Source organism: Lissotriton vulgaris, chromosome 12, assembly GCF_964263255.1.
Source record: "Lissotriton vulgaris chromosome 12, aLisVul1.2, whole genome shotgun sequence".
NCBI lineage: Eukaryota > Metazoa > Chordata > Amphibia > Caudata > Salamandridae > Lissotriton > Lissotriton vulgaris.
In genome coordinates this window covers 602,068,479-602,140,567 of record NC_141700.1, presented here as the reverse complement: position 1 = coordinate 602,140,567, position 72,089 = coordinate 602,068,479, and the positions used below count along the sequence as shown (strand labels likewise).

Sequence of the window (72,089 nt, the reverse complement as noted above, 5' to 3'; positions counted from 1 at the left end):
AGTTGGACCCACTGGACAAACATCGGAGGGAAGCCCACCCTGTTTAGTACTGTTATAAGGTAAGTCCATTCAATGGAGTCAAACGCTTTGGTCGCGTCCAACATTACTGCCACCGCTTTAGTACGTGGTATCAGATAATGGGACACTGCGAATAGGGAGCGAGTGTTATGGGTGGTCGCCCTTGATGGTATAGATCCAGATTGGTCTGGAAGGACCAGGTTTTTCTTAAGAGGTTGTAGACGCATTGCAAGTATTTTAGCCAATATTTTTGAGCCCACATTTATAAGGGATAAGGGCCGATATGAGTCGCATAACTCTGGGTCTTTGGATGGTTATCATCATCGCTTCCCTAAGGGTCGTGGGAGGATATTTTTATCAAATGCGTCCCCAAACATTGCAACTGGATGCAGAGCTAATAGGTCGACATAGTGCTTGTAAAACTCACACGTAAACCCGTCGGGTCCGGGAGCTTTGCCATTTGGCATGGTCTTAATTACGTCAGTAACTTCCTCCACAGTAATCAGGAGAGATAGATATGCCCTCTGTGTGTCCGAGAGCCAGGCAATAGCAACGTCCTCAAGGTACTTGAATATGTCATCAGGTGATGCAGTGATCTGGGTTTTATAAAGTTCCCTGTATGTTTTATCAAATTCTTTCAGGATACCCTGTGGGTCTGTGCTTATGGCTCCCCCCTCCCCACGTATTTGTAAGATCACTTGGGGCCCTCTTCCTTCACATATTTTGGCTGCCAGTACTCTGCCTGGTCTGCCCCCCTCCCCAAACGCACGGGCTCTGGGACGTTTGTGTGTGTATTTGACCTTATCATCTGCAAACGTTTGATACTCTGTGAGTGCTGTCCTTATGTCTCCCAAGAGCGCTGTGTCTTGGGTTAATTCATATTGGTGTTCAAGTGACTTCAGCTTTGTCTCACAACGCTCTAACTGCGCCCTAATGTCACGTAGTATCCCTACCGTGGTGCTGATGCACACTCCTCGTATTGTGGCTTTAAACGCCTCCCACAGTAGGCTGGGGTCCTCTGTCGACCTTACATTTAATTGAAAGTAGTCGTTGATCGCTGTGGCTATAGTGTTGTCGTACAATGAGTCAGTAAGTGCAGTGGCGTTGAACTTCCAGCTATATGGAGGTGGTGTGTAATGTGGTATTTTGAGAATCATCACTATTGGGTTGTGGTCAGATAGGGATTTGGGCATGTGCTTAATGTCCGTTGTCCATAATAACGCTTTTTTGGAACACAGCCAGTAGTCAATACGCGACCAGCTACTGTGGGCAATGGAGGTGTGTGTTGCTTCGCTAGCGTCTGGGTGTCTTGTCCTCCATATATCGTATAGATGTAAGCCCGCCATCATGTCTAGCACTTTGGTTCGCGCTTTTCTATGTGTTTCAGTCGTCGTCCCCGATCTGTCTACTTGGTCATCGAGCGCTAGGTTTAGATCTACACACCATATCAAGACACTGTCTAGTCTATCATGTAGGTGTTGCCATAGTTCGTGATAAAATTCGGGAGCATCAACATTCGGACCATATGTATTAATAAGGGTGATCCTGTGTCCCCTCAGCACCCCAGTCACTATCACATATCTTCCTTGTCTATCATTGATGACAGTTTCAATCTTAAAATTCGTACCTTTCTTTACCAGGATCGAGACACCTCTTGCATATGACGAATATGTAGAGTGATGAGCTGTCTCTGCCCACTTCAGGCCTATTCGGGTATGTGTGGTCGGCGCTATATGGGTTTCCTGCAACAATGCTATATCTATATGCCACCTGCTCATGCAGGCAAATAACTGTCGTATCTTTTTCGGATTGGCAAAACCTCTTATGTTCCATGTGAGCATATTTAACGTGGATCTACCAGGTATCTCGTGAGTCATACAAATTTAGCAATACATAGTCATTCATGGCAGACATTTTAGCAAGGCCTGAGTCAAAAACTTAAAGTGTGGTCTCACGTCACGAGCACCTGTTTCTAAGGGAAATCAAGCACCAGGGAAAGAAGAAAGAACCGCGTCTCCAGCACATGGTGCCGTTTAGTGGTTCTAATGGTCTTCACTACTTCATCTTTAATAAAGACAACAGTCTTGCTTACAAATATAGAACCAAATTTTGCAACACGAGTGCAGATTGTGAAAAAAACAAGCGGCCCCATGGATTTATGCCACATCTTCCGGCCAAAATAATTGGTACTTAAGATTCCATTCACTTGTTATGATGCTATGCTTGATATTTGTATCACAGCACGTACATATCAACGGTGACGCATGCCATCAAATGCACAAATGTTCACAGAAGGCGCATAAAGCGGCACAAGTCCAATAATCCATCAAGGAAAGTTGAGGCACCTGATAAAAGTTCATTTGGGAAGGAGGAAGGGGAGCAAGACACACCGACAACCATTTGTGTGTGCAAACGGACGCTTTATTGAAACAGGTGCACATCACACTTTATTAAAAACTGGCACTTTGAAACTAAAACCTCTCTAAACATCGAATTACCAGAACCCCTTGACATTTCTTCCCCCCACCCCTACGATCCCCACATGATAAAAAAACACCCTGCAACATACAATACATAACTTCCAATACATTAAATAATACACAATCTTATCACATAACATTAGAACTCTTACCCTCCCAAGACCTACAATCCTATCTGCCTTCCTGCAACTGAAACTAATGATTCTCTAATGTAAACTTCCAAACTGCTTAACTTTTCCCCGCTCCTGTCCACCAACTCCCCAAACTTAATGATAAACTACCAAACTCCAGCCAAACTTGGCCAACTTCAAAAACAACTCCGCCAGCACCTGTTCCAAGCGACAACATTACAATAACATAACCCCTATGCACCTGTTCCAACAGCAGCCCCTCTCCAAAAATCTACTAGAAACACTTCCCACAAAAACCTTAAGCCCAGGGAGGGTGGGCGGGGCCAGAAAAACCTGCCTACAGCGCTCCTAGCCACCAGGTCACCAAAACCTAAAATGGTGGCTGGGACAGTGCTAATCCCCTCTACATAGCCTTGGGCTACATTTCAAAATTGGGTTGCCTTTGGGCTACTCTCAAGGCAGCCCAAAGCCGAAAAATGTCTTCTCCCTGCTCGCCCCCCTCCCAAATATGCCCGGGGGCAGACCTCGTGATGCTAGGCTGCCCCCAAACCCCCCTTGGGAGGGAGGAAGCGGGGCAAGCCACACCGACAACCATTTGTGTGTATAAACGGCCGCTTTATTGAAACAGGTGCACATCACACTTTATTAAAACTGTCACTTTACCTTACAAAACTATAACCTCTCTAAACATCGAATTACCTGAACCCCTTGACATTTCCTCCCCCCACCCCTACGATCCCCACATGATAAAAAAAAAACACCCTGCAACATACAATACATAACTTCCAATACATTAAATAATACACAATCTTATCACATAACATTAGAACTCCTACCCTCCCAAGACCTACAATCCTATCTGCCTTCCTGCAACCGTAACTAACGAACCTCTAATGTAAACTTCCAAACTGCTTAACCTTTACCCACTCCTGTCCACCAACTCCCCAAACTTAACGATAAACTACCAAACTCCAGCCAAACTTGGCCAACTTCAAAAACTACTCCGCCACCCAGGAAAAGGAGGAAGGGAAAGTGATTACACCACCTCCACCTTTTACTGCCCCCCGCTCTCGTTAACAGTCGCCCCGATACATTTCACCCCAGTTACTCACTCCCGACGCACACCCAACAACCTGGACAACACCTCCCGTAATTCTAACAAATAAAGGTCCATGCCCATGCGGGAAAGATGAACCCCGTCACCCGAAACAACTCCGGCGCATCGTACCTAATGTCCCGATGCCAAACCCGTGAAAACCCCAAGTGCCTACAAAAACAAACCATCTCCACATTGAGCTCCCTCCTGGCCCCTTATCCACCGCTTGAGGTTTCACCGCCCCTCTCCAGACCCTCCCCGGAACAAACTCAGTCCAGACCACTGTACACCCAGACCACCGCCTCTTAAGTTCCTCCAAATCCTTTTTCATGGCCCTCATCAAGACCAACCCCGTCTCCTGAACCATTTCCTTCTCACCTAAATGGAGAACCAACACATCCGGACATCTACCCACTACCAACAACCCGTTAAGCGTTCCCACCAACTCCTTCCAATGCATACCCCCTCTCCCAAACCAACGGACCTTAAAAACACAAGGATTGAACACCAAATTCTCCCCAAAATAACTGTCCTGGGCTTGCACCGTGCCCGCTTTACAAATGAGTGGCCCACTATCCACACTGCCATATCCCGGGCGAGGGGACGAGCCACGGAACCTGAAACGAGAAACAAGCGTAAGTACACAGGCCACAAAAACAACTGCACCATTATTGGCCAGACTCGCAGTGCACGTATCGCCTGTAGCAATCGGACGACCACCTCCCCAAGCGCATAATGCCCCCTCGCCCCCACCCCCGTCTGTGCGCCTCCGGCGCTGCGCCGATCCGAAATGAGTGTGTGCCATAATTCCTCCTATCCACCCCCAGCAGCGCCAACTCTTTCCGCAACACGGCCAGCAGCTGCGATCCTGTCACCCCCCGCCCATCAGCTTGCCAAAAAACCAACCCCTCGCCCGCAATTGCAACCCCCACTGTACCGGACACGCCTCCCCCAAAGCCACTTTCCCCAACGATACCCACTTGCCAACACACCCCTGGTCTGTTTTAGACTTCCGCAACCACAGGCACACCTCCTCCACCCCAAAAACCACCTCCGCCCACAATATACCAGTACCTTTTCTCGATCCCAGCAACTCAAACACCCAAAAAGCCCCCGCGAACATCCACGCCATTAAAGCAGAGAACAAGCAAGCCTCCCCAGCATCCCTGCAGATCAAAGGCAAAACTCCCACAACCCTCCCCAACAAGGCCCACGACAAGGGTAGCCGAACCTGACCCAAATTCCCACACTCCCGGGCCCAACCCTCCAACATCCGTGACCCAAGCTCACCTGCGGACGGTGCAAAACCCACAAGAGTTTGCCCTTGAAGGCAATCCCCACCAGCTTGCCGCCATTGTGATCCGAATGAGGCCATTTCCTATGAGCACCAGGATAAACTGTATAACATACTCCTGTCTCTCCTGTCCTGGAGCCCGCCATCGTGCCTGGGACGCCACAAACTCCCCCATGCAGACACATATGTTGTCCTCGTCGAATCCGCCAAGGACCCTAGAACCAGCTGCAGCATCCTGTGTTGCCTACGTACCACAGCTGCGGAGGCATGCATATCGGGTCTCAATCCGCGTCCTTGGCTAACCCGCGGAATCTCCCCCACTGCGAATGAGACAAAGCATCCGCTATGTCATTATTGATCCCAGGCACGTGCACCGCGCGAAAAGCAATGTCATGACGCAGGCAACCCAACACAAACAACCTCAGCAACTTCAACACACGTTCATCCCTGGCAGACTGGCGATTCACCACCTGCACCAATGCCATGTTATCCACGTGGATCACTCATCTGTGGGCCAACACCTCCCCCCACAGCGAGACCGCCACCCCCAGAGGGAAGAGCTCCAAGAACGCGATGCTCCTTCCTCCCCCCGCCCACTCCGGGGGCCACTTCTCCGCACACCACCGCCCCTGCCAGTAGAGCCCAAAACCATCGCTCCCTGCCACGTCCCAAACAATCTAGACATCCCAGACCAGGTCATCCCCCCTCTGAATGGGGACCCCGTAAAATTTCTGCAGAAAAAATGGCCACATCCGCAGATCTTGGCGAATGCCCGCAGACAGCCTCACGTGGTGATGCGGTGGCCTACGCCCCGCCAAGGCCCTGCCCAAACCTCCCACAAAACGTCCGACCCACTTGCACCACTCTGCAAGCAAAATTGAGGTGACCCAACAGCACCTGTATCTCCAACAACGTGACTTTATGCCTTGCCAACATACCTCCAGCAGTCCCAACATCTGCTGTTTCTTTTCCGCTGGCAAACGGGCCTCCATTCCCCCCGAGGCCAGCTGTATGCCCAAGAACGAAAGCGCTGTGCCCGCCCCCACTGTCTTCTCTGGTGCCAATGGCACACCCAAGTCCTCCATGATCTCCTGAAACCTGTCCAGCGCAACCTGGCAGTCCATGGAATCTGGGGCCCCGTCCAAGAAAAAGTCATCTAGGTAGTGAGATACTCCTTAGTCACCCGTCGGTTCTGTAAAAAACCATTGCAGGAACGTTCTGAAACACTCAAAAAGCGCGCAAGACATCGAGCAGCCCATCGGCAATGCCTTGTCCACGTACCAGCAGCCGTTAATGTCATGAAAAGATCATCTTGAGACTCATTTCCTTTTTAAGAGATGTGCAACAAATATGTTAAACTGTTAAAGAGACTTGTCAACTTGTTAAATACCAAAACATAACACATATTATCTAAATGTCTCTTAACTAATACATTTGTTCGATGCTTGTACATCCTTGTTTCAGTTTGTTGTGGCCAATGCTTGTTATTTACTTGCTTCAGACAGATTCTGATTAGAGCTGATGGTTGCTCACGTTTTTTGGGCGTTTTCAAACCATCAACCTGGATGCGTGATTAAACATGTGCCCCAGAACGTGATCAGAGCCTGGGAGTCTATTTAAACCCGCCCGTCGTTCCCTCAGTGCTTCACTTCTTCAGAAGTGATTCTTACCTGACTTCTGTGTCCCCTCCAGATCCATTCAGCAGGCAGGCATCCGGCTGGCATCCTTTCTCACCCAGCACTCTCCTGTTGATCCCAGACATCCTCTCCCTTTGCTGGACTTCCGCCCGAGGTTTCTTGTTTTCGCTCCCTGTGATGAGAAGAGAAAACATAAACATGTCCTTGCCAGGCAGCAAATCGTGAGTTTTCATTTGACCAAAAGTAAAAGCTGCAGCATTTCACCGGTAAGCTCAAATCACACTATTTATTATTTCAACTATATCGAACTTGATATGGTCTTGGTTAGATTTACGAGCGTTTCAAGGAGACTATAATTAGACACTTAGGTGCATTTCCCTGAATAATTACTTTTCTCTTCACGCTCTCTCTGCACGTGTACAAGCCCTTGCTTGCTAATTAAAGACTATGCTATGCTTGCCTGCTACATTAAAGACTTGGATTTCTTTTTCACTAAACAGAGGAAACTGCAAGACTGTAATGTGGAAATCTCTAGACTAAGAAATTAGTGGAAAAAACTCATGAAAGGCTAAGTGAAGCCACATATTATTTTACTGAGTTGTGAAAGTTTAAGCAAAGCATATGCTGTATGTTTTTGTGTTGTTTTATTATCATTTCAGAGCCCCTTTTGTAACCTGAAACAAACATGTTTAAAGGTACTGAATTCTTTCTTGCACATGACAGTTGTGAGCACTAATTACACTGAGATATTGTTTTAATAAGCTTAATATGTGTCTTTTCTATAAAGTCAGACCAAAGAATAATGTTGGAAAGCTCTCCATGAATACATTAAAAGAAAAGCAGGAGTCCTAGTCAGTTAGTATGGTATGTTAGCAATGGGATACATAGTGTAGCAATAAGTCAGCATTCAATAGACTGGAAAGTTCTTAGTATTTCATTGTTTCTCCTAGGGCACCACAACCTTGGTCAAGAATCCGCATTCCCACTTCCCTGAGAGGTATCCACAAGAAGTATCCTGACGCCGGACAATGTTTGTCTCTTTTTAGGTCTCGTCCTACGCAACACGCATGCGTTGCATAGGAGGGGACCTAATGCCATTGGCAGAGCTTTGGCAGCAAAGAAGTGCACAGGTTGCATTGCTTGCAATGCAACGCGTGCACATCTTGGCGATTTCCTTTCAGAAGCGCGCTGTGCCATATGGTGGCGCCATATGGTCGCACGCTCCCAAAAGGAAATCGCCCATGCCCCCTCCCCTGCTGTCAGCCTGCCACTTTCACTGCTGCGCAGCGCGGCCAATGTCCCACGGAAAGAATATACAAGCATTAACCGCAATAGTAGGCAACTCTTGTTCCGCACAACGTAAGAGGTGCGGTTGTGTCAATAAAAATAAAGAATATTGCCTTCCGACATGGGTGGTGCGGACAGACTTGTCACTAGGGAAGCAAAGCTCCTCTAAATAGATTGAAGAGTAACCCCGGCAGTGCAAAGAAGCTCCTTATCACCTCCTGCAGTCTGGTATTTGTAGTTTGCACAGTCCCATCTTGACGCATGCCTGAAAGTGCCATAAAGTAAAACAAATACAAAAAAACAACGGAGTATTGCTACTGACTCTTCGAACCATTTAAGACCCATGCCAGAGGGCTTGTTAGTTGATGGGTGACTTATATGTGTGTAGGTGGTGGCCTGTGCCCTCTCTCAAAAGGTTCACAAAAATGCTTTATCGGCCCTGTCCCTGGCAGTGCTGGGTGCCTAGTAAAAACTGTCCCAGGAACAGAGCCTCTCTTCACTGCGGCTGCCAACCAAGCAAGGCACTTGTGAATAATTGTCTCATGAACTGTAATGTGAAAGTGGGTCGTAGAGGGGTGGGCGCTCTGCATAAGGGGATCTGCGCAGACCTCCGTTGGCACGGGGTCCGCTCTGGAGGAGTTGTGAAAGTTTCTGCCCTAGCTCTGAGCAGTTGGGGGTTTGCAGCAGGCGAGCAAGGGCATTTATGCTGCGTGCTTAGAAAATTGATTTCCATACATCCTGTGTGCGTCTTATAAGTCGGACTGAGAGTGGCCTTTCGCCCCTTGCTGCGATGGGTGCGTGGTGGGCAGGAGACGAGCAGCGTTTTCTGTCTGATCTCTCAGCGCAAGCCCTCTATTTCCAGTGCAGAGAATAAAATGGAACAAATGTCCTCCTATACCTGTAGGTTCCACTGTGCGATACAACTGGAGTTTGACTAACGAGATGTTATCCCGCCCCTCCCCCTCTGTGTTGTCCCGGTGAATGCTGCCCACGCGCAGAGCATGCCACTGTGAGACGGGGGTCTCTTTCCCACCAGGTGCATGGGATATCGAAGGCTCTGTCAGCCCGTTTTTAGGCCTAAAAGTGCCTTATGTTTGTCCATTATAACAGTAATGTATCCAAACCCATTCCCTCCCCCAACATATAATGTGTTGGCAGCTCTTGCTCAGTGTAAATTCACATCTTAGGGGAAAAGAATAAAACAAGTTGAATGGCGCAGGTTCTCTATTAACGAACTGTCAGCTGTTCGGCTGTGAAAAGTCCACCCGGGTTAGTTTAAGTTCCCACCAAGGGTATGATTGTTCACATTTTTGGAGTGTGACTGACTATGCGTCATTCTGCAGTGTAAACTGCAGCAGTCGGACATTAACACCCTTTCAACCCACCTTTGGGAATACAGAATGAAGTCACTGTCTGTGCATCGGGATGAGTGAAGCGCTTTGGGAAAAAGTTAACCCCCACAGTACCCGTCTCCGTAAACGTCGTTAGGGAAATAAAACTGATATCACAGAGTTAGATGGGGCAAACGGGACAAACATTTGACTAAAGATCACTCACTGTTTCAGCTGATTAAAAATGTGAAGGGACACAGACTTTTCAAAGGATACCTCAAGTGATGGGAAATAATGCCAGAACAAATAGAAACAAACCCAGATTATTTTATTTTTTCTGTCTGTTTTGACGCACGTTTGATTAAGTGATTAGTTTTATTGGTTTTGTTCTAAACCTCTGCACAAGTGCAAAATGTTGATATAATACCAGGATAAACATTAACGCCAGGGCTTTAAATGGGATGAAAACAACTGGAGGTTCTCTGAAAGGGCCGCAGTCAATGTATTTAAGGGTGTGGCTTAAAAACACGTAAGCTAAAAATCTGTGTTTAGCGCACAGCTGATAACAAGTCCGTAACCCCGGCGGCAACACGGCTGCTAGAATTACAGGGTTATTTAAACCGCCGTTCACCTGACCCGAACTTTTAATTGCTGCGGTTTGCCGCCTGCATTTTCTTTCGGCAAGCGTCTGGTCGAGTCAGGGGTAGGTGCACAAGAAAAGCACCAAAATACAATTGTAAGTACATTCTAGATGCTTGTTTAAAGCCAACAACCTTTACCTATTGAGTATATGGGGCTCTTGTGTTTTATGTCCTGTTATATGTCCTGGATTGTTTCCATAGCCCGACCATACGTGGGTGTCCTTTGACTTAACGATCGGAGGAGCACTTGTAACGAGTCCTTGGTAAGCATGCTGATGGTTAATTACCAACTCTCCATCTAGATAGTGCTGCCGACTTGAGTACGTTACATTATTGTTACATTGTTGCCATCCGCTATACAAAACCCTAAGCTCAGTCTAGGTGCCGTACTTCACCACTAAAAATGTTAATCCAGCCTAGGGCCCTTGTGAACAGCGGCCCCCGCCCCTCGTTGGACTGGTCCCGTGTGGCTGCTGAAATAATTTTCTGTTTGGAAGGATCTGTGCATAAAAATGGCACTCTGTGAAGCTTAAAATGTCATTGATGCGCACTTGTGGCTTATTATGTTTTTCCTTTTCCTAGGTGTTACCCAGGAGCGGCTTCCATGTAGCAGCTGTAACCACTTTGAGGGTATACAGACCCGCCCTGGCTGAGTTAAGAGGGTTCTCATTTTAATCTTTACTTATTATAGCACGTGCACTACACTGTTTATTATTGTGGTCCTGAAGAAGCGCCAATGACCTACGGGCAACAGAGGCGCGAAACATGCTGGCCTTGACTTTTGACACCTAGGCCAAATGGGCCCTTTTGGGGTCAGTCATTTTTTACACTATCACGTGCACATAAATTGATTTACCCTCCTTTTACCCAATCCCCACACACCTGCATACAACATCCGGCAATCCTCAAAAAAGATCTCTGATAAAGTGACCCTTCGGGGGACCCATAGGGAATTGCAGCGCCGGCCCTACGAGGATCAAACGCCCGATGATGAAGTATGACATCCCCTGGGTGTGTGAGGGTAGCAGAGGATGTAGAATTATTTTCCCTCTCACATTAGGACATTTTCAAACCTAGGATTACTTTAGTCTACCTTCTTTCTTAATTTCTCTTTGTTCTAAAATATGGGTGACTGTTAGCACCCCAATTCATGGGTGACTTTTGCACCCTCTTTAGTGACTTTTTGCACCTTGATACATGGGTGACTTTTGCACCCTTGTTGGTGACTGTTTGCACCTTGATCTATGGGTGACTTTTGCACCCTGATCTAGGAACTTTGTCCTCCTTTTGATAAATAGATTTATATTAGGAGCATGGACACTGGACCTTTATAGCTCCTTGGTCCCCCCTCTTTGTTTAACAAGAATTACAGGGTACCCATGCGAAAGCTGGCTGCAATGCACAGATACAATAGGTGTTGGGAATCTTTGGTGACCATCTATGAGCTCATGCAAATTTGCACGAGCATAAATTGCTGACACTGGTGCTTTCGTACTGCCAATACAATACCGCTATAGGTGGAATCTCCTGGGCACAATAAGCGGGGTAGATCTGTCTAAGGGTTAACTTCTTTAGGTTCAATCAGAGGTGCACCTAGAGTCAAATTTCGGGGGGCGAAGAAAAAATTTCGGGGGGGGGGGGGGCTGATTCTTCAAGCAAAAGGCAGAGTGGAGCTGCAGGGGCCCTAAGAAGGGGGTGACAACCATCAAAGCCTCATTAACAGGCAAAAGGTCTTTAAAAGACCTGTGAAGTACTGGGGTGAGGCTGTGTGTGAAGCTGTCTCATCCCGGGCTGCCACACACGACGGGGGGGGGGGGGGGGCTGAAGCCCTTTGAGTCCAATGGGTGTTGCGCGCCTGCGTTCAATGAATGTGTTTAAACACCCCTTCCAACCAACAGGCACTTTCAATGAGATTCATCTCAGGGAGCGCTGCGAGGTCATACTAGTGGCAATGCAACGCTGCACAGATCTCTTTAACAGAATCTAGTCACCTATTTTGTCAAGGGGTATAACTCAACACTAGGGCTTTCCACCTTTTAAAATCTGCGAGCCAAGCACCCCCGCCTCCCCCCCCCCCACGTTCCCTACAGAAACACCTGTGCTGACAGCTGACGACACAACCCAAGCGACGACAGGGTTCACGGTAAGCGCTGAGCGCCGCTTTAAGTGCATTACATAATTGTACAGTTACAAACAAGACCCGCTTCTCCTTCTGAATCGATGCCTGTTCTTTGCATATTTGCCTCCAGAGACAGATGTTTTTCCAAGGAACAATATAAAAATTCACCTCTGAAGAACATCCAGGCGGCAGATGGGCCAAGGGTTCCAGTGATGAAACCTGCAAATCCAGACTCTCAAAGACACTCTCTCAGACACTCTCTCACAGACACACTCACACACACTCTCTCACTCCCTCTCACAGACTCACTCTCACAGACTCACTCTCACAGACTCACTCTCCCACTCACTGAGTGACTCACTCTCACTGAGTGACTCACTCTCTCGCTGACTGACTCACTCTCTCGCTGACTGACTCACTCTCTCTCACTGACTGACTCACTGTCACTGACTGACTCTCTCTCACTGACTGACTTTCTCTCACCGACTGACTCTCTCACGGACTCTCTCACAAACTCTCTCTCACGAACTCTCTCACTGACTCTCTCTCACTGACTCTCTCACTGACTGACTCTCTCTCACTGACTGACTCTCTCTCTCTCTCACTGACTGACTGACTCTTTTCACTCACTGACTCTCTCTCTCACTGACTCTCACTAAAACACTGACTCTCGCTAAAACACTCACTCTTGCTTAAAGAATGACTCACTCTCACTGACTGACTATCTCACTGACTCACTCTCTTTCACTCACTGACTGATTCACTCTCTCACTCTCACTGGCTGACTCTCACTCTCACTGACTGACTCTCACTCACTCACTGACTGACTAACTCTCTCACTCTCACTAACTGACTGACTCTCTCACTCACTCTCACTGACTGACTGACCTTCACCCTCCTGTTATTTATGCCCCCCATAACAAAAAAACAACAACAAGCAACCATTGGGACAGGCAGATACAAGTTGCCAGCATTGAAAGGACAAAAAAAACTCAAGACAATATTTTTAACACTTTTTTATTATGGTCATTTAGTTGTACATAATGCTTTGTTGGTCATATCTAGGGTAACAAAAATGTTTCCGACACTTCTTCATTATAATTTTTCAGCATGCTGCAAACTTCTGTACAGCAAAGCTTAAAGACATAGGTAAAGTCAATATCTCTGGCTAAACACCTATAAGTTCTGAAAGGCGAGACCTATTGGCTATGCCAATGCTTGTTCTCTCATTCCATTCCCCCCTTCCCTTGGGGTTCATTTGGGAACAGTGAGCCATTTCTTTTCTCGCTGGTCTCAACTGGTTCTCAGGGGAGTAGGGAACAAACAACATCACGAAAGGAACCAAACGGATTTTCAGGTGAGAGTTTTCTTGACAGTTAAACTGGATCCCCAGTAGACCCCATTCCTCTGGGTGGACCGGAAGCAGCCGGAAAGCCGACTTGATGTCGCACTTTGCCATTTTTGCTGTTGGGCCCGCAGCCACCACCAAGGCCATGGCAGCGTCAACCGACGAATAAGACACCATGGTCTCCCGCTCATCAATGTAATCATTTACCGAGCCCCCTTCAGGCCACGACAAATGTTGGATGAGGCGAAACTGCCCCAGCTCCTTCTTCTGCACTACCCCAATGGGGGACACAATCAGATCCTCCAACGGACAGTTTCTAAAGGGCCCCGCCATGCGGCCTTCACTGACTTCTTTATCCAGTTTGCCCTGCACCACCTCCGGGTGCTCCCTTGCAGACCTCAAATTGTCAGCCCATCGCCGAAGCTGTGGCCCCTCGTAACCCAAAAGAAATCCTTCCCAAAATCTGGTCCGCAAGCGATCCGCTGCCCCCTTGTCTGGGTAATCCTGCAGGGCTGCTACCAAGCTATCCACATTAACTGGAGTACGAGCCCCTCGGGCCAGACCCCTCACCTCCTCTACCACTTCCAGATTGCTGGGAGTTCCCCGACCGTACTCCTGCTGTCCCGAGGCGCCCCAACATCTAACCAAGGTGTGGCCGTATACTTACCGCAACCTGAACATTCATGCCGAAACCTGCAATGTTCCCTAGCGCACGCCCCTTTATTGTAGTCCCAACAGGACGCCGCGGACCCCAACTGCGCTTTGGCCCCTGCCCCCACCCCTCCGCGGGTGGGGCGATAGCGCTCCCAGCCACCAGAACCTAAAATGGTGGCTGGGCCAGCGCTGATCCCCTCTACATAGCCTTGGGCTACATTTCAAAATTGGGCTGCCTTTGGGCTACTTCCAAGTCAGCCCAAAGCCGCAAAATGGCTGCTCCCTGCTCGCCCCCCTCCCTCTCCTTAATCTGCTGGGGGGCAGCGTCGGATTGGTAACGCAGCCATTCGGGCAATGCCCGAGGGGGCGGTGTCCGAGTTCTGCTGTGGGCTGCTTTTTTGAGCAGTCTGGGGGGGGGGGGGCATTTGGGCGCTTCCCAGTGGGTGTCTGAGTGGCCTTTTTAGAGGCAGATGGGCGCTTGTTACCTCCGTTTTGCAACAGCCTTTGTCTCGCTGGCCGGTCGATTGATGAGTGCACATACTGAGGGGGGGGGGGGGGGGGGGGGCAGAGGGCCTGAGTAGGAGTGGCCTCACTTGTTTCACCATTGTAAACTAATGTGTGCATTTTTCTAACCCACCCACCCCCCCATCCTAAAGTTGCTTTTATAAGATTACGCCAAAGCAGTGATTTGACTGAGGAGTGATTGTGCAAATGTGGGCCGATTTTTTTTATGCGTGCCCGGGCCGATTTTCAATCCCAATCCAACCCTGCTGGGGGGGGGGGGGGAGGGGGCAGACCTCACGATGCTCGGCTGCCCCCCAAACCCCCCTTTTCAGTCCTCTGAACACTATCCTGATTGCATAAGCGATGTACAAAAAAACAGAGAAAAATTCATATTGAATGAGGATATTATTAAATAGATACAACCCTGGCGCTGATTTTCATACAAGAGGTGACTTTTGGTTGCAGCTACAGACGATCCGTGTTGTTGGTAGGCTGCCGTTTTGCCAGTCGCTCTATTCTATCTAACGTTGGGCACCTATGCCGTGTTGGTCTATATGACTGCTCTCAGCCTCTCTCCCCTCTGCTGTATCTCTGATGAATTGCACAAGCTCACGCCTGGCGCCGCTCAGCAGCCGTGCTCATGACGTGCCCCCTTGTTCCGACAGCGTCAGAACGGGTTAAAACTGCTCTCTGAGCATCGTCGTAACACTGTACATTGGGAGGAGTGCAGCGGCAGGGGGTGTGGGGCACAGCCCTCAATTTCCACCAATAGCAGAAGGAATGCCGGCCCAACTCCCATTCCCGGGACTATTTGATAGAGGCGGCAGCGGGCTTGAGGTTCATTCTAGGAATCCGAAGTGGGACTGCTTCAGAAACCAGGGCACCTGCCAGAGCCAAGTACCGGGACAGACACGAGAGGTAAGGCCGAGATGGGGCTTTGCCTGCCTTTCACATAGCCCTGTGCTAAGTGTGCCCCATGTCTCCTGCGACTTCGGAGTTTCTTCTTTATTACACTTTAATGGTGTTATTGTTGTCGGTTTTAACTGGAGATCAGCAGAGGCTCTGCGCCTCAGGCGAGCGCCTGGAAGCTCTATTCTCTGCACGTCTCCGCTAGTGCTGATCCTCTTCCGACTTCTCTGGGTGCACACATTTTAATTGTTGAATGAATTAATGTCTGTGTGATAGAACTGAAACACTTTCGGAGGTCTCGGCCTTAAATCGCCAGCGATGTTTCTAGCGAGGCTTCTTCCAGCGGACTAATCCACTTTTCTTTTCTTGCTCCATTCGGTGCCTCCGTTCCTTCTCTCAGCCTACATCTCTATATATTCTCCATGTCGTCTCCATTCATCCTCTATCTCCACCCATCCATCCGTGCCCATCACCCCATGCTCCCTCACCATTTATTTGTTGCCCACCTCTATCTCTCTGCCTATTTGTGTTTCTCTATCACTCCCTCTGCGTTTGTCTCCGTCTCCACCCATTCGTCCACTTTCCAAGCCCCCTTTTTCCACGTTCCCGTCTCTATCCGCCACTGATACCTTTCCCACCCATACCATCGCCAAATGTACCCACTCTCCAAACACCCTCTCCCTTTCAACTCTCCTGTCTCCTCTTCACCCTGTAATTCCCTCTCCCCATCACCCCATTGTTTATACCCCACCTTTCTTTATCGCGGTCTCCTTGATTCTTCTTCTTTTTACTCGCCAAATCGACAATTCTGCCGTTTCCTTCCTTCTCTTGCTACCCATTTGCTGTGAATTTTCGTTTCCACATCTCTTGTCCCTGCCTCGTTCGTTTCGCTCTGAATTCCTCTCACACTTTCTTCTTGCCTTTTCCCCGCCGGTGCAATTTGCAGGTACCAGGACACAGTTATCTGCACTGCTTTCTGTGTACTGTGCGTTCAGAACTGCAACCCCTCAGGGGCTGAGCAAATATTAGTACTTGTGTTGTTGCAAATGTATTTAGGTGCTGCAGGTTTTTTTAGTGGATACGGTGACAGTCAGACTCTGCCCCTTGTGACCCCACCCCTTTTATGCTTATGCTTATGCTTACCCCTATTTACGGTATTCCGGTGTACATTTTTTTTCTCCCACTTCCAGCACTGGTCTCTTTTATTCTGAAAACACGCGTTCTCTTTCACTCGCAGACATACACGTGACCTCTCTGACTCGCCTGTCCACCTTTCTCCTCTGTTGTCCTGCCTCACACTTGAAATCTGCCATTTAAACCCCTCTAAAAAATCTACTTTTCTATCCCGTCACCTTTCTCAACATTTCCTTTCGTCTTCCTTCGCCTAAACTCGACTATTTGTATTAGATGCATAGCAAAAACAGTGCAAAATGATTATATACTGTTTTGGCAGCACTCCAAAGTTTCTATAATATGGCCCAAGCGGTCTACTTATTAATTCTGGTCTCATTCTGACACACCCCTCTCTGCTTCCTTCCCTTTCTTATTGCTTTTCTCTTCCCCTATCTCCACATCCCTATTTTCCATCCATGTCTTATTCTCTCACTTTCTTACTTTACCATTTGCCTTATTTTGTTTATACATCTTTTTCCCTGCCCTTCTCGTCCTCCTACTTTCACCTGTCCATCAATAGCTTTTAACATACATCTCACCTTCTCTCCTACTCTCTTTGTATCTTCTTTATCCCGCTTCTTCTGTTGCAGCCTCCTTTTCGATGTGTCCCTTCTCCCATTTCTGTGTTTACCTCTTATGTGCTCAGTTTCTCCTACACCCTCATCAGGCGGGAAACTAAAGCCAAATTTCGGGAGGGGGCTGATTTTTTTTGGGGGGGGGGGCTAATTCTTCGAACCATAGACAGAGTGGCTGTAAAATGGGGTGAAAACACAACAAAAGCCTCATTTAAGTAGATGGTCTTTTAAAGACCTATTCAATACTCGGGTGCGGCTGCAATTAGATTGTCGAAAGCCACTTAAGCTGTCTCTGCCCGGGCTGACTCACACGGGGGGGGGGGGGGGGCGGCGGGGGGGCGGGACTGAAGCAGACATTGAAATGGAAACATTATTTGCCTTTTGCAAATGAAATGGAAACATTATTTGTATTTTGCAAATTATTGATACAATGAGATAGGCTTTTTGAAAGGCTTGATGCTGAAAGCAAAGATGGTGTCAAGATTCACCTAAAAATGCGCTATTCCTGTGGGTGTTGCGCGCCTCACCCTCATACACATAACTACTCTTGTGCAGGCGTGCAACACCCATTGGACCCCCGCCCCCGTCGTGTGTGGCAGCCCGGGATGAGACAGCTTCCCGGGCACACACACAGCCGCACCCGAGCACTTCACAGGTCTTTAAAAGATCATTTGCATGTCCCCGCCCCCCCAATATTGTCTTAGCCCCCTGAAATTTGGCTCTAGTTGCGCCTCTGCACTTATGTATACAGTTACAACTTGCACGCTCTCCAACTATAGCAGCCTTTTTTTAAACGAATGCGGCGCAGGGGATTTTCCTTGTTTATATTACAACCCATAGATTACGCCTCTATTTGGCACCTTTAATTTCCTCCAGATGTGCGTGCGACTCCCATTCACACTGCTTCCCTCGCGGTCGCACAGACTTCTTTTTACCCGTCGTAATGTATTATAGAGGTCGGACATCAGGTGAGTTTACTGTTAATGTCTGTTTTTCACCGCTATCTTCTCCCTCGTTTAACACCGTTGCCGCTCCTGTCAGGTATATACTGTTTTCCGGGTTGCCTTTCTCCCCGCCCTTTGACCTCGTTACTCAGGGTTCTAAGCTACCTTTTCTGCCAGCAGGAGCCATGCAGTCGGAAAAGTACGTCATCAAAGTGAATGGCAACGTGCTGCGGCCCAGCGTCCTGGACGTCCACGTCAACATCCAGGACTCGAGCCCCCTGCTGGAGAAGCTGAAGCCCAGGAAGGCCAGATGGGCGGTGCGAGCTTCCGAGGTGTCCAAGAAGACCTTCAACCCCATCCGAGCTCTTGTGGACAGCATGAAGCTGGAGCCCAACCCCAACAAGCCCATGATTGCTCTTTCCATAGGTCAGTGCCGCCACAGGCAGGCTTATGCCTGTTATTTTCAGCACTCTTTACTGCCAATATTATTACAGCTCCAACGGAGCTGGACTTCCATTTGGCTAGATTAGGACATAGCAGCACAAACTGTTTGGTTTAGGCATGTGGCAATTTAATGTAGGCCGTTAATACCGAGAGCTGGGTTTCCTTGCAAGAAACACCTTGCAATACACATTAGTGTCTCAAACTGGGCTAGTGAATGAGCTTTAAGCTTATGCTCTGCACAAGGGGGTACATCTTTGCCATAATATTGTATATCAGTTAATCAATCTGCTTTATTTCGGCAATAAATTTCATAAAAGCACTGTGTTATTTGAAATACGGATATATAAAGATACAAAAACAGTAAAATATATTATATATAATAACACAAGTGCCCTACAGGCTCATGTGATAGTGGCGTGAATCATGAAGCTCTCTTGCGGCAGAACAGGAGTGGAGAAAGCGTATTTTGCATGCCGGTGCGACCAGGAGAGTCCGCCTTCTCACATCGGTGTGTGGGTGTAAGGCCTACAACATGTAGGAAATAAGGAGCCCATCAGAGTTACTGGAGAGAGTGGATTGATGCTGCACAGGAGACGTGTCTAACATTATGAATGTCAGCAGGAGAGACGGGATGGTGTCTCTGGGGAGTATGTAAACGAGTAGATGGATGAATGAGCGTTAAGACGTGTAGTGTGGTCAGAGGTTCAAAACCCTGAAGACTATTATGAAAGTGATAGTGAGTGGTTATGACTGGAGCCCCAAGGAAAGTAGGCTGCACAAACCGGCAGGACCAAAGAGCGATGGCATAGGGGGTGGACTGTATAATAGTTACTGGAAGATGTAGCAAAGGTATAGCAAGAGAGATATTAAACTGCAGGTACTGGGGAATTCAGGGATTATTGAATGGGCGAGATCACATTTCCCATACTGGAGATCACAATAGTGTGCTAAAAGGGAGCAATTTGAATAGAGATACTGATAGCATTGTCTAGTTTATTGAAAAAGGTGATCACGCTAACCCACCAGAAGACCCTGGGAGTTTATTGAATGGGGGAAATCACTTACAGGCACTGAGAAACCCGGGTGGTTTATTGAATGGGACAGACCACACTACAGGCTTTGGGACCCTGGGAGTTATTTGACTGGGAGCGATCACATTACAGGCACTGGGAGACCCTGAGAATGTATGGAATGAGTTTAATCACTCTACTGGTACTGGGTGATCCCAAGAACCAAACCAAGAAAGAGAAGCGTAGAGGTACTGATAGAATCACCCTCCACAGTAAGACTTTTTTAACCACAGAGATTCTATCAAAAAAGTGAAAAAAGTGGTGATTTTTTAAATTTTTACCGTTTTCTAAAGGGTGCTAGGCTCTCTTTTATGCATGGAAAGATGGGAGCACAATGTGCTTGTTAAAATACCCCTCACACACTAAAAAACCGTTAGTGTCATGCTTCATCATAGGGGTCTTCCCGCCCCTATAACGGGACGGGGCGTGCTACGACCAGACGAAATACGCGGGAGCACTAAGATGTGACAGAGGCTATGTGTAGGTGCATGGGTATCAGTGAAAGTGTAGGGACCTGACACTAGTGAGTGTGCAAAAAGTGAAAAAAAATGAGAAAAGTTAAAAATTCCCTGGCTTAGTAGAAAAAAACAAATTTATTAGCTTCTCTAGCTGGGAACATTAAGAAGGGGTTGTGTGGTAGAGCATTAGCTACTACCTGTCGACATGTTTCGTAAGCAGTCCCCTACTGCTTACTCATCAGGACCATATAGCGATCCCTACTGTTACTGCTCAGTTCTAACAAATAGTGCCTACTGTCCTACAAACAACCAACAAAAATAAGTTGGCTGTTTGGGCTTCGGGGCATGAGCTGGCCCAGGTGAAGCAGAAAAAATTGACCTGATTTGGTCTTTATCTCAACAAATTCCAGCACCCCATGAGTTTGCAGGCGAGGGGTATTCTGCGCAGTTTAATTTCTGCCAGCAACGGAATTCGTTACTCCTACCCCCGTGCTCCTCCGAGGTCAATTTTTTTTGAGCAGTAACAGTAGGGATCGCTATATGGTCCTGATGAGTAAGCAGTAGGGGACTGCTTACGAAACATGTCGACAGGTAGTAGCTAATGCTCTACCACACAACCCCTTCTTAATGTTCCCAGCTAGAGAAGCTAATAAATTTGTTTTTTTCTACTAAGCCAGGGAATTTTTAACTTTTCTCATTTTTTTTCACTTTTTGCACACTCACTAGTGTCAGGTCCCTACACTTTCACTGATACCCATGCACCTACACATAGCCTCTGTCACATCTTAGTGCTCCCGCGTATTTCGTCTGGTCGTAGCACGCCCCGTCCCGTTATAGGGGCGGGAAGACCCCTATGATGAAGCATGACACTAACGGTTTTTTAGTGTGTGAGGGGTATTTTAACAAGCACATTGTGCTCCCATCTTTCCATGCATAAGAGAGAGCCTAGCACCCTTTAGAAAACGGTAAAAATTTAAAAAATCATCACTTTTTTCACTTTTTTGATAGAATCTCTGTGGTTAAAAAAATGATCCCAAGAACCTACTGGCTGGGGAGCCTAGGGGGCAGGTACTTGTAGATGCTGAGAGAATGCTGGAAGGTAAATACTCAGTGACCCCCTGACACAGATTCTTTTCCATTACAGGTGACCCTACTGTTTTCGGAAACCTTCCGACAGACGACGAGGTCACTCTAGCCATGAAGAATGCCATAGATTCTGGAAAATACAATGGCTATGCACCAGCTGTAGGTAAGTGTACTCCATCAGGATGGATTTCCAGATGGTCATTATGGGATGGCAGGTGTGGTTTACTGGCCCGTGCAAGTTCATGGTATTCACTACCCTTCATTTATGCCTCTTTTTCTTTCTAGGGTACCAATCCAGCCGTGATGTCATTGCAAAGTTTTACAGCTGCCCAGATGCCCCTCTCGAAGCCAAGGTAACAACTTCACAGACTCTGGTTACTATCTCTGTCCTAAATGTATGTAAATGTAGAGGTACTTGTATAGCGCACAACTACCCGGAGGCCTCTCGGCGCTTGTATTAATACCACTGAGGAACCCTTCCTGGCCTTTCCCTGTGAAGTGCCCACTCCTGGGCACCCCCAAGGTGAAGCCAGGCATCCTACCGAACTAAATACTTCAGAGATCAAAATAGTTATCAGTGGGCCTCTGGGGATTTTGTGGAGGGCCAGGAGCTTTTAGACCCCCTAATACAAAAACCCATTAGTCCAAGCTCCTTGTGAAATGTCCTTCGTGGCAAGTTAAGACTGGTCCCTCAAGGGAAACTTTAAAAACTCTTCTTTACTTGCCGCGGAAGCTGACATGGTGTTGTCCCTCCACAATTTGGTTATAGGCAGTGCCTTTAGAATTATGAAATGTTACGGCCACAGCATTTTCAGCATAATTATGAATTTACTGCACTTGCCAAATCCACCATCTCACTTTGGTCTCAATCGGAACAAGCATTATTTAAAAATGTCGACACAAATGAAGCAGTGCAGTGGCAGGGCTATTGGAAAGATTAATTTGTCACCATTTACTTGCCCATTGCTGTATTCAGAAGTTAACCCTTTCGATGCTCATGACGGAACGGTTCCGTCATGAGCATCGGTCGCGCTGTGCTCATGACGGAACCGTTCCGTCATGACCACACCCATTTACATTAGGGCCCAGCACCGGGGGTAAATCGGCACTGCACGAATGAGGTTAAACTAGTACCAAGAGGGTGAAACATTTGCAGCATTATGTCTGTTTGTTAAAATAACATAATGGAGAATTATACTACCACAAAATATGCCACAGTACAATGCATAATGTGCATTTCCTTGCCGTATAATGTAGTCATCCCAGTTACATAATTTGGCCCTCCATTGCACATAATTCTAGTGACCACGGTTGTAGTGATGTCAATAAAGGGAATATAATGGTGCCCATTTTGCATACAGATGATGAAGTCGGGACGAAATCAAGAGTTATTTTGATCTGAAAATTCTAGATCCTTCGGACGTCTCGGGTTATACTATAGACCTCCTTGACGTTTTTTTAAATATAAATTAGAAGCATAGATATTTGTGAACTAACTACTCAAGCTTTGGGCGCCGGATCAAATGTGTAAAATAAAGGTATACAATATTCTCCAATTATGTGTAGAGTATTCACAATAAAACACGAATCGCCAAATAAAAACATTCTAATTTGAGTTTTCAAATATCTTTTTATCTGGCTGAATTTCGCACATATGGAGGAGTAAAATATGTGTGATGTACACTGCTGTGTGTAACGATGCACTGCAGGTCGGATAAAGATGTAGGAGAATAGAGTTAAGTGTCTTTATCATCCATCAAATGAGACAAAATCTGTAAGGATCTTCATAGTTCATGCCACTACTTGAAGCTACATCCCAAGCAGAATATCCTCGAGTGCTGTCCCTTGAGGGCAGCACACTGAACTCCTAGTTCATGCCGCAACTTGAAGCTGCATCCCGAGCAGAACACCCTCGAGGGAGGTCCCTTGAAGGCAGCACACTGAACTCATTTGATTGTTCAAGTTGAACTTTCAGCCTAATAGCACAGTGTGATGTGAACAGTCCTGCAACTTATTAGCGTATCAAGAGGGAGAGAGAGGACTAGAAAGCTAGTCCGAATCCGCTGGGGTTTATATGTAATATCAACAGGGACTAGCCGTGTGTGACCGTTGAAGGACTCTGAACTGTATTTTCAGCAGGCACCTAGTCGGTGTGTTCATTAAGCCCTCACCCACCAACCTAGTTGGTGGCATGCTTCATCATCGGGTCCACCCAGTGACATCTAATAGGTCCCGGGTGTGCTTCGACACCTGATTACAGCGGAGCAGGTATATTTACTGAGTGTGCAGTGAGGTGAGTGATAAAGTGAGAATTAAAACAGCTTCTTGGTGGTCTCAGTACCCGAGGGTATATTAAAGTTTAATAACTGGGCCTCCAAGAGCGGTTAATAACAAGGCAAAGGGATGTGTGGTGGTTAAGTTAAGACCACCTACATCCAGTGTAGGTCGACATGTTTCAGCCAGTGCCTTTATAAATGCTGGCTTTCCTCGGGACCAAAGAGTGGTGAAATTTAAAAGTTATATTTAAGTGAGCGTTGCGCAGACTATGTGTTGCACTCACTAAGGTGCTCTAAGTGTGCGAGGGGGATTCCCTCACCACGCATACGCTAGCGTTTAGCTTTGTTGCCTTCCTGGAGAGATACAGTGAAAGGATTGACCGGGATTTCCAGTCAGAGCCTGCCATGTACCTGAACTGCTGCCATCGACCTCCGGAGAGGAAGGCAACAAAGCTAAACGCTAGCGTATGCGTGGTGAGGGAATCCCCATCGCACACTTAGAGCACCTTAGTGAGTGCAACACATAGTCTGCGCAACACTCACTTAAATATAATTTTTTTATTTCACCACTCTTTGGTCCTGAGGAAAGCCAGCATTAATAAAGGCACTGGCAGAAACATGTCGACCTACACTGGATGTAGGTGGTCTTAACTTAACCACCACACATCCCTTTGCCTTGTTTTTAACCGCTCTTGGAGGCCCAGTTATTAAACTTTAATTTACCCTCGGGTACTGGGACCACCAAGAAGCCGTTTTAATTCTCACTTTATTACTCACCTCACTGCACACTCAGTAAATATACCTGCTCCGCTGTAATCAGGCTTCGAAGCACACCCGGGACATATTAGATGTCACTGGGTGGGCCCGATGATGAAGCATGCCACCAACTAGGTTGGTGGGTGAGGGCTTCATGAACACACCGACTAGGTGCCTGCTGAAAATACAGTTCAGAGTCCTTCAACGGTCACACACGCCTAGCCACTGTTGATATTACAAACAGTCCTGCAACATCATTGCCATTGGCCATTGCCTCGCGAGTGGTTAGCACTGCTGTGAAATTAGGCAGTATGTGGTCAGATTACTATGCTTTTAAAGGACAATCTTGCTCATCTGACACCATTTTAGTGCAATATGTTTGACTAGACACGTGAAGGGAAGCTCAGTCCTGTACCTTATCTGGCTTTGAACTCTGTTAGGACTAGATGTTGTTCATTCTTGGAGAAGCCTAGGGCTGAATGGCCATTGTTGATCTTGAGCTCTAGAGGGCATCAAATAATGACATTCCAGTGCACGTTCAGACCGCCTTCTTTGGCCCACGTTCATTCTCCAATGAGCAGCCTGCTATTGGTCTCTTCATTGATAGGGTTCCTCTGAGACAAGAGGCCACACCTCTATAAGGATGCCAGGTACTGGTTTCTCAGTGTGGACTATTATTATTATTATTATTATTATTATGTTTCTTATATAGCGCCAGAATCGACCCCCGAAGGGGTATCTCCGCGCTTGCCTTGGGAACCCGTCCTGGCTTTTCCCTGTGAGATAGCCCCTACAGGGCATCCCCAAGGTGAAAGCCAGGCATCCCGCCGCGGGGGGGGGGGGCGTTGTGGAGATTAAGCAAGCTTAATGCCCAGAGTTGCAGAGTGTGAACCCATGATTAGGTCAGGCACCGAAGCGAGAATTATCGAGTCCATAAACATTTGAGCTCAAGACTACACTCTAGGGGTTATGTCAGAGTTCTGTTTCTATACATTTCCAGTCCATTGTCTCCGTCTCTGGTTAGTCCTTAGTAGGCAGTCAAGGGTTGGTCTTTTCGTCCGAGTCCAGAGGTCACTCCTGCACTGGGCTTCCTATTAGTGATTGACCAACATCAATTTTTCTAGAGATCAAAGAAGGATTATTGAGCCATGCGTTTCCAGTACACAGTCTCCAAGTCATGTTCAGCCACTAAACACGAGTCTGTTCCTGAACCTCTCTAGAATTCAGAAGTCATTCCTCTGTTGGACAGCCATTTAATGATAGACCGCATTTCTACAAGTTATGAAAAAAAAATAACAGTGCAATGTACTTTCAGTCCTCATCTCTCTTGCCCAGTTTCAAGCTCTTGACTTTAATATGGCATCATCACCCAAAGAGTATCCAGACACTTTTGTCTTTAAAACCATAGCTAAACCATGGACATTCGATGACTGACTCCATATAGACCATGAATGGCCGTGGTTTGTAGATGCAATGCCTCCTAAATGTGCTCAATGGATTGAACGACCTAGAAGACTGAGCTCTATAGAGTATGGGAAGGTTTCATTTCATTGAACACAGAGGGCCTGATTTAGATTTTGGCAGACGGGTTACTCTGTCACAACGGTGACAGATATCTCGTCCACTGACATTTAAATCCCATAGCATATTATGGGATTTATATATATATCTGTCACCGCTGTGACGGAGTAACCGGTCTGCCGAAATCTAAATCCGGCCCTGAGTCTCTAGTCTCTGTTGAGCGGTCTTCTGTAGCTCCACTATGCTTTGTCTCCACAAATTCAGCCTCTCTAGAAACTAGAGGGATTGCAACTTAGGGAAGCAATGTATTGGTTGGCCAATACAGCTCTGGAGGGTAGCTTTGGTCTGATATCCATTCAGGCTCATTTTTTTTTTTTTTTTTTTACCCCATCACCAATTCCCAGACAGTGTTCCTCTTTGGAGGAACACCACAAGACTGTGGATGCCATTCCTCTACAGAAAGGCAACATTCCGATCTCCAGAACTTAAGAGAATATTTCAATTTCCTTGCACATTCAGTCCTTGGTTGCTATCGTTTAGTCATCAGTAACAAGTTGGCCATGGTGGAATAAATAACCATTACAGGCAAGAGCCAATACCTCCAGAGAGGTCAACCCCTGAGCTCCAGAGCTTAGAGTACAGTTTAATTCCCATGCACTCACCCCTTGATGTCTGTGCAGAGAAGACATCTTGGTGGTGAAAGTGGCATCCCTGTTACCAGTGCCCTCCTGCCCTATAATGAGGGGAAAATGCAGACTATCTGCCACCTTATGTGACTTGCATAACCACATAATAGGAGTAGATACTACCGTCTCTGTAGATTCCCCGAGCAGTGTAAAAAAATTTATACTGAAACAATGCATAGAGGTAAGGTTTTTCAATAAAAAAATAACTTTTTAAAGTGTGCTTGGAAATCTGGCCTCAGTATTAGCCTGATGCAGTTACATACCGTATTTTCCGGCGTATAGGACGACCCGGCGTATAAGACGACCCCCTACTTTTCTTCATAAAATGTAGGTTTCATGCTATACTCGCCGTATAAGACTACCCCCACTTCCAGCGCAGTACTGAATTGCCGGCGGGAACTTTCTACAGTCCCCTTTCAATGCCCATGAACTGAGGAGATGACGTACTGTACTGACGCTCCTCTCCTTCCGATGAACGTGAGATTTATGGCCACATCAGAAGGAGAGAGAGACGCCAGATCAGCGCATGTGCCCACTGTAGCTCTAGACTGAATACCTACGCAGTTCGAAAATACCGAAATGCCCCGTGAGATCCTGCTCCCATCGGCACTACTGCACTACAGGACTGTAAGAGACTGCGCACTATTGTCATTTTTGATTCATGTGCCGTAACTTAACGTAACGTTTGCTTTTGTAATTTGTTCTGTTGTAATTATCTCCTCATGTATCATTACTAGTCCTATTGTGAAGCGCTCTGACACCTTCGTGTAAAGTCCGCGCTATATAAAATCGCATACGGTAAATAAAGTACCGTACAGCTAGAGGGGATTGTAGTATGACTCACATAAGCACGAATAGGGTATAAGGGGGATCAGTAGCAGGGAGAGAGAAATTAGAGAGACGCCAGATCAGCGCAGAGAGAGACGCCAGATCAGCGCATGTGCCCGCCCGCTGTGTCTCTAAACTGAGCACGCAGTTCGGACATACCGAAACGTTGCTTCCACTCCTAAAAATTTGGTACCCGGCGTATAAGACGACCCCGACTTTGGAGAACATTTTAAGGGTTTAAATAGTCGTCTTATACGCCGGAAAATACGGTAAACCGAAAAGACTGCAGTGGAGCTCGCGCCTTTCATTACATTGTTAAGGGAAAGAAACAGACTTCCTTCTCTTTTCACTAGAATCCATCTTTCCGATTGAAAATGTAACACACAAGGTTAGGGAGTTTTTGCTCTCTACATACAGAGGTACCACATTCCCAAGCATGTCCCCAATCTTCTCAAGTAGTTAAAACAGTCAGTCATTTACTTTAAACTCACTTTCTTCACTAGGAGAACCAGCAGTGGATGTATGAGTAGCTCTTCCAGGTACAAATAAGTATCTGCCTTGAGTCTTCAGGGAGAGCGGAGTGTTTAGCAACAATTTAGTTGTTAATTTTCTCTCTCTCCATGTGTATCATTTACGCAATGTATATACTACTCTCTGATATCCTCTTTAATAAATATTACTAGTATTCTGTTTGGTCACTGCTCCTCTCGATAACTAATGACTATAACTGTGTTGATGATTATGTCTAGTATGTGTATTTGTAACCTGGGATGTCCTTTTTGATGTACAGTCTATTTTTAGACTGTTCTGTGTGATCACCAGTTCTCTCCAGAATGTTTTCTCAGCACTCATTACTGTTTTGACAATAGTGGTGTTTGTAAACGATGCTGCGGAAGGTCCTGTTAGATGATTTTGCTATTCTAAGAAGTGTTTTTATGGTTGTAGAACTTTCCTGGAATGTGCTTTTTTAATTATTCTTCTCTGAAATCATCTGTTTGTTGCTGCTTCACTGAATAATGCCTTTCTCTGCAGGATGTCATCCTTACAAGTGGCTGCAGTCAAGCTATTGAACTGTGTCTGTCTGTTCTGGCCAACCCTGGGCAGAACATTCTGATACCACGACCTGGTTTCTCCCTCTACAAGACGCTTGCTCTCTCGATGGGGATTGAGGTCAAACTGTATAACCTGCTGGTGAGTTAATAGAAGAGGCCACTATGAATTCCAAGCGACCCCTGCTTAGACCTTGATTTGACCTAGGCCTAAGTCTGGCTTTGGGAAGGTGTTACCACGGGTCATTGTGTGAATGATGTCACCATACATCTCAAAATCAAAGCTGATATAATCAAACACAACAATGTTCTGGAATGCCTTTTGTAAGTGATTGTTATCGATGCAGGATTGGGTAAAGAAAACTGCTTTTTTTATATCTACCCAGGGTGGCCCCTTGAAGGCAGCTCTACCCTAAAACGAGCCCTCTCTAGAAATAATTGTACCAGATACTGCAGAGTCTAGATGCTGCTCATAATGCCTTTCTTCTGTGTTAGAGTTACTTCCCGATCTCTGTTGTCTGAGAGAACAGTCCATGCTCTTTCTCATAAAATCAGTGATGTAACATTTGGACGACATGTTAACCATTCCCAGATTTGGCTTTTATTTATGGATAGTTTGATCTACTGCCACAAGCAAAAATCCTCTACAATGTGTTTCCATTTTTTTATGTAAGACCAGAGATACATTTTAAGGGCGGTGCCGTGCTTCAGCCAATAGTTAGGCCATTGATAGAGGCTACAGCTGGAATGCCAAAACAATACGCTGCAGATGGCTCAGACTCTTCTTGATTTTTCGACTCACCGGACTGTTGGGAATTCTCTCCATTTGCCCACAGGCGAGTCCAGCTCTGGAGGCTGATTTTAACAAAGTGATTGAAAAGATAATCTTGCTAAAGCGTGGGTAAGGAACATTTATTCAGGATAGCCAGATCTAGGGAAAGAGTCAACCAAAGTTAAGAAGGCCCAAGGTAGAATTCTAGGGCGAGTGTGAATTAACAGAGGCCGCCGCCTGCATAATCGTGAGAACTTCAGGTGTAATGACAGCACAACTTCAAGTTTCATATTTTTAGGAATGAGTCAAATATCCAACCTCAGACTCGACTCGCCCACTTGTTAGACGCTTGACTGATGGTGGATCACAAACCACAGCAGGGCAGTGCACAATGCTGTCTTCAGTGGAGCACCACCCGACCTGTAGATTATTCCACAATCAAGAGTTAATTGAACACTTTCTCTGTCTCTTCTTCCACAGCCAGAGAAATCCTGGGAAATTGATCTGAAACATCTAGAGTCTTTAATTGATGATAAAACTGCCTGCATCATTGTTAACAACCCTTCAAATCCCTGCGGGTCTGTCTTCAGCAAAGCGCACTTGAAGAAAATCATTGCAGGTGAGTTCAGGAAGATGACCAGGATCTAAGAAAGGCCCTACTAAACCCTGTTTCATCCTAGCATTCCATACCTCTTGGCCGAAAGTTCAGCCCATTCTTCCTCAGCATGTCTCCAGACAATGTAATGTAGACCAGACATTTCCTACTGTAAGGCCACCATGGAAACCCAACTGTTTGCTTTCTGGCACCAAGTAATGGTTGAAACATCGGTAGTGCATAACCATTTGTACGATATCCATACTCCCAACCTGAATTACCTACTTATACTGTACTCCCTCTTTCCACTTCAAAAGAGCTTTCAAGCGACCCCTGGTGCTTCAGTTCTATACAAGAAGAAAAAATTAATACAAATCAATGGGTGAATGGAAGCCATCTTGTTTTTTTACCCAAGACAAGCAGTCCGTGAATTGTTTTAAAGCAGCGGGTGGTAGCCTCACTCCTGAGAGATGTTCTCTTGTTTCCACAGTGGCTGCAAGGCAGTGCGTCCCCATCCTAGCCGATGAGATCTACGGAGACATGGTGAGTACCAGGAGCCATGTTAGTCCGAAGGTTTTGTGGAGGCTTGGTAAAAAACATCAAGGGGGGGTGGGGGCAGTGTCCGCGAAGCCTTCTCAGGGGGTTTGCAAGTACTTAAATAAGCACATAATATTAATAAAGCGTACATAAATAATGGAGCTAAATGCACAATTGACATTTTTAAAAGTACTGCAAATGCGAAAATTTCAAATTGGAGGCTAAAAATTAAATCGGTATCCTCTGATCGATGTGTTGGAGCAGTACCAGTGCATTAAGCAAAATATAGTATGGAGGACGAGTTGATCAATTGCATTTAGAAAAGCTCCAACCTTCATATTAAAGTTAAAAAATGTATTTATTTATATGTTTGCGAATTTTACAAAAGTGTCCTTGTGGATTTGATTTTTTTCTTCTGTATTTTACGTGTATTGTGTTGAGTTCACATAATCTACAATGCTGAGGCTGGGGCCCTCAGCGAGCAGTCCTGACTCAGTGGAGGGGTCCCCGGAAAAGGACTGATCCGAGGAGGGGGGTTGGGGGGGCGGTGGTGGTCCTTAGGTTCCAGTAATTATACGGCGTCCCCAGAAGTCAAAAGGTTGCGAACCACTGATGCAGAGCACCGGTAGCCACCACGGCCAGGTCAACTTTTTAGGGTCCCTATATGGCATTCATACATGTACATCCGTGTATAGGCCCTTCCTGGCCAATGTTTGACCCCGCCTATGACGAGCATCTGTGCACCACCTGCCTCCTTGGAGAGCGGATAAGCACTATTTTCCAAAGAGGCCCATTTAAAGTCCAGATTACATGGATTGGAAAGCAATGTTCGACGGGTTTATGGAGACAGGGTGGAATGTACTGAATGCAGGCCCTACAGATGCAAAGGCAATGGACAGGCTAGGATGCCAAGCCCCGGGGGGTGTAGGTTCATGTGGAGTGTCCTTGCCTTCATTTCTGCAGGCGAGGTCTCAGCATGTCAAGGCAGACCCCGCCCCCTGCCATCACGCCACGATGACTGTGCATGTTCTGCCCACTCCAGAGGTTCTGGTTTCCAGACTCCTAATCATTGCCAGATGCGGGGCTGTGTGCGCGCCATGTGCTGGAGCCGGGCCTCTCACGCACGTCCTAGGGGGGCGCTAATCCCAGCCGAGAGGCCCTGCAGCAGGAACAGGAGAGGCTTCGAGCAGAGTGCTGGTGCAGGGCAGTCCTCGGCTGTAGGAGGGACGGAATCCGGAGAGATGGTACTCAACTCTTCCTGCTGCTGTGCCGTGTGCCCTTCAGTTTATGCCAGCTCCCAATGACGCAATAGCCTTTCCCCTGTATCAGCTGTGCTCTTGAAGATGCTGCACTGTGTAGCAAGCGCGCAACGCCCATTGAACTCACCCCTTCTTAGAGCCACTGCCGCTCCACTCTGCATTTTGCTTGAAGAATTACCCCCCCTCGAAATTATTTCTCAGCACCCCCCGAAATGTGGCTCTAGTTGCGCCTCAGGTGTGTAGGGTACCCGCATGGCTCGTAGTCCCATTCTAGGACTTTGATGTTATGTATCAGTGCATTCTGGGAGTTGTAGTTTTGATTCATTTTAATTGGGCCGGTTGGACACTTGATAATGATATGTAAACGCGAAGTCCAGGAGTGGAGAAGCGGCCACCATTCCAGTGTGCCCTCTGAATGGGTCCTGTCTAGATGGCATGTCCCCTGTATGCATCCAGCTTCCGTTGAGGTCTGCTGCACTGCGATGATGCTGTATCAGCCCAGCTCTTGTTTGGGTGTCACGGTGTAGCCCACGTATCAGTACAGTTTTATCGATACTGTCCCTTCATCAGCTCAGCTCGTAGTGATGCCGCACTGGGTGCCACTTTGATTCAGCAACGTGTGTCTCGTGTATCACACCAGGTCTTGTTGATTCTGTACTGTGCGCCCCGTGTATCAGTCCGGCTCTTGCTGCCCCCTGTATATCCGTTGGGAAACATCATTTACAACGAAGTCTTTTCCACGCATGACGTTATCAACGATCCACTTACCCTGCAAACGTCTCTTCAACGCGGGTGCCTTCCACGACCGTCTTTACCACGCAAGTGGTATTCCTTTTGGTCGTCCTGCTTGTAAGTTCTGCGTGGCCTTGGGGGGTTGGGGGGTCCCCCCCCTATAAAAAAATAAAAAATAAAACGAGCAGGCTACATACATTAAAAAAACGCACTACAGTGTCATTTAAAAGTAAAAGAAAAGAGCCGCACCAAAGACGTGGCGTGTACGTCATAATTGTAGTCCTTTTTTAGTTTTGGTAGACGTGTTTTGACGCATATTTCCATGGTGGATGGAAGTAAGAGCTGCTGAACGTAACGTTTTTTTAAATGCGATGTTAGAACTTGCGTTCTAAAAAGCTGCGTGGTAAAGTCACTTGCGAAGTAAAATTCGCGTGGTAATGCCATGCGGAGTATTTGTATTCGTGGTAAAGTCATATATTCATATCCGTTGTATCCGTTGAGGCCTTTAGATGCTACGCCGGGTCCCCTTTGTGGCCATCTCTCGTTGGGCCTGCAGTGCACCCTGGTATCTGCTCAGCACTTACTGATGTTGCATGTACCGTGTATCATGTCCGTTCTTGTGGCTGCCGTACCGGGGGCCATTTGTACCAGCCCAGCTCTTGCTGCACCCTGTACACTCCCTGCATCAGTCGAGGCCTTTAGACGCCCCTCTGTGGCCATTTCTCATTGAGCCTGCAGTGCGCCTCCTGTTTATCCCCAGCTCTTGCTGATTGTGCATGTCCCTTGCATCACGTCTGTTTCTGCTGTTGTTGCACCGCGAGTCATTTGTCCCCTACGATCTCAGGGCCGTATGCTTTTCCAGATTCCCAGAATTCAGAGGGCACGGATGGGTGGACGGTCATTCAGATATTTAGCCAGCAAACAGTGGAATGACCTCCCCATTGAGCTTCGGATGGAGCCATCTGAGGAAAGCTTTAGGCGTAAACTGAAAAGTTACCTCTTTCCCAAATCATGAGATCCTCCTGTCCTTTTTCCTCTGCGGCCTCCTTCTTTTTTTCTCCGGGGTTTTGTGCTAGTAATTAGTTTTGAAGCGCAGGGACACACTGTTCCTAGTGTAACCAGGCGCTATATAAAAGGTGTTATTATTATTATTATTATTATTATTATTATTTGTATTAGTCCAGCTCTTGCTGCTCCCTGTATACCCCTTGTCTCAGTTTAGGGCTTTAGCTTTTACACTCTTGCCCCTCTGTGGCCATCTCTAGTTGAGCCTGCAGTGCGCCCCCCGTAAAGCCCCAGCACTTGTTGACGCTGCAGGTCCTCTGTATCGCGTCGGTTCTTGTGGCTGCTGTGCTGCGAGTCATCTGTATGAGCCCAGCTCTCGCTGATGCCGCATGTACCCTGCATCATGTCCGTTCTTGCGGCTGCTGGGCCGTGAGTCATCTGTATGAGCCCAGCTCCCGCTGATAATGCATGTACCCTGCATCACACCCGTTCTTGCGGCTGCTGTGCTGCGAGTCATCTGTACGAGCCCAGCTCCCGCTGATGCCTCATGTACCGTGTATCACAACCGTGCTTGTGGCTTCTGTGCTGCGAGTCATCTGTATGAGCCCAGCTCCCGCTGATGCCTCATGTACCGTGATTCACGACCGTGCTTGTGGCTTCTGTGCTGCGAGTCATCTGTATGAGCCCAGCTCTCGCTAATGCCTCAAGTACCGTGTATCACGACCGTGCTTGTGGCTTCTGTGCTGTGAGTCATCTGTATGAGCCCAGCTCCCGCTGATGCCTCATGTACCGTGTATCACGACCGTGCTTGTGGCTTCTGTGCTGCGAGTCATCTGTATGAGCCCAGCTCCCGCTGATGCCTCAAGTACCGTGTATCACGACCGTGCTTGTGGCATTTGTGCTGCGAGTCATCTGTATGAGCCCAGCTCTCGCTGATGAAGCATGTACCCTGCATCATGTCCGTTCTTGCGGCTGCTGGGCCGTGAGTCATCTGTATGAGCCCAGCTCCCGCTGATACTGCATGTACCCTGCATCACACCCGTTCTTGCGGCTGCTGTGCTGCGAATCATCTGTACGAGCCCAGCTCCCGCTGATAATGCATGTACCCTGCATCATGTCCATTCTTGCGGCTGCTGTGCTGCGAGTCATCTGTACGAGCCCAGCTCCCGCTGATAATGCATGTACCCTGCATCACACCCGTTCTTGCGGCTGCTGTGCTGCGAGTCATCTGTATGAGCCCAGCTCCCGCTGATAATGCATGTACCCTGCATCATGTCCGTTCTTGCGGCTGCTGGGCCATGAGTCATCTGTATGAGCCCAGCTCCCGCTGATAATGCATGTACCCTGCATCACACCCGTTCTTGCGGCTGCTGTGCTGCGAGTCATCTGTAAGAGCCCAGCTCCCGCTGATGCCTCGTGTACCGTGTAGCACGACCGTGCTTGTGGCTTCTGTGCTGCGAGTCATCTGTATGAGCCCAGCTCCCGCTGATGCCTCATGTACCGTGTATCACGACCGTGCTTGTGGCTTCTGTGCTGCGAGTCATCTGTATGAGCCCAGCTCTCGCTGATGCCTCATGTACCGTGTATCACGACCGTGCTTGTGGCTTCTGTGCTGCGAGTCATCTGTATGAGCCCCGCTCCCGCTGATGCCTCATGTACCGTGTATCACGACCGTGCTTGTGGCTTCTGTGCTGCGAGTCATCTGTATGAGCCCAGCTCCCGCTGATGTCTCATGTACCCTGCATCATGTCCGTTCTTGTGGCTTCTGTGCTGCGAGTCATCTGTATGAGCCCAGCTCCCTCTGATGCCGCATGTACCGTGTATCACAACAGTTCTTGCGGCTGCTGTGCTGCGAGTCATCTGTATGATCCCAGCTCCCGCTGATGCCTCGTGTACCGTGTAGCACGACCGTGCTTGTGGCTTCTGTGCTGCGAGTCATCTGTATGAGCCCAGCTCCCGCTGATGCCTCATGTACCGTGTATCACGACCGTGCTTGTGGCTTCTGTGCTGCGAGTCATCTGTATGAGCCCAGCTCTCGCTGATGCCTCATGTACCGTGTATCACGACCGTGCTTGTAGCTTCTGTGCTGCGAGTCATCTGTAGGAGCCCAGCTCCCGCTGATGCCTCATGTACCGTGTATCACGACCGTGCTTGTGGCTTCTGTGCTGCGAGTCATCTGTATGAGCCCAGCTCTCGCTGATGCCTCAAGTACCGTGTATCACGACCGTGCTTGTGGCTTTTGTGCTGCGAGTCATCTGTATGAGCCCCGCTCCCGCTGATGCCTCATGTACCGTGTATCACGACCGTGCTTGTGGCTTCTGTGCTGCGAGTCATCTGTATGAGCCCAGCTCCCGCTGATGTCTCATGTACCCTGCATCATGTCCGTTCTTGTGGCTTCTGTGCTGCGAGTCATCTGTATGAGCCCAGCTCCCTCTGATGCCGCATGTACCGTGTATCACAACAGTTCTTGCGGCTGCTGTGCTGCGAGTCATCTGTATGATCCCAGCTCTCGCTGATGAAGCATGTACCCTGCATCATGTCCGTTCTTGCGGCTGCTGTGCTGCGAGTCATCTGTATGAGCCCAGCTCTCGCTGATGAAGCATGTACAGTGTATCACAACCATTCTTGTGGCTGCTGTGCTGCGAGTCATCTGTATGAGCCCACCTCCCGCTGATGTAGCATGTACCCTGCATCACACCCGTTCTTGCGGCTGCTGTGCTGCGAATCATCTGTATTAGTGCCCATATCGGCCCGCACCAGCCCCCCAGCAACAATCATAACCATAAATAAATAGACCAGACAAATTGTTGATGGGAAAACACAGCTGCAGGTTTATTAGCATAAACAATGCCAACAAGGTGGGTTATCTTACAGATGATCCAAAGGCAAGCTGCCCCTCGCAGCTTACCACCTGATGGGCCTTGTAGCATCGCGGCCTTGGCCAGACGGTGCTTCGCGGTTGTGGTGAGAGGAATAGCCCCTCCCAATTCCGGTGAACAGTTTGTCCACCATCTTGCTCAACCCCCCCCATGAGGGGCGGAGCACCCGGAAGGGGCGACCCTGGGCTGGCTCGTGTGCCATCTTGGGGCATTAAGGGGCCGCTCTCTTATGAGGGTCCCCTGCGGGGACGAGACGTCCGCCCGCAGAGCCCAGCTCCCGCTGATTAAGCATGTACCCTGCATCATGTCCGTTCCTGCGGCTGCTGTGCTGCGAGTCATCTGTATGAGCCCAGCTCCCGCTGATGAAGCATGCACCCTGCATCATGTCCGTTCTTGCGGCTGCTGGGCCGTGAGTCATCTGTATAAGCCCAGCTCCCGCTGATGAAGCATGTACCGTGTATGGCAACCGTTCTTGTGGCTGCTGTGCTGCGAGTCATCTGTATGAGCCCAGCTCTCGCTGATGCCGCATGTACCGTGTATCGACCGTCTTGTGGCTGCTGTGCTGAGAGTAATCTGTTTCGTAGAAACGAGTCCAAAATCAAAATCGTTCTCTTACCATACGTAGATTGCAAATAATTATCTTTTAAGATTGATATAACCAGCAAGTGCTCCCTGAATGGCCTGCTTATCTATCGCCCTCCAAGTACTAGACATAATTTTCTCCAATCTGTTTATTCACTAGCAGAAGGGGGAGCGTGTAAGAACGACTATACAGTACTTGGAGATTTCAATTTCTACTTGGACTGTATTGAGGATAAAGATACAGAAGCTATTTTGGAGATTATGAATTCTTTTTAATTTCCTTCAACTTGTTCATCAGTCCACTCATAATGGAGGACACACATTGGATGTGATTTTTTTTTCTTTTTTCTTTTCCAAACAACAATTTTATTTTGGTTAAAGATATCTTTCCTCTCACATGGTCTGACTATAAAGTAGTATTATTCGAACTGGCAGTTCCCCCTCCCTTTCAAAATAGGGAGCGTGACACTAGTCAGCTACCTTCCTATCAGTGCTCTAAAACCAACTTTGACACCTTAGAACACCATCTTGGACAGGCCACGTTTACTCTGCGGCCCGATCCAAATTAAGCCACAGAGGCTTACACTAATTGGCTTAAATCGTCCATTTCTAAAGCGGTTCCAAAAAAGGTACCAATAAAAATAAACTTAAAAAATCTGCACCTTGTTACTCAGATGCTCTAAGGCTCCAAATCAAATTTGCAGGAAACAGGAAAGGACTTGGAGACTAAACTACAATCTTGCTGATAAAATAACATATAAAAACGCCCATGCCAATTACAAGAAGCTATCATCCGAAACAAGAAATCCTTCTTCACTCAGCAAATAGAAGCATTAAAAAAACTCGGCAGAAAACTTTTTTTGGTCATAGATAAATTGACTAAACTTCCTGAGACGAAAAGTAATAACACCAGTCAATCTTTTTATGAAGAAATTTCCTCACATTTTTTGTCACAAAGTGGAACTAATATACAATACATTTTCTACCTCTAGTGATCCTCCAATTAACAAAGGTTCCACATGTGCCCTTGATACAGCTAGTATTAACTCCTTTGCTAACCGTAATCAATTCACAGTCACCACCTCAGATGAAGTTTCAAAGTTAATCAATTCCACTAAGTCATGTTCACTGTTTGACCCATGCCCTCCTTCTGTATTAAAACAGATTCTATCTTTAATTGCAACACCTTTAGCAGACCTCTTTAATGGGATGTTTAGCACAGGTATCTTTCCGGATCTCTGGAAAAGGCCATCTATTTTACCACTTTTAAAGAAGTCAAACTTAGACCCGGATAACCAGCCAATTACCGTCCCATCTCCAGGTTACCTTTTCCGGCCAAATTTGTGGAAAAACTGATAAATACGCAACTATCAAAGTTTATTCTGGATAATCATCCGTTGGATTCTTCTCAGTTCGGCATTAGAGCCTAACATAGTACTGAGACGGCACTAATAAAAACAACAGATGAGTTAAGAACTATCCTGGATAAGGGGGGCTCCGCAGCACTCATCCTTTTGGATCTGTCGGCAGCCTTTGATACGGTTGACCATGTCACTCTTGTCAACCGTCTCAGTAAATTGGGCATTGCCGAGAAAGCCATGGCTCTACTCCAATCATTTCTGACTAACAGAAACAACTCAGTTATGTTGGAGAATTTTTCTTCTGATTCCTTTTCACTCCCGTGTGGGGTCCCACAGGGATCTTCATTGAGTCCTCTGCTTTTTAATGTTTATGTTTCAGAACTGGCCCCTCTAAGTAGATCTTTTGTTTTTTCCCCTACTTCTTATGCAGACGACAACCAGATTGTGGTAGCAGCCTCAAACAATATAGAAGTAACTACCTCTTAGTTTCACAACTGCATGAGAGCAGTTAGTGGCTGGATGGAAAAGCATTGTCTCAAGCTAAATGCAGAGAAAACAAAGGTGATACTCTTTGGTAATAACCCTTCTTTTCGGAGCCCGGCATGCTGGCCAACAGAGATGGGAATTTTCCCCACTCTTGTATAAAAAGCAAGAAATTTGGGCGTAATAATAGATGACAAACTAAGCTTTAATAAACACATTAGCTTGGTTGTCTCAGCAGGTTCAACACCCTTAGGATTATCAGAAAGATTCTTTCTTTTATTCCTTTAACCACGAGAAAAACAGTTGTCTCTTTATTAATTTCATCGAAATTGGGCTACTGTAATGGTCTTTTTGTCAAACTTCAGAAACAACATATGAAGAAACTTCAGAGTGTGCAAAGTCCGACAGCCAGGCTTTTGTTCAATCTGCCTAAATTCCACCCAGTTTCATCAGCCATCAAGGACCTGCATTGGCTGACAGTACCTAACCGTATCATATTTAAGGCATTATGCCTTATTTACAAAGCCTTGCATGATAGAGGTCCTTGTTATATAAAAAAAATCTTTATGGTATGTTCCAAATAGAGCACTTCGATCCAAAAATACCTTGACAGTGCCCTCTCCCAGGTTTAGGAGATTAAAATGGGGAGGCTGTTCTGTTACCACTGAAGCCCCTGTCCTGTGGAATGGTTTACCTATAAACATCAAGGCCGCTCCAACATTGTCAGGTTTTAGGAAGCTAATAAAAACCTGGCTTTTTAACTTTTAGGTGCACCAATACCCTCACCTGATTGTCATTCAAATAGTGCCAATACACCCATGGGTATTTGAGCGCTTTAGAAACCCTCACGCTGATGCAGCATGTACTGTGTATCACGTCAGTTCTTGTGGCTGCTGTGCTGCGAGTAATCTGTATGACCCCAGCTCTCGCTGATGCTGCATGTACCGTGTATCACATTAGTTCTTTTGGATGCTGTGCCGAGTCCCCTATATGAGCCCAGCTCAGAGTGACGGTGGGGTGGTCCCAAGTATCCTTTCTTGTCCTGCTAATGCTGCACAGCCTGTCCCCTGTATGAGTCCACCGCTTGCCGGTCACAGCTAAACTCACTGGGTATCCAGTGCAGCCCGCCTGGAGGCGAGGGCATCGTGCACTGCGTGACCCCCGTACCTGAACATGTAAAGCGCCCATGCTGAAACCACAAGAATCACTAACGTGGCGTCCTCTCTGCTTCTTCTTGCAGGTCTTTGGGGAGCGTAAGTACCATGCCATGGCACCTCTCAGCACCACCGTGCCCATCATGTCCTGCGGAGGACTGGCCAAACGCTGGCTGGTACCCGGCTGGAGGATGGGCTGGATCCTCATCCACGACCGCAAGGAGATCTTCGGGAAGGAGGTGAGGCGTGGGCGCCGGCTGAGGGGCCTGTTATCACTATTAATGACTGGTCACTAGAGGTGGCATGGCTGTTAGCATTGTTAATAGTACTTTTAGAATTGTTGGAACCCTCCATGGTTGCAGGCATGAACTTCTGTTTCCTAATGTCCTTCCGCTTAGGTCCACGATGGCTGGGTAGTATTGAAAGTATTGGCAATTGTATCAATGTAATTAATATTTTGTCTTTTTCGAAGTTATATTATTATTCAAATTAATTGGTACATTGTTTTTAGTGTTAGCATTATTGATATTGATGTTATTAGTGGCAATTTTACTAATTGCTGAAGTGTAATTTTTACTGAAATATTTATGAATAGCGACAGTACTTGGAATCCCTTAGAGGAGGGGATAGTTTTTTGAAAGACAAAAAGGGGAAAAGGGAATCCTTACACTTTAATATGTTCATGCAAACTCACAGTAAAACGAGTAAATATATCGTTTGTAGACTTACTCCTACAATCTACTTAGGTTTACTGTTGTGTTTTGATTATCTGAACTCCCCAGGATGAATAAAACCTAGGTTGCTGCTTTCCGCTCAGTCACCTTACTCTATTTCTCTGCAGTGTCCACCAGTAGACCCAACGGTAGAGCTACGGCAAATTAACATTTGATTTTTTTTCTCTTCCGATGTCTACTTATAAATGTGGTCGTTTAGGTCTTTATCCCAATCTAAACACCCACTCACACCAGTATTTCTTCACCACTAAACCTGGAGGTGCTTTTATGGTACAAGAAATGATTGTGAATTGTCACACACTTCCACCTTTGTGAACGGTCCCCGCACTCCCAATGGCCAGTTCTCTGTCCCACCCAAGGTACAACCTTTCTTGCAAGTCTTAATACCAGTAACACATGTCCTGCTTTCCAGGTTTTATGCTGTCAGGGTAACGTAAATTTATGCCTGAGAAATTCTGTGAAACAGGATTTAGGATTTCTGACATTAAATTCCCCTTGTTTCAGTCTTCGTAAATGAGACTCGTGCAAATTTGGAAATCTATACCAGCTGTAGATTTAATGGATTACCCATACTGGTGCAAATATAGTCGTGGATGGATTTTTCACATAGCTGAAATGTGCATTTCCAAGTTTCATTTTTTTTCTTCACCCTCTGGAGTAATTCCTTCCCATACACCATGATGGAATATGGTGGTATTTCCTTCCCAACCTTCAAAAGGCTCTAACCGCAAATTGCTTTTTTTACACCTAGGAAACACTTACATGTGCAACCGCATTTGTGAATCAAACATGTATGCCAAATAAACTTCGAGGTAAACAACCATGTCTTTTATGGACCAAGGTCGTCTTCAGAACTCTTTTAAAATCAGGTTAAAAAAAACTTCTCATTGAACCAAGTCAGATTTAAGTCAAATTAATTGAACCATCATATCATCAAGCCACTCTAAAGAAAGCATATCCTTAACATTGCTTCATAGATGTAGGTTATACGCAATGACAACTTTGTCCGATTACATCATGACTGAAGACTAACATATCGTAGAAATATGCAAGACCCACACTAGACAAACTTTTGTTCAAGATGTGCTTAAATAAGGGTTGACTTATTCAGTTTCATTGCTTCCTCTATCGTGCACAGCTATTCCAGTAACAGTTGTGGTGTTCTAACTAAAAGTACTTGTTAATTTTACTACTGTTAATAATAATATCGATTTTCATATTTTCTAGATCCGGGAAGGACTTGTGTGTCTCAGTCAGCGAATCCTTGGTCCATGCACAATAGTCCAGGGGGCTCTGGAACAGATCATTCACCGGACACCTCAAGAGTTTTACGAAAACACCATCAGTTTTTTAAAGGTGCTTATCCGCTCCAGTGTTGAAAGGAGGTGTGTGTGCGATTGAGCATGTGGGATGAAAGAGTTGTTGGCTGGGTCTTTTCCTTCCTACCTGTTGCCGGAAGACCTTCGGGCAATGGCGGGGGTCAGGCCCCTCTGCAATAGGCTCTACAAGTAGTAGTTTGGGCCGAAACGTCTGCAGAGGAGCTCCCACATATATACTTCTGATGGGATGTATAGCACTGAACAGTGTGGTGACTAAGCCTTTACAGGAGCGATAATGCTTGTGGCGCAGATTCTGCAACAGCCAGGTCTTCTTCTACGAGCAGGCTCCAGAACAAAGGATTTTTTTTGTTCCAAAGTATTTAAAGGAGCTACTACACCAGCTATATTTTCCTAAAATGCTCCAGAGGAGAATGTAGTGTAGGAGTAAAGCCTGCAGAACAGTTCCTGCAGCAATCATGAGTTATCCAAACAAGATTCCGATCAAGGTGTTGTGTGGGAGCAAAGCTCAGATGCAATGTCTTCTCCGAGCCATCTCCATAATAGGGAATAGTGTGGTGGCAGTGTCTGCTGAGGATTTCCTCCAGTAGTCCATGTCTTTTCCTATCAGGTTCCAGATTAGGGACTAGTGTAATGCTCATTTCTGTAGATTCGTGGAGCTCCTGAATTGCCGGTGCCTGGAGCTCTGCTCAGAAGCGGGCGGCCGGTGCAAGTAAAACGTTGGCGTGCTTAATACCAAGGCCGGTAGTCTTTCAATTAACTACCAGACACCTGCCCATTTTCTCGCTCTTGCCACTCTGTTTTCTCCCTTTGTGAAGCTTTTGCTGTTTTTCAATTCCTCCTTCTTTCCCTCTCTTGCACTCAGTAAATATCTGATGCGGGGAAATAAGTCCCGGTCTCCAAAAGTAAGTGTTGGTGTTCCCCCATTGGCAACTACCGGCTTAAATTAAGCACAGTTTTAGGAAATTCCAGAGGACAAGATAATATCTTCGATTTATGGGCTGTTGCATATAAGATGGTATGGCAGAAATGCCTGCTGAGGAGCTTCTGCAGCAGTCATATCTTTATTAGGTTACAGAGCCCAGGACAGTTTTATGTCTGTTGTTGAGCCTCAAAAGCAGTCATTGCTTCTATCAAGCTCGAGAGTACGGACTAGTTTGGTAGTTGTGTCTGCAGGGGTGGTCCCGGAGCAGTCATGTCTTCTATCAGGCTCCAGAGTAGGACATTGTGTGTTGGCATTGTGTGCGGATGAGCTCCTCCAGCAGTTGCATCTTGTAACAGTCTTCATATTAGGATGTAGTGTGGTGACCGTGTCTGAGAAGGAGCTCCTGCAGCAGTCCTGTTTTGTATCAGTAGGTTTCAGTGCATTGGATAGTGTGGTGGCAATGTCTGCAGAGGAGCTACTGCAGCAGTCGTAGTAGTAGTAATCTTTATTGTATGATTAATAATAATCTTTACAATATAGGTAAAAAACATGAATGCATGAAATCAATAAAACCCCTAAAAGAAAGTTAAAAAGCGAGAAACTGTCTCGATGTATTAAATACTGGTTCGAGAGCTAAGATCAAGGTGTACTAGTAGCATCTAAGTTTAGCAGAAATAAATGTAAAACAATGACACTGATCAAGAAAAAGCGTCTTAAATCTGTGGATTTTTGGCCGCTTTAGAGCAGTTCATTATAAACTGAGGAGGTATCCTAGATGAAGCAATCAGGCCTGATCATTAGGGGATAGCGCCTTCTAGTCTCTGTTTCATATCTTCCGAATTTTGCCAAATCCACCTTCTGTGATGCTGAACACAAAATGTATTGCTTTGTTAAAAGTTGAGGCACCGTGAGCGATAAAAAGTGGTTATAACAGTCTGCGGCGATGTAAGAAGTGTAGGGCAACAACAAAGCAAGTGGTTGAAAGATTTGTTCTTCTATTTCCCTGAGAGATCAACCATCTTGGGTTAATTCCTTGACATGCAGGCCCATTAACCTGACAAAAAGGATTTATTTTAAGCAGCCTTTGCGGCATGTACTTGACAGATAGGGCTGTGATCTGAGGATATCCGATAGTGAACTGGAATACGACCACTCCACTGCTAGCAGAACTCTCGAGTTTTTGAGCTTGTTAATGTTGCTTCCTTTCTAGATTGTTTTTTCAAGGTTTGTTTGAGCCTGGCACACAAGAGCTACGGGTCATTTAAGTAAAACCTTTTGGTCAATTCGAAGGGTGTCAATTGCGAGTTATAAGTGTTGGGTCCAAGGGTTCCCACTTTGGATGAAAATGGGCCGGAGTGTACCTTTCATTGTGTTAGCCAACACCTTGGTTATCCTGTGGTAGTAACTTACAAAGGTTGCCATGCTTGCCCACATTTGAGCCACCAGATGGAATTCCAGCCTTATCGGGCAGTAGTTCCATAGATACGGAAGAAGGGTGAAGACACTTTTGTAAGCCTTTATATGATATTTGTCCAGGGAACGTACTAGCCGACCCGGGTTAGCCTTGTGACCGTAAGTAATCATTGGCAGGAAAATGGCAGCCAGGACCTGTCCTATTGGACCAGTAGACGGGCTTTTCAGAGATTTACTCAATTTACTCGCATTTATGATGATTGCTTCAGCTTTTGTGACGGCCTGTCTCAGTTGCTCTTTATGTCCACCTTTAGTGGTGCACCATACACCCAGGTAGTTGTGGGAGTTAGCATTTTGTATTTGTAGCAACGCCAGGCTCCTCCTGTGAGGTGATGTTTTTGAGTGGGTAGCCAAAGATGAGTATTTTGGTCTTAGAACCATTTGCTGCAGCAGTCTTCTAGTCTCCTAACGGGCTCTACAATTGGAAAGGATGTGAAGGCAAGACCAGCAGAAGAGTTCCTGCATAGGGATCTGTTTGAGCAGGTTATAGAGCAGGAAATAGTGAGCTGGAAACATCTGTATAAGATCAGTTATATCTTATCCAACTAGGCTACAGTTCAGGGAAGAGTGTAGTGGTAATGTCTGCAGAAGAACGACTGTTTATTTTAGCAGGTTCAAGACCAAGGACGAGTGTTGTAGCAATGTCTGTACCATGCTGTATCTTCTCCAGGCAGTCTCTAGTTGAGGGAATAGTGTGGCAGCAACATCTGTAGAAGAGTTCTTGCAGGAGAGTTATATTTTAGCAGTCTCCAGAGCAGAGGATAGTGTGGTTGCAATGTCTGCATAATGTCTTATCTTCTCTAGGCAGGCTCTGGTTAAGGGCATAGTATGGTGGAAATGTCTACAGAAGCGCCCCTGCAGTAAAGATATATTTTAGCCGGTTCCAGAGAAGGGAATAATGTGGTGGCAATATCTGCATCAAGTCATATTTTCTCCAAGCATGCTTCAATTCAGGGAACAATGTGGTGGCAATTTCTGCATCATGTCATATCTTTTCTAAGCAGGCTTAATTTCAGTGTACCCCAAGGACAGGAAAGGGTCACAAGAGGGTGCGTGAGAGTCCCAGGGCCAGCCAGTCCCGTACTGCTGACTCATGTGTGCAGCCTGTTGACTTTCATGTTTATTATTGACCGATTGAGAACATTTGCTCAGATGTTAGCTCTGCTTTGCGCACCTGGTCCTTTGGCATGGTCCCTCATTTTTGCTATCTTCTGTACCTTTTGCAGTCCAATGCTGACCTTTGTTACACTGCTCTGTCCACTGTCCCTGGACTCCGACCTGTCCGGCCTGATGGCGCCATGTACTTGATGGTAAGCGATTGCATGTTGTTTTTGGCAGCCCTCGAAGTGCTGATGAGTGGTTCTGGAGGGTGAACTGGGGAGGGATGAAGTAGGGGAACAGCAGCTGTGGCAGACAGGGAGGGGGGATTAACTGGGTTTAAGAGGACAGTGGCGTGTCACTGCTCATAGAAGCAACAGCCGTACTTTAATTCTCAGGTTACCAATCTTCTGCTTCGAGTCTTGTGTGGCTGTGAGAGCCCAGGTTTTACAGATATAGACGAACACAGGGACTCAAGGAAGAGCTTGAATAAATCTTAGGAAGGCTGAAGTACTAGGAACACAGGCAGGTACTGTGCCTGTGGCACGAAGACGTTGGCCAAAATTAGGGACTCATGGGATCTGTACGTCACGCACTGCATGAAAGAGGGCAGTGTTTGCAGTGGTCTCGCTTGACATCCAACAAATATGTTCTGCTGCCATTGAAATAGTGCAGCAAGTGCTATGCATAGATCGTCTATTCCACAGCACGCCTGCTATCCCGGGGAAGCCACTGAGTGGAGGGGGTATACAGAACCCATCCCAGAAGCTTCTGTGTCTCTCTAGCCCAGTCTCCTCAGATAGCCCTGTTTGGAAACAGCATCAGGAGCACCACCAACTCCAGTAATCCTGTCCATAGACTTAACTTTCCTGAAGGCAGCATCAGAAGCTCCTCTCATTAGCTCTAGATGAGCCTCTGGAAGTAGTATCTACACCTTCTCTCCACAGCATTAGACGTCCTGTGTAAACCCATCTCTCCAGACATTGGTGCTGCCCTCTGACCGTATCTCCAGCTCGTCTCCATATCACCCAGAGGTCTTCCTAACTCGCTCTCGCTGGACATCGCTGCTCTGACTCTCATACCCACCGCACCACAAACTCCTCGGACCTCTTCTCCTGGCCATTTCAGTGCTCAAGGTTGTGTCTACAGCTTCACAGCAACACGGAGTATCCTCTGAACCCACCTCCTTGACGTTCCTGGTTTGGAGGCAGAACCACAGGTTGCCTCCATAGCACCCCGGTCCCCTCTCTCCTTCTGCTTGAACCTAGGTGGTCTTGTTGTGGTAGCCACAACCTTCTCCAGAGTAACAACTGTATGTCTTACCTCACCCCTCTTGTAGGGCATCACTGCTCCAGAGTGTGTGCCCAGCCAGACCCCACACCACTTTCAGCCCTAGACCTACTGCAATGGATGCAGTGTGCAGCCCTCCTCCATAGCAACAGCCTTCTCTTTACCACTCTCCTCCAGTGTTACTGCTTTGGAGGTATTTCATACAGAATAACAGTTGGAAGTAGGCAGTGGAGTTTGCAATTCTTCTGCGCTATCCCCTTGTTAAGAGACATTACTACGGACTTAAAGTTTGAGGTTCACTATCACACTTTCATCATACTCACTCCCCAAAAATATCCCATTGCAGCTCATCGAGAGCTTTACCCCACACCAACTTCCGTTCCATTATTCACTCTTCCTAGACACACTTGTCGGCAACCTTCTGTCACCATCTTCAACTGGCGGTCACTGCCGTGCATGCAGCTCATAAAGCCCTTGCACACAGCTCTCCCCATCCTGCCCACCTCATCTCCCAGCATACACAGCTCTCTTGGAAGAAGGTTGGAAGCTTTAAATGAAAGTCCCAAAACCTCTTGCCATATACATTCTAGCGTTTGGGATGTTGGGTAAACAGCACTTAGTGCAAAAACATAATGACTGACCAAAGGGCAAGATCAATTTGAATTTTGGTGCTGTGCATGGCGCAAGAACAGAAGGGGTTGGAGTAAGGGATGGTAGATGCTCTGCCAAGCATCCTAAGATCAGTCCCCTGGTACCACTGCCTTTGTACCCTTACCCTTCTCTTTCCTCCGTCTGCAGGTCGGGATCGACATGGAGTGTTTCCCAGAGTTCCGGGGTGACGTGCATTTTACGGAGCGCATGATCTCAGAGCAGTCAGTCTTCTGTCTTCCAGCAACTGTAAGTTGTTTTTAAACTTGACATTGTATTTCAAAGAGTAACATTTTTCAGGGCCTGTTGGTTTCTGAGAGGCAGACAGTCTAGAACACATTTTGCTACAAAGCAGTTTACTGCTTACCTGACTCACTCCCACAAGGCTAACCTCCCAATTTCCTTCCATCTCTCTCTCTCTCCGCCAATCAACACTTACAATTCTTAAACACTTTGTTATCACCACCATGCTGCATACACTTTTGTGGCACCTTCCCCACTACGAGTGTCTTTCTTCTCACTGGCAGCCCGAGATGAAGGTTCATATGGGAAAGGAGATTTACAACTACTGCTAACATTAACCTGCTTTCTGCCCTTTTCTCATTTTAGTGTTTCGAGTATCCCAACTACTTCCGAATCGTGGTAACCGTCCCAGAGGACTTGATGCTAGAGGCCTGCAACCGAATTCGTGAATTCTGCGAGCAGCATTACCAGGGCCAAGAAGGATCCCAAGATCTGGAGTGTGACAAATAATTCATCTCTGCAAGAAAAACCACCAGGGACTTTACCAGACACTCAGCTCATGAATCACTGCAACTCCGCCAAGGAGGGAAAGTCTTCAGCCAGTGACTGTCCTGATGCAACAGTTTAAGAGTCTGCTTCTAGGCACATTTTGATGCTTAGACTTTGTGAATGTGGCAGGAGCAGACGATGCCACATACTCCTCTCTGGCTCATATCAGACACTGGGTTCAGCAACCTGACCCATACCACAGTAACTAATTTACAAGTACAACTCCACAGGTGACAGACTGCTCTCTCAGTTTAGGAAAATTAGGATTATTTAGAGTTGACACCATTGATACCACTGATCAGCACATACTCCATGCAGGTCTAACTGTAAGGCTAACTGTAAGAGGCTTGAATGAAGCAACCGGAAAGAAGCTCCCAGCTAGTGACACTTAATAAATCCTAAACATAAATGCTCAGTTTCATTTATAGCACTAAATAGCTTGCTGCTGAATCTCACAATTTTGGCATACAAGGGAAAGGAGACACCGACAGATATGGTGATTTACTAAGCACATGCCATTTAGAGAAGTGACCATTAGAACTCCAAGCCTTTGATTCCAGAGTCTTCAACTTTGCCACCAGATCACAAATAGATCCCTCTCTTGTGCTTCATTGTTTAACAACATACATTGCCTATAATGTACTATCAGGACGATAAGGGGGGCAAACTGAGTCCATACAGAGGGGGAGAATTCTTGCATCCCACAGCAGTACAAGCTGGAATCATTCCTCCCACCACCAAATGGAAAACGTAAGAAAGGCTTCTGTGTTTGGAAGGATGGTGTTTGGCCCGATCTTTCTCCTTGCATCGCAGTGTTTGGCATCATGTCAGAAGAGAAGGTGAATGGCCATTAGCCTGTTGCCCACCTGAGCGCTGACAGTTGGTAAGTGCTGCTCACTCTCACCTGTCTTTGACTCAGCCCATCTCTAGATTCCATCAAATTTGACAGTGAGAGGCCCGTAAAAAACATGGTAGTTGGTCTACAATCCCAAACGTGACCTGGCATACCAAAGTGAGTGCTGTCAGAGTGAAACTGTCTGCCTTCCTGATGATGTCATCAGACCATAAGGGCTCAATCTAGCTGATGACAAAATGGCCAGTTATGTTAGGAGGCACCTGCAATGTCGTTAAGACCAGTAATGTCAGCCTTTAGACTATATTTCCCGAAATGAATCTTTCCAAATTACATCTTATCCATTTATTGCATCAATAATCAAGAAAGATATTCTTCCAAATTTTCTGGAAATATTGGTTTAATTAGCCCGGATGATTTTACCAAAGATCAGTGTGGCATCCTCTTGCTAATGTCACCAGATATTAGTTCTTCCGTCACAATTTTGTCTTCTGATAAAAAACTATTTCATCACTTCACATGGCATCATTTACTAAATGGTGTCACCAATGATCAATGATGCTATCATCTTAGTCCCTCTCTTTTATCTTGGCGGTATAGATACGCAGTTGCAACGGCGATGGAGTATCTATACCGTCAAGATAATTTTTCACCTGCCAAATTTAGATGCAAGCGTACATTCGGTTTAATCACAGCAGAGATGGGTCTGTCTCCACCGTGCTTAAAACCCCTCCAGCAGCACTGCGGAGTAAAGTCCTTTGGAGGCAGACCTCAAATTCTGCCAACCTAATTTAGATGGGTGGATTTAGAGGTCAGGTTTCACTGCCCGTCACCACCAGGAAAATACTGACGGTACAGGGCAGTGAAAACTGTTAAATGCTCCCCTTGCCATGACTGCTCCAATGCGAGGGGAGAACTTACTTTTTCTATTTTCAAAAAGAACATCCCACTTTACGGTGTTCTTTTTGAAAAGAAAAACTAAAACAGTTGATGGATCCCTGCACCAAACTGTAATCCGCATTGACAGGAGTTGTGAGGGCAGTTCTTGCCAATGCTTTAGAAATTACTGCCAACTTGGTGGCCATTTCTAAATGTAGCAGGCGGAGTTCCCTTAGCCTGGGGGACGTTAAATCGTCTGCCAGGCCAACCGAGATTACTCTGACCGCAAACAACTGAATTTGGTCCTTAATCGGAGATCAGTGATGTTTCCAAAGATTACTGGGGTTATACTCTTAATGATGTCATTCATTATCAATGACATCAGAGATTAGCAGAGGTATCTTTGTAATGATGTTATCAGAGATTAGTGGTCTCATTTTACTAAGCGATGTCATCTTTGGCATGTTGTGTTATCCTGCTCAGTGATGTCTTTAGGACCTAGTCATTTTAGTGACCCAGGGCCTAATTCACTAAGGTAAACGTACACTTTTGTATAAGTTGGCGATTGTTTGCTATTCCCCAAGATATTTTACTAGTAGTATATTTACAACAGCAGAGTACCTGCACATAAAAAGATAGGACTGTTCTATCTTTTCATGAGTTGACATTCCACAGTTGTAAAGATGCTACTGGTAAAATACCTTTGTGAATAGCAAACAATCATAAACTTGTACAAAAGTGTACGTTTACCTTTATGAAACAGACCCTCAGTGTTACCGGTATAGTGAGGTAAATGTATTTAGTATTTATCCCTCAGATTTTGTATGTTTTATATTAGCGACCCTAAGTGTTTTTTTAAGTTATATTTTTATAGCGTAGTTTATTCATTATTTTCTTTATCCCCAGAGTTCCTTAGGCGGGAATCCTGAAAGTATGAACACGCCTATGGGAAACATTGATTGGCTGCAAAATAGGCAGCGTATGTGCGTGAAGAATGTCTGATTCCAAATATGTGCTCCGAAGACAACCCCCTGTTAGTGACGCTACAATGTGCCAGGATGCCTACATGGCAGCTGTAACTGGCTGAATTTGTGTATGCAATATGGAGTAACACAATCACAAAGGAAATACAACATTGTTTCAATACAAATGAGCGCTCAACAGTAAATACTTCAAACAAATGGGCGGCTTTCAAGGTTTATATACGGTGCGTATGTATCAGGAGCACCACAGTGGTACAGCAGTACTACATGACCAATTAGGCGGACTTAAAATCGAATAAAGAAAGGAAAAAAAGACTGATTTGAAAAGTACTGTGAGAACTACTTTCAGAACCAGAAACCCTGCATCCTGCACACAGGGCCCGGTGTACTGTAGATCCACTTTATACATGTCCAGTCTATTGGTACTTGTGCTGTACTTGCATGCAACTCATTAGTCTCTTTATTTTGTGTTTATTAGTGTCTGCATATACTGTATCTAGATGGCATGCAACCTATTTGTGCCAGTTCTCTGTAATGTAAATGGCATAATTTATTGACTTTTTTATTAAAATTATTAAGATATTAAACCTCTGAGATTTTTCTAATTGTTTATTACTCCGGTATAAACCATATGTAAGTCAAACACGGCACACATCACAGACTTAGTGCCACATACAGACTTCTCATGCCCTTGTAAAGAAGTGCTGCTGTCCTGGGGGTCTTCTCTGTAACATGCCTCCAAGTGCAACACTTCTCGCCAGGCAATGGGCCTCTGTTCAGCTTCGCAACAGGAATTAAATGTGGAAGTCCTACAGCATACACACCCATGCACAACATACACCCTGGCCTAACTATGCATGGCACAGTCTGATGGCCACCTCTCTGCCCTCAGAACACGACTGGGTGATGAGCAGTCCTGCAACCATCCCGAGAGGGCGCCCATATTCCAACAGTGATAGGGGGCCATAACAACGGTAAAGAAAAGGCAACATACAAATGCCGAAACATAACACAGTGCGCAGGTAACATGGGGAAGTGGACTTTGGACCTCAAGATGCGTGTTCTGTCAGTAGGAAAAGTAATTATGATTTTCTGCATGCTGGAACAGCAATACGGGCAGTCACTGCAAATTGTGCTATCTGTAAATGGTGACCTATTTGCTGCTAGCAGGACGGAAGCAATGAGACATTTTGTGTACAGTGTGTGTAATAGATGTGGAAAATCACTTAGTAATTCAATGAAACACCCCAGATTTCCAAGTAAGCGTAGTCTCTCGGATTATTATTCCGTTGTGTTCTTGATGTAACCGTATCTTTACATTACTCCCTTGAATGAGTCACTGTGGCCGCAACAGGTTGCAACAGGTTGAAAGGGGAAGAGATGACTGCTGAGATGGATCAATGCCAATACTTTAAACTTTTTCAAATGTGACACCTATAGCATTTGTAATGCAACATGTTTTGTAGGTACGTGACTTAGATGTATTCATCTAATAAAAGAACGAGTCTGTTCAAATTCAGCTACGTACTTGCTATAACGAGTAAAAGAATGGGTGTTGCACCTTACACCGTGCTGTGGTTCAAACACATGGGCTGGGTGCAGAGATCAACCGCACACTACCGTTTCCATTCGTCTTGAGAATGTGATGCTTGCATGCAGTTTCAGCGCCCACGTTTTAACTCTAGCAGCATTAGCGCGCTAGTGATTGCACCCAAACAAAACACCCCCAATCCCGTAACTTGTAAGGTATAAAAATAATGTTATTAAAACAAACTGAAAAACGATTGTTAGTTGCAGTTTAGTTAAGAACATCCCACATCCGTGTGTATGTAACTCGTGCTGCGCTTGGGCATGCTGTGGTGGGAGGCGGGAGGGGTCTGCTGGCACTAAAATGTAAAAATGTAAATTGATACTTGTATAGCGCACTACTCACCCGCAAGGGTCTCAAGGCGCTTGTACGAATACCGCTGTGGAACCCATCCTGGCTTTCCCTGTGAGGCGTCCACTCCTGGGCAACCTCATGGTGGAAGCCAGGCACCCTTAGCGTTGTGGGGGCCGTTGTGGAGATTAAGCAAGCTATTCCCCAGAGTTGCAGAGTGAGACTCCGTGATTGGAATAGGCACCGAGGCGAGAATTATCAGGTCAGTGGAATTTTGACCCCAAGACCCGCCGAGGCGGGGAATTGAACCCTGGTCCCGGGCTAGACCTCTGCATCAGGGTCTGCCACTCTAATCATTGAGCCACACTTCCACACTGCCGATGGCGCTGGGGCAGGCTGTGGTGGGAGGCGCCTGTAGGCATTGCCGATGGTGCTGGGGCAGGCTGTGGTGGGAGACGGGAGGGGTATGCAGGCACTGCCAATGGCGCTGGGGCAGGCTGTGGTGGGAGGCGGGAGGGGTATGCAGGCACTGCCGATGGCGCTGGGGCAGGCTGTGGTGGGAGGCGGGAGGAGTCTGTAGGCATTGCCGATGGCGCTGGGGCAGGCTGTGGTGGGAGACGGGAGGGGTATGCAGGCACTGCCAATGGCGCTGGAGCAGGCTGTGGCGGGAGGGGTATGCAGGCACTGCCGATGGTGCTGGGGCAGGCTGTGGTGGGAGGCGGGAGGCGTCTGTAGGCATTGCCGATGGCGCTGGGGCAGGCTGTGGTGGGAGGCGGGAGGAGTATGCAGGCACTGCCGATGGCACTGGGGCAGGCTGTGGTGGGAGGCGGGAGGGGTATGCGGGCACTGCAGATGGCGCTGGGGCAGGCTGTGGTGGGAGGCTGGAGGGGTATGCAGGCACTGCCGATGGCGCTGGGGCAGGGTGTGGTGGGAGACGGGAGGAGTATGCAGGCACTGCCGATGGCGCTGGGGCAGGCTGTGGTGGGAGGCGGGAGGGGTATGCAGGTACTGCCGATGGCGCTGGGGCAGGCTGTGGTGGGAGGCGTCTGTAGGCATTGCCGATGGCGCTGGGGCAGGCTGTGGTGGGAGACGGGAGGGGTATGCAGGCACTGTCAATGGTGCTGGAGCAGGCTGTGGTGGGAGGTGGGAGGGGTATGCAGGCACTGCCGATGGGGCAGGCTGTGGTGGGAGGCGGGAGGCGTCTGTAGGCATTGCCGATGGCGCTGAGGCAGGCTGTGGTGGGAGGTGGGAGGGGTATGCAGGCACTGCCGATGGCGCTGGGGCAGGCTGTGGTGGGAGACGGGAGGGGTATGCAGGCACTGCCGATGGCGCTGGGGCAGGCTGTGGTGGGAGACGGGAGGGGTATGCAGGCACTGCAGATAGCGCTGGGGCAGACTGTGGTGGGAGGCGGGAGGGGTATGCAGGCACTGCCGATGGCGCTGGGGCAGGCTGTGGTGGGAGGCGGGAGGCGTCTGTAGGCATTGCCGATAGCGCTTGGGCTGGCTGTGGTGGGAGACGGGAGGGGTATGCAGGCACTGCCGATGGCGCTGGGGCAGGCTGTGGTGGGAGACGGGAGGGGTGTGCAGGCACTGCCGATGGCGCTGGGGCAGGCTGTGATGGGAGACGGGAGGGGTATGCAGGCACCGCCGATGGCGCTGGGGCAGGCTGTGGTTGGAGACGGGAAGGGTATGCAGGCACTGCCGATGGCGCTGGGGCAGGCTGTGGTGGGAGGCGGGAGGGGTATGCAGGCACTGCCGATGGCGCTGGGGCAGGCTGTGGTGGGAGACGGGAGGGGTATGCAGGCACTGCCGATGGCGCTGGGGCAGGCTGTGGTGGGAGGCGTCTGTAGGCATTGCCGATAGCGCTTGTGCTGGCTGTGGTGGGAGGCGGCTGCAGGCACCGCCGATCTTCTGTAATTATGCCAAAATAGTTTCTTACAGATGAAAATATACAGTCAGTGGCGAACAAGGAGCTAACAGAACAAGCATTGGCGGCCGTGAAACGAAAATCGTCCGAGAAATAATAATAAAAAAAACGGGTGTGACGCAAAATCGGCCGTGAAATAAAAGAAAAAAAGTAGGATGGGGTGGGGGGCGGGGGAGAAGGAGAGTGAGCAGCCTTTGATGAGCGAGTGGGGAGGGGGGAAGGGGGGAGGAGAAACGAGAGACACGGCCTGGCGGCCGTGAAAGTGAAAGCTCTTGGCATTGCTGTGGGGAGGGGGGAGGAGAAATGCGACACGGCAGAAAAGCCTTTGATGCAGCAGGGGGCGGTGAAGCTTCTGGCGGCAGATGGCTGGCTTTCATGTGCTCACACATTTTATGTCAATGCGCTTGCGCATTGAGCTTGCTTATCACGGGCACTGCATGGAATCGCCTGATGGATAAGCTCTGGATAAGCCCCTATATTCTCGCAAGCTCAATGCGCAAGCGCATTGACAGGCGATACCTAAAAACGATCACAAGCAGGGGCAAGAAAAACAAGGGTTACAAAACGTAAACCGTATTTTTGAGTGTCATGTCATGCGCTCTTGATTGTCATGTAACAGTGAGAGCGTATGCCTGGAGGGGACTTGGCAAGGAGAGTTACTGAGAAAAATTTATTTTGAAGAGAAGAGTTTAAAGATCCGTAAAGAGATGGTGAAGTGAATTATGTGCTAATGTGTCACTGTGTGGACATCGAACACCACAGAAACTGCCTGCTAAAAACTGAAACCATTAGCAGAAATTCAAAAGCTTGGCCAAAACCTATTGGAACACACAGAAATAAGTGCAAGTAAAATCACAAAGGATAGGCGCGGATTACTGGTTAACAGCATACGTTTATAACACAAACTATACATGTATCCATCGTACCCGTAAACCCCATATAAACTTAGTGACAGTCCTTTCAGATACCATGTCCCTCTTTTCCCTCCTCGTTTTACAGACTCACCACAGACCTCCTTGTACGTCTTCACACAGTGTATGTCCCACCACGACAGACCCTTCCTACTAGCAATTTGACACAGCCCTCTGCATGACGTCGCCACGCACAAGCCACTCCCCTTCCCATTCTTGCATCTCCGTAGTGACCACAGAACCCTTAGAAATACAACAAGCACAAGCAACGAGGGGGCAGGACAGCAAGCACAAGCAACGAGGGGGCAGGACAGCAAGCACAAGCAACGAGGGGGCAGGGGCAGGAGAGCAAGCACAAGCAACGAGGGAGCAGGACAGCAAGCACAAGCAACGAGGGGGCAGGACAGCAAGCAAAAGCAACGAGGGGGGGCGGGAGAGCAAGCACAAGCAACGAGGGGGCAGGACAGCAAGCACAAGCAACGAGGGGGCAGGACAGCAAGCACAAGCAACGAGGGGGCAGGGGCAGGAGAGCAAGCAACGAGGGGGCAGGGGCAGGAGAGCAAGCACAAGCAACGAGGGGGCAGGACAGCAAGCACAAGCAACGAGGGGGGCAGGAGAGCAAGCACAAGCAACGAGGGGACAGGACAGCAAGCACAAGCAACGAGGGTGCAGGACAGCAAGCACAAGCAACGAGGGGGGGCAGGAGAGCAAGCACAAGCAACGAGGGGGGGCAGGAGAGCAAGCACAAGCAACGAGGGGGCAGGACAGCAAGCACAAGCAACAAGGGGGCAGGAGAGCAAGCACAAGCAACGAGGGGGGCAGGAGAGCAAGCACAAGCAACGAGGGGCCAGGACAGCAAGCAGAAGCAACGAGGGGGGCAGGAGAGCAAGCACAAGCAACGAGGGGATAGGACAGCAAGCACTAGCAACGAGGGGGCAGGACAGCAAGCACAAGCAACGAGGGGGGGGCAGGAGAGCAAGCACAAACAACAAGGGGGGCAGGACCGCAAGCACAAGCAACAAGGGGGCAGCAAAGCAAGCACAAGCGACGAGGGGGCAGGACAGCAAGCACGAGCAATGAGGGGGGCAGGACAGCAAGCACGAGCAACGAGGGGGGGGCAGGAGAGAAAGCACAAGCAACAAGGGGGCAGGACAGCAAGCACAAGCAACGAGGGGGCAGGACAGCAAGCACAAGCAATGAGGGGGCAGGAGAGCAAGCAACGAGGGGGCAGGAGAGCAAGCACAAGCAACGAGGGGGCAGGACAGCAAGCACAAGCAACAAGGGGGCAGGGGCAGGAGAGCAAGCACAAGCAACGAGGGATCAGGACAGCAAGCAAAGAGGGGGGCAGGACAGCAAGCACAAGCAACGAGGGGGGGGCAGGACAGCAAGCACAAGCAACGAGGGGGGCCGGACAGCAAGCACAAGTAACGAGGGGGGCAGGACAGCAAGCACAAGCAACGAGGGGGCAGGACAGCAAGCACAAGCAACGAGGGGGGCAGGAGAGCAAGCACAAGCAACAAGGGGGCAGGAGAGCAAGCACAAGCAACAAGGGGGCAGGACAGCAAGCACAAGGTGGCAGGACAGCAAGCACAAGCAACGAGGGGGGTCAGGAGAGCAAGCACAAGCAACGAGGGGGGCAGGAGAGCAAGCACAAGCAACGAGGGGGCAGGACAGCAAGCACAAGCAATGAGGGGGGGCAGGAGAGCAAGCACAAGCAACGAGGGGGCAGGACAGCAAGCACAAGCAACGAGGAGGCACGACAGCAAGCACAACCAGCGAGGGGGGTATGGCTTGCGTGAATGAATCAAAAGCTGCAATAACATGTAGAATAGGACCTTAATTCAATTCGGTCAGACAATATTGCATGGATTAATATGGATAAATAAATTAAACCTGTGCTGTAGGCTCTCAAACAAGATAACTTCCCCCCTCCTGGAAGAAATGTCCTAATTCTATACGGTCGCCCTCTTCTCATTGATTCATCTAGGGGTCCCGAAAGATTATTGGAAGATTAGGGTTTTTATGTAGTGGAGTGTATAAGTTCAGCCGGCCCAGACCTACATTTTTTCTGATCCGCTGCCCATATTTTAAAAAAGCAGTGGAGTGTCTTAAATCTAACTCTTGTAGTACCTATACTCCAGCTGCTGCCAAAGTACTCTCCACGCCTCATTCCCAATCAAAAGCTCATATGGGGAAGGACAGTGATAAGTCTCCCTTTTTATCCTCAGCAACATAGACATCTGTTGCAGGGCAGTGGCCCAGTAGTAGATTCTTATATTGGGTAAAGCTAGCCCCCAGGGCCGGACTGGCCATAGCGGGCACCGGGCGTTTCCCCGGTAGGGCGCTAGGGTGGGGGCCGGTTTTGGGTCCCTGGGGGGCCGTTTTTGCTACCGGGGGTCGGCAATATCGGCCCCCGGTAACAAAATCGGCCGAAACCGACCCTTGCAAACTGCTCGGCTGCACTCCTGCTCACCCCAGTGGGGGGGCTGCTGAGCAGTTTGCCAGGGCCGGTTTCTGTTCCCAGTCCGGCCCTGCTAGCCCCCACGGTCTTTTCGGAGTGTCAGATTTCCTAGCCCAGTGTATGCCCACAGAAATCTAGTGATCACCCCTTCAATAGCCTTAAACCACTGATCCCCTACTTCGAGAGGGATAGCTCTAAAAAAGTGGAGTGTTTTAGGTAGAAAAACATCTCAATCTAGTTAGTTCTTCCTGTTAAAGACATTCGTAGGTAATTTATTCTATCAAATTCTACCCTAGAATTTTAAATTCACGGATAAAAATGTGACTGTATAACTTTATATACTTCAGATACTATATTCACCCCCAAATAGGTAGCAGCCTCCACCACCCGTCTATCCTTTCATTGCGCAGCTCTATTTTTTATCATTTGAGTCTTATCCTGATTTAAACGTTATCCTGAGAATTTGCTAAACTGATTAGCCTCTATTTCTCTTAATGCCAGCCCGGGATCTGTAGCAACTACTGCTAAATCGTCAGCGTAAGCCAATATTTTTGTTGTCCAATCTTGTGACCTAACAGTCTATATTAACTTATTGTTTGCTAACCTTATCAAAGGATAAATATAAAGGGTGAATAACAAGGGAGAGCAGGGCCATCCCTGTATTGTGCCCCACTGTATCTTTATAAGTTCGGACTGGCCACCCCAAACCCGGCCCCTAAGCCGATCTTCTCGATCATAAACCAGAGATAGTGCCAGTAGACCCTATTGAATGCTTTTTCTGCATCCAAGAGTATTAAAGCCATAGGGTCTCCCTTCACTGCCAATGCGTTGAAAAGTGTGATTACCCGCTTGATATGGTCTGTTGTTCCTCGACCTGGATTAAAGCTGTTGCCTAGGAGACACGATTTTGTTGATTATTGCAGACAGCCTAGTAGCTAGGACCTTGAAGTAGATTTTAGAGACTCTATTCATTAGGGAATCAGACAGTATGGGCACAGCTGTAACAGAGACTTCCCTTGTTTAGGGAAACCCTTGATATTTGACTTGGGCCCAAGACCCAGGTGGCTCCTTCCCTCCTTGCACTTTCCGAAAACGTTCCAGCAGGTACTTGTTGAGGCCGGAGGACGAAATCTTATAGAACTCTCTGGGAATGAAATCTATTCCAGCTGCCTTACCAGCTGCAAGGGCAGAAATTGCAAACACAATTTCCTCTACCGTGATTGGTTGACCTAGATATTCCTGGTCTTCCTCTCCTGTATTCCCCATCATCACTGAGTTTAAATACCTTATCATGTCCTCAGACTCCCCTCCCACATCATCAGTATATAGACATTGGTAAAATCTCTGGAAGGCAGCCCTTATTCCTTCTCGATCAGAAACTATTCCTAACACAGGATCTTGAATTCCCCGAATGTGGCTCTGGGCTATATACTGCCTAGTTCGGACCATCAAGAGGTAGCCCACCCGCTCACTATATTCATTATATTTATGTTTCTGTGCCAAGAATTTGTTTGTTTGTGCCTTTCTTTGTCGAAATGCTCACTATTGCTGCCTTAGCCACAGCTACTTTCAATGGTGTATTCTTAATCTCCATACCCATGGCCACCGCATCCGTCAACTTAGCCTTATAAAGGAACAACCTTTTATACAGGACACTCAGATGGAGTCTCTCTTTTTTTTGATGGGCCCAACTATACCGGACGGTCTCCCCTTGAACGCCAGCTTTGAAGTAAGTAAGGAAGTAAAATGTATTTGCACAATTAATTAAAACCATTGCAATATACAAGCTCGAAATTGACCGTTAAAAAAGGAGAGTATTCAGGTCTATTTAAAAAGACAATAAGTTTGTTGGTTAAAAAAAGAACGAGAGAAATGTCACTTAGAGGGGATAAAGGTCAGACTTAGTCAGATGGTGAGATCAAAGAGTTAATTTCTGTAATAAACTTTACAAAGCGTGTCGCCATCTGAGGTGAGTCTCCCCTCATGCATGCATCGAGTGCTTCTTGGCATTAAGAAAAAAGCCAAATTGGGCGCAGCCAGAAAATTCTTTGGGCTCGTAGGCATTGACAAATGCACGATATGTGAATGAGATTTTCCTCTTCCTGTTTACAAAAGCGGCATTGGGAGGAAGCTTCTTTCTTATATCCTTGGCCAAACTTATATGCCTTCAGCGGAATTAAGCCGAAGCGGTTTCTCATTAATTGAAGTTTTGTATGAGATTTCATGGAGGATGCAAGATAAGGCGGTAAAGTTTTCGGGGCATGTAGTTTGGCGGCCCAGGGGCCATGGAAGAGCTGAAGTACCTGTTGCGAGTCGAGGTCATTTGATAGAATTTTTGCTTGCTTGGTTAAAAGCTTCGATTTCGCCTCGATGGGCAACGTAGTTGACCATATGTCCTTTGCTTTGAGGGATTCGAGGCAGTATGTCAAATATTTATTCCACAATGTTTTGGGGTTAAAGAGCAATGACCATATACAGCTCTTTAAAGTGTGAGGGCTGGCTTTTCTTGTTTTTAGGCATAGGGAGATATATCTTGCGCTCATGATCCATCGCTGGGAGGATAGAGAAAATTCTTTCCGAATTTGGGCATGGGAGGTCGAGCTTGGCAATCGAAAAACCCTACGGTAACATGACGATTGCGCTCTGTCTAACCAATTATTCATCTTATCTTTAAAGATTATTGCGCCAAAAGAGATTGTACGAAAGAATTTTGCAGTAATCAATTTTATTAGCAGGATTAAGTCCTGGGAGTTCAAAGCACTCTTCATTCTTATAAAAGCCCCCTCCAGGCTGCGAGCAACTGCCTGCATTTCAGTTGTATGTACAGAAGGTCTCCCTTTGTGATCGATCCAAACACCCAAGTACTTATATGCGGTGACAGTTTCCAGTGGCTTCCTTTCAATAAACCACGTGGTCTTTTTTGTTTTCGCGGATGATATTGCCATTGCTTTGGTTTTGGTAACATTTATCTCTAGCATATTGAAGTTGCAGTACTGGGCGAGGGAGTCAAGCAGTCTTTGAAGGCCCACCTGAGTTTGGTCTAAGAGGATGGTGTCATCTGCGTATTGCAGAGTTTGAATTTTTCTTTGAGTAATTCCTGGGGGAAAGGCACGGGAGTGAGACAGCCATTCAGGGAGGTCCGCGAGGTACAAATTGAAGAGTAGTGGTGCAAGAGTGCACCCTTGTTTTAGGCCTCTGCTAGTATAATTTTTTTTTTAGAAGTGGACCATCTCGATGTAACTCTTACTTTGACCCAAGTGTCAGTGTGTAGGGCTATTAGTGCTTTCAATAGCGGCGGAGGGGTGCCCCATCTTGCCAGTTTTTCCCAAAGTTTAGGCCGGCTCACGCTATTGAAGGCTTTACGAAAGTCGATAAAACCCAGGAATAACGACTTACCTTGTGCAGCTAGGGTGGTTTCCATCAAGTGGGCTATACAGATCAAATTGTCTTCGATGTGACTGCCTCTTTGGAAGCCATTTTGGGTGAATGGGATTAGGTTGTTATTTTCCACCCACTTTGTAAGTGCCGTTAAAAGGACGCTAGCATGTGCCTTCCCGTCCACATCGAGGAGGGCTACCATCCGATAATTGTCGGGGTTGGACCGCAAGCCTTTTTATGAAAGGGAACGAGAAGTGATCCTTGCCAAGAGGCCGGGATAGGGCCTCCCAATATTGCGACCTCAAAGAGCGGGGACAATATCAAAGCCCATTTCTGATCGGAGGCTTTGAATACTTTAGTGGGGATCCCATTGGGTCCGGGGGCGCCACCTGAGCGCATTTTCTTTATTATTCCTGTTATTTCGTCTGTTGTTATCTTGATGGAGGGGAATATGTCATCTTGAAGGGTTAATTGATAGAGACTGGACAGGCTACTGGTATTTAAAACGTTTGGTGCTGTATAAAGTGTTTTGACATAAGTCTCCCAATCAGCAGGAGAGATATTAGTTGCGGTGGGAGGTTTAATGGCTTTGGTGGCCTTATTTACCCAATTCCAACATTTTCTTTGGTGTTTAGATTTTATGATCTCAAAAGCTGTTGCCCAATGGTACTCTTCTTCCAGTTTCTTTAGAAAGAACCTGGCCTTCCTATATTCTTTTCTAGCCGCTGATATGTCGCTCTTCAGAGATTTATATTCGATTTCGTTATTCGCGTTGCAACTTATTTAGTTTACTTTTTGTGGTGATTATATGTTGTTTTTGCTCTAACAGAGTAATTGAAGCCGGAAGGTCCTTCAAAAAGGCAGTTTGTTGGTTTTGAGGCTAACTGATCTCTGAAGTTGGTCAATGTAATTTCCCAAGAGGATGCTGTCAAGTGACTAATATCGTCCGAAACCCTTTTGGTCAGTAAATTGTCCACTTCCGCTTCTATTACTTCCTGATTTCCTTCGGACCATCTCAGATTTCTTACATTCTGCAGGTTCGATTCCGTTCCAATCAAGGGAATATTCGGGCGGTGTAACTGCCTAAGAGCAATCTTGCATGTTATGATGGCATGATCGCTGTCTGAGGATGGTATTACCAAAAACTGGCGTACCAGGTGAAAGGCAGTAAATGATATCCATATATAGTCTAAGGTGGCCATTCGGGAGGGGGATACGTGGGTGTATGCAGCTGGTTGGTCCGAGGCAATCCTTCCATTGAGGATGCGCAACCCGCATTGATTTAGTTTTGTTGCTAGTTTGACTCCATTGACTTCCTTCTGTTGATACTGAGATTTTATCTCCGGGATTGCCCACATTTCATTGACTGATGATAGTTGAGAGGATTGAGTGGAGTCAATGTCCATTAGGTTGGAGTTAAAGTCGCCTGTTATCAGCTACAGGTCATTTGGGAAAAGGGCTTCAAGATTGTTTATTATAGGTAGCATCTTACTCAAAGTAGACTCTCGTCTTGTTTTTGTGGGCTGCAAGTAAACACACCCGAGGATGATTTTTTGCTTTATTTTTCCCTTTTCATGGCTCTTAGTCTCAATGCTGATGAAGATATAGTCGCCCTCACCTTTATAAAGTGTTTCTAATTTTGCGACCAGTGTGTTCTTCACAGCAATCAGAACGCCCCCGGATGCATGGCCACCTGCGATAGATGGAATAGCGAAAGATTAGATTACAGTAAAATCTTCCCAGATGGTGTTCTCCAGAGCCCAGGTCTCTTGAATAGCGAAAATGTCATGGGTCTTCCGGAGGTCCGTGGTAAATCGTCCGATTTTCTCTTTTGTTAGACCCCGGATGTTCCAAGAGCATATATTTAGATGGTGGGCTATGTTGTGGTTGGATTTGTTTTCATACGAGAATGACTGTGCACTACCCTAAGGCCTGGGAGAGCCAGGACCAGTCTTGGGATTTATGCGTCTTAAGTACACATTTGCGCGGACCTCCTGCTGTTGTGGCTGTTACTTGAAGCGGGTTCTCAATCCAAGGTACTGTTTTTTATTCCTGTCGGAGTCCGCATAGCATCAGGGGTAGCTGCTGATTATTCTTATCCTGATTTAAGTCTGGTCTGGTATTGTCAGACGTTAAGGGTTCTGAAGCATTTTTTAGAAAGGTCGGGTAGTTAGTGATGGTATAAAGGCTAGCCTGTATGCCCCATTCACTTAATTGTTTTGCGTACTTCATTAATGTTACCACCCGGTCTGGATTGGAAAAAGTTACCACAGTTGACTGTTTCTGTCCCAGTACGGGGTCTATGAAGGCCACTGTTTCGATGTCCGCTGATTTAACGCTTTCCAGGCCTGGGAGGTGCAAGCATAGCTTTAGGATGTTTCCTCTGATTAGGATGTCCCATTGTCCCTGGGATTCATATTCCGGTTACAGTAATATTTTTTTATGTTGTCGCTGCATGGGTCGATAACACTTGGTTGTCTGAATTCGGTTTATGTGGTAGTACCTGGTTAGAGATGGGGGTTAAAAAATCTTTCGAGAGCTTTTCATTGTGTGGATACTCTGGAATGTCTTGAGTAGTTGGTTTTGGAATCGGGGAGCAGGTACTTGTAGGCAGGTCGCTTCCTATCGCTGGGTCTTGGGGGGAGGGTGTCTTGTTGTCAGGTCTAGTTGCCTCTGTAATGACCTCAATGCATGTCTGTTCCTCTTCTATTCTTGGCAGTGAAATTTCTTCAATATGAGTTCTTGTTTTTTGTCCTAGTTCCTGGGTAATAGGTTTATTTTTTTCGCCAAAGGAGGGAAAGGAACTTTTATTGAGGGGTTTAATAGGATTATCATTTTGCTTTGGATAACTGCTATGAAGTTTTTTATTGTTACTACTGTTTGCAGTTGTTTTATTTTCCTTTTGGTCTGGTAATTTCTGCGCATGGTTTGAAGGCGTTTTCGAGTTTTCAGTTTTTTCTTTTCGGTTGTCGACTGGTTGTTCTGGCTGCTTAGTCAAATTTGTGGGTGGGTCACTCGTATTTGTTCCGAGCCATTGTAGTAAGGCGTTGTCCTTTTTTTTTTGCTTTGTTTAATTTCTTCAATTTCTTCTTGTTCTTTCTGGACAAGGAGGTGCCTTCCTTCAGGTTATGTTTGGGCTCGATTGAAGGCATAGGCTGACTTAATGAAGTAGGTGGGGTTTCTTCAGTGTTAGGTTGAGTGATCGTTTCTTCAGCGTTCGGTGTTTGTAAAGAAGAAATGGTAACATTGTCAGGATAAAAGACATTTCCTTGGGTACCAAGGGTAGAGTCTTGCTACGGGGAGAGGCTGTTCATAATGAATATTTGATATAGCATTGAATGATGATTGATCTAATTTAGAGCTATTGTTATTATTGTTAGGGCAGTCTGGGTTGTTTGAGTTTAATTTAAGTGTTCTAGGGATTGCGAAGGTTTGAAGTTGAATGGGGTACTTGGTTTCTGTGGTCTGGTCTGGGTCTTTATCCTCAAATCTTCTATTAAAGTAGACATTATTTTGAGCAGAGACTCAAGTTTTTTTTAATAGAGGCTCACAGTTGCAGCTGTTTTGTGCGTGGTTTAGATGAGAGTTTGTATTTGCAGTTGGTACCTGGCTTGGATTCGCTATGGGGATGAAATTTTGAGCCACGTTTTTTTGGGCTCTTCGTATCAGCGAGTTTAGCTGGGTCCAGTTTTAAATCTATTCCCGTTATGGAGTCTGCTACTAATTGTAAGATGGTTATCTGGGTGTCAAGTTTGTCAGCGAGCATGTGGGCAGCATTGGCCATGGAGTTCAGAGCTTGGTTGGTAGCTGCGAGAAGTGCTTCGACTTTAAGCTTTGAAGATTATTCTGATGGGAGCACTACCTATATTTTCTGACATTAAAAACTGGGATCCACTTCCGCATGTGACTAAGGTAAACATCATCCACTAAAAGAGCCTGTTTCAAAGACTGACACCCCAGCTGGCCCGGTTTATCTAGGAGATGGACCTCCAACACCAGCGGGTTGTAGTCTGACATGGCCTGTTGCTTTAATTGGTGATGAAACTGTAAACATACCCCCTTCGTTCAAGAGTGTTGCCATACCGTATGCGTTTTCCCAAATTAACGTTTGCTGCTGGCACTTATGTTAGTTACCTCTTTTTTTAATTTAGAATTTTTTTTATTCATCATTAAGCATGCAAACAAAGGTTTATGCTTCATCATTACCTCCCTTTACCTCAACCCATCCCATACCCCTAAAATCACCCATACTTACTTCCCTTTACCTCTACCCACCCCTTAACCCTAAAATAATCCTTACTACCATTTATCTCTACCATCCCCTAAACTCACCCTTACCTCACTTTACCTCTCTTCACTGAAACCTAAAATCACCCTTACTTTCCTTTACTACACATACCCTGATCCCTAAAAATCACTCTTAACCACTTTACTTCTACCCACCCGAGAACCCTAAAATCGCCCTTACCATCCTCCCCTCTACCTACCGTGAAACCCAAAATCATTTTTATCTGCCTTTACCTCTAGACACCCCATAATCATAAAATCACCCTTCCCTCCCTTTACCCCTACTCATCCATATACCTAAAAAGAAAACAAGTTACTTACCTGTAACTTTGGTTCTCCAGTATTGGAAGTGTACATAGATTCCCATGCTTGTATCACTCCCCGTTGTCGGAATGGGAGTCCCTGGTATACATAAAAAAGCAATAGAAACCATCACTAAAACAGTACCTAGGCTTTGGCCCATTCCTGTTTTGCAACCTATCTACCTCTTTTTGCAAAAGTGACCAAAAAAATTTACAACCAATCGGAACAGGCTCACCCTTAGAACCCTCCTGAGAGAAGCTCAAAACCTCAGCTTTTCGTAGCCGTTGTGTAAAAAAACTACTGAATATAGAAGAGGCTGAGCTTTCCCTGGGGAGGTGGGTGAGTTGCATGGGAATCTATGAAAGTTTCCAATACTGGAGAACCAAAGTTACAGGTAAGTAACTTGTTTTCTTACTCCAGTATTGGAACTTTCAGAGATTCCCATGCTTGTATCAGAGTAGCTTGCAGTTACGAGCACATTTTTTGGAACCATACGAATTATAAACCAAGTACGAACCAATAACATAGGCACTATAAAGACATTTTCAATAGTCAATAATATACTCAGATACTCAGGAATACACAATACACGAGGTTAAAAAATGTGCAGGAGCTAATTACATAGTAATATGGAAGGTGGGATGAAAGAGAAAGCTCACCATTACTGAAACAGATTCCTCAGAACTGCTTGGCCGACCGCTGCGTCGCTGCCTCCAGGCAGGAATGTCTCGTAAACGTGTGTGTACTACTCCAGGTCGCTGCCCTGCAAATCTCTTGGAGAGGAACACCTGCAAAGAGGGCCGTAGAGGAGGATATTGCCCTTGCGGAATGAGCACTGAATCAACCTTCCAGGGGTTGGCCCGCTGCTCTGTGACAATATTGGATAGCATTGGTGATCCAGTGTGTGATCCCCTGCTTAGAAAAGGGGAAACCCTTACGAAGGTTACTGAAAGACACAAATATCTGAGAAGACTTTCTGAAGTCCTTAGTCCTTTGAAGACAGAATATTAAGCACCTCTGAACATCCAGAGAGTGAAGTGCTTTCTCTGCAGGAGTAGCCAGCTGAGGGAAAAAACTTTTGAGAATTACTGGTTCATTCAAATGAAAGCCCGAAGGTACCTTAGGAATGAATTTTGGGTTAGTTCTTAAAATCACTGTTCCCTTCTTGAACTGAAGAAAAGGTTCTTGAATAGTGAGAGCTTGTAATTCACCTACACGCCTCACCGAAGTCGAGGCCAAAAGAAGTGCAACCTTACAGGAGAGAAATTTCAACTCTGCCTTGTGAATAGGTTCAAAAGGAGGCTTCATAAGCTGGGCCAGAACCAAGTTCGGATGCCACAGGGGAGGAGAAGGCTTGACGGGAGGGAAGACTCTGAAAAGTCCTTGAGAAACTGTTTAACAATTCTTGCTGACCAGAGTGAGGGGCCTGAGATTGTGCGTCAGAAACGAGAAATCGCAGCTAGGTGAACCTTGATAGAAGAGTGAGCCAGACCCGCCTTTGCTAATGACAGAATGTACGGAAGAACTTCATGTGGCTCCGAGTCCAAAGGATGGAGTCTATTACGCCTACCAGATGCAGAAGCGCTTCCATTTCAATTTGTAAGTCTTGTTTGTACTTGAGGCTCTTGCTTGAGAGAGAACTTCCCTACATTCTGCTGAGAGATTCAGTCCCTGAAATTCTTGCTGCCCAGGAGCCATGCTAAGAGCTAGAGAGACTGAGGATCCAGATGCAAGACTTGGCCCTGGGACATCGTCAGCAGCGAAGGAATCGGCTGCAAATGTAGAGGAAGGAACAGGGAGAGAAGATGAAGCTCTGTGAACCAAAACTGTCTGGGCCACGCTGGAGCTATCAGAATCATCCTGCACGGTTCTGCTTTGAACTTTCTGAGAATCCTGGGAATCAGAGGAATGGAGGGAAAAGCGCAAACAAATGCACCTGACCAAGTCATCGAAAGCGCATTCCCCAAATATCCCGGATGGTGAACCCTGCTTGCATAGAACCGTCATTTCCTGTTCTCCGGAGTGGCAAAAAGATCTATTTTAGGTGTGCCCCACCTGTGAAACACTTCCTGTAGAGTGAAGTTATCCAGTTCCCACTCGTGGCTGACAGACTTTAGTCTGCTGAGCTTGTCCGCTGCTTCGTTGAGGGCACCTGGAAGATGTTCCACTCGGAGTGAAAACTCTTGCTGAATTTCCCATTCCAAGATTGCTTGGGCTTCTTGCGACAACAGACGAGATCTTTGTTTATGTATTGCATAGCTGTTGTGTTGTCCGTACGTATAAGGACTGAAGACTGCTGTATTCTAGGCAGAAAGGCTTGTAACGCTAGGCGAATCGCCCTGAGTTCTAGCAGATTGATATGCAATAGCTGATGCTGAGGCCTCCATCGGCCGCTTACGTGAAGGTCCTGTAACACCGCTCCCTAGCCTTCGAGAGAGGCGTCTGTAGTTATAATGTGAGGAGCTGGGGATAGTCTGAAAGGCAGCCCTTGAGAAATGTTTTCCTTGGCCATCGTCCAAGATGTGGTGTCCCTCATGGATTGGTAACAGATCTTGTCATCAAAGGATCCGTCGACTTGGCGCCACTGCAGATTCAACTCCTCCTAAAGTGGACGGATCCTTAGCCTGCAATGCGGAATCAGGGGTATGCATGAAGAGATAGAACCCAGCAGGGACTTGTAGAGATAAACTGAAAGCGACTTTCTTTTTAACAATAGGGAAGCCATTGACATTAGTTTCTCCTGTCTTTGTAAGACAGGGAAAGCCCTGTTTAACGAAGTGTCCAGAATGGCCCCTAGGAACCTGGCCGTTCTTGACGGAAGAAGAGAAGACTTCTGTTCGTTGAGCGTCAGGCTGAGACTGGAAAACAGACGTGTACACATTATGACTGATTCTTCTGCTGTCTGCCTGGTAGGAGCTTTTATCAACCAGTCGTCCAGGTAAGGGAAGACCTGGAGTCTGTCTATACTTAGAAAGGCTGCCACCGGAGCCAACACCTTCGTGAAGATCCGTGGCGCTGAACGCAGACCAAATGGAAGAACTCTGAATTGAAAATGGCTCTTGGCTACTGTAAAGAGAAGGCACCTCCTGTGAGCTGGATAGATGAGTACGTGAAAATAAGGATCCTCTAAATCTAGAGTGGCCATGAAATCCCCTGAGTTGAGAAGACAAAGGATGTCTTGTAGAGCAACCATCCGAAAAGATTGTTTGATGAGGTAGGTGTTGAGTTCCCTCAGATCTAGTATAGGGCGCCATTTTTTTAACGTCTTCCGGATTAGGAAGAAACAGGAGTAAAATCCATTTCCCCTTGGAGAGATAGGGACCGGTTCTATAGCTCCCTTGACGAGCATTTGATGGACCTCTAATCATAGTAGACTGAGATGTTTCGATACCATGGCGCGAGGGGGCTTGGATGGTGGCGGATGCACAAACTCCAGGGTATGGCCATAACGAATCATGTTCAATACCCATTGGTCTTATGTTATTTGTTGCCAGTTCCGTAGGAAATGAGAAACTCTGCCTCCCACTGATGGCACAGGAGGAGAGAGGGCAGTAGTCAGAGCCAGCAAGCCGCTATTGGCGTTTAGTGTTGTCTCTGCCCTGGCGACCTTGCCTTCCTCTGTTGTTCGATCGAGAAAAAGACAACGAAGATTGGTTTTGCCGTTGACTGTAGTTAGGCCTGTATGATTGCAATTGGGAACCATATGAGGAGTAACGTTATTGCTGATAACTTCCTCTATATGTCGAGTTACCTCTTCCTCTCGCTCCTCGGAATAGGAACTTCCGGGACTGCAGAGTCCCTAAGGATTTTGCTGTTTCCGTATCCTTTTTGATATCTTGAAGAGCATCGTCTATATGCTTTCCAAATAGCACATCCCCATCAGAAGCCATATCCAAGATTTTGTTCTGGATTTCTGGGCGAAACTACGTGGCTCGAACCAGCCCTGTCGCCGCAGAACTGCGGCTCCAGCTAAGGAACGAAAAGCCGTTGTTGCAATATCCATTGCACAATCAATAATTTCCGCTGATGTAATTTCTCCTTCCTGAAGAAACCTTTTGGCTTCTTTCTTCCCTTCCTCTGACAGTTGATCTAGATAGGGGGAAAGGTCGCACCACATTTGCAATCCTATCGCCCAAGAATCGCCAAAGAATTAGCGGTTCTGACTAGCAGACTGGACATGGAAAAAAATCTTTTACCTACATTGTCCAGATGCCTACTCTCCTTATCCGGAGAAGTGGTAAGAGGAGCCGAAGGGGCTTCATATATTTAAAACAGGCTTACTTCCTAGCAAGGTGCCATTTATGTATTTTTAGTGTATGTAAACTTGATAGGCTCTGACACCTAATGTAACTGATTTACAATATGTAATTTGTATTTCATGCCAGTAAGATTGTAAGAAGTGGTGGCTCAGGTTTGGGCTATAAGGTTTGCTATTTTATTTAGTTCTTATTTTTCTTAATTTCTTATTTTTATTTTACTTATGTATCCTGGAATCTGTAATGGGAAATCGAATATGAAGACTGTATGGGTCGGTACACCGCAGTACTTTTTAATAGTCTTACATCAGATAAAGATCTATTGTCCCTTTTTAGTGTCCACGCGTAACCGCTCTATTTTAGTACCGCGCTTCCGGGTCGTGTGACTCTTTGTGCAGAACTGGATAGTAATGGCGGCGCATGAGGATTCAAACAGCCCGGTGAAATATTAGAGGTAAGAAGCCTCTTTGGGTCCCGTATCAGAGGTGATACACTAGATAGGAGAGAGAGAGAGGGGGAATTCATACGGCGTATTGTTCGTCTCTCCTTGGCTGCAGATCGGATGCAAAATTCAATAACGGGTGCCTTTAACTATACGATCACTGTGAATCTTCTTCCGCGTTCTTCGGTAAGGAGAATTGGGGGGTCTGAGTACATGTACTCGAGTTTTAACAGAATGTAGATACAATTTAGATAGCCATACACAGGGGTGGTTAGACATTAAGAGAAATGTGGCTAATTGATTATAGATGTAATATGGGAAGGCGGCTGCTTAATTTGAAGAGTCAGCGGTACCGCTTCTTGACCATGTGATATAATTTGTGTTTGCAGTACCTTCTAGACACACTTGCGGGTGTCGAACAGCTGATGAACTCTATATGTATGTAAATAAGTTTATTTAAATTTTCAGGGTATTTCTGTTGAAAAGATTTTCCTTAAACGCCCCAGTCCTGATGAGGCCCGCTACCTGTGGGGCTGAAACGTGTCGACTGTATTGGAGGACACGTATATGAATTTAAAGAGTTACAAGAATAATTTGAAAGTCCTAAAAGAACTGTGAGCTCGGAATAGTACACCGCGTAGCACTTTCTGGTGATCCTTTTTGAAAGGAATGCTCTTGGTTTAAGAAATGGAAAGCATTCTTTAGTCACTAATAGGGTAATAGGGAATAGTTGGTATTTGTTAAGGTTGACATAACTAGTTAGTGGTAGTAAAAACATTGTATTGTATATAGGAGTGACGTTGTATATATACATACATGAAGAATTGTAAAAAAACACGTATATAAAAAGGTTTTATTTCCAAAGAAATGCTATTAAGATTTTTGTGTGAATCGCTCTTGGACTATGATTTAAAATGGTATTCGATTGATGAAGCGAGTAAAACAAATAGGAAGGAATAATTTAAGTTTTCCTTCATCCGAATATATTATTATATTTGTCCCAAAGCATTATTTGCATATATTATTGAGGACTGAACCATGGCACTCAGACCAATCACAATGCTGCATTGCAGTTTTGTGATTGGCTTAAGGGAGGAAGGCTGTGTGCTTCCTGCTTCTGCCAAAGCTGAGGAGAAGACGGCATGTGAAGGTCCCTGCGGCCGGTAAAAGTTAAGTGTTTTTTGAGGGGTTTTGTTTGCCCCTTTCTTCCCCGTTCCCTGGCAGCCGTCACTGTGCATTTGATATTATTAAAAAGACCTTAAGGGCCAGAGATTTCAAAGAAAGACTGCTACATCCAGTGGATTCATAGATTACAAATCGTCTATCTGGATGGAATGAAGGGACAGAAAAAAACTTTGGATGCTGCCTAGGAAGCACTGATAAAAACAGAGAATCGAGAAAATCCTTAGCCATACACTCACATTGATGGTGCAAAAATGATATTTGATAATTAAATTTTAGGTTCAATATGGATGTTTTAAATGTGATGACTATGTCATTATGATGAACAACTGGAATCAAAATATGATACATATAGTGGAAAATATCCATTCTCATTTT

The 72,089-nt window shown here is 46.7% G+C and overlaps 1 protein-coding gene across 2 annotated transcripts; it reads left to right on the top strand.

Annotated features, from left to right (window-relative positions):
• The first annotated feature begins 15,247 nt into the window (after positions 1-15,247).
• On the top strand, positions 15,248-51,273 carry TAT (tyrosine aminotransferase). Of its 2 annotated transcripts, none has more exons than XM_086945477.1 (12): positions 15,248-15,458; positions 18,322-18,567; positions 21,258-21,362; positions 21,485-21,552; positions 28,299-28,457; positions 29,568-29,706; positions 30,173-30,225; positions 39,761-39,913; positions 41,636-41,764; positions 45,370-45,453; positions 47,330-47,428; positions 47,789-51,273. In XM_086945477.1, exons 2-12 carry the CDS (start codon positions 18,327-18,329, stop codon positions 47,930-47,932), a joined length of 1,374 nt encoding a protein of 457 aa, XP_086801603.1. In that variant the 5' UTR covers positions 15,248-15,458; positions 18,322-18,326; the 3' UTR covers positions 47,933-51,273. The 2 variants fall into 2 exon arrangements, with proteins under 2 accessions (XP_086801603.1, XP_086801602.1); XM_086945476.1 differs by having other exon boundaries at positions 15,348-15,458; positions 18,319-18,567.
• The last annotated feature ends 20,816 nt before the right edge of the window (positions 51,274-72,089 follow it).

Excerpts from the sequence above, each read along its gene's own strand:
- TAT (XM_086945477.1), top strand. The coding sequence starts at position 18,327 with ATGCAGTCGGAAAAGTACGTCATCAAAGTGAATGGCAACGTGCTGCGG. Across the intron at positions 21,553-28,298 it reads ATGCCCCTCTCGAAGCCAAG|GATGTCATCCTTACAAGTGG; the intron begins GTAACAACTTCA and ends CTTTCTCTGCAG. Across the intron at positions 41,765-45,369 it reads ACACCATCAGTTTTTTAAAG|TCCAATGCTGACCTTTGTTA; the intron begins GTGCTTATCCGC and ends TACCTTTTGCAG.